Below are 72089 nucleotides of genomic sequence, written 5' to 3'. Positions count from 1 at the left end.
GAACACTTAACCAGTTTGGGAGTGACCTTTGTATGGGTTAGAGAGATACCCAATATCAGCAAAACCTTCCAAAACACATGTTGTTTTGGGATGGGGAGAATGGACGCAGGCCAGTGTTGGCGGCGTTCCTGGTGTGTGTTGGGTCCGAATCCATCATCTCTCTGTAGGGATAGAACGAGCCCATATCAATCGTACATCTCAAGTATCGAAAGATATCTTTTACACCAATCCAATGGCATCGCGTTGGCGCAGAGCTATATCTAGCTAACAAGTTCACAACATATGAGATTTCCGGTCTTGTGCATTGGGATAAGTACAATAATGCGCCTATTGTACTAAGTAAGGCACTTCTGCCTCTAGCACATCTTCGTCATCATCTTTTCGACGAAGAGGATCCTTTTCAGGATCAAGACTATGGACGATCATGGGGGTGCTTGAAAGCTTGACCTTGTCAAAATGCCTAAGCATCTATCGACACGATGCTCAAGTTCTAAACCGAGACATAATCGTGTTCTCCCAAAATCCTTCATCTCAAACTACGGATTTCAAGTGTTCAGCGGTTTTCCTTAACTCTTTAAGGGCTTCTAATGAAGATCATGTCCAACATGAACAGCGATAAAATCCGAAACTTGTTATAGAAACGCGTGGGCATATCCCTTCCCAATCAAGTAGTCACTTTAGTGAGCGTTTCAACCTCTTTGTAAACGCGCTCCATGGTCTAGAGCCACTTGACTTGGGTAAATGAAGTTCACCATGAACCTTCATGTATATTTCGTATCTAGATCCCTATAGAGATACGTAGTGACCACATTTGTAAGCTGCATGTTCAGTTATTCGGAAACTACCAAACTGGCAAGGTAGTGGAGTGCAATGACATCCATTACGAGAGAATATGTCTCATCATAGTCGATTCCAGGGCGTTTTGTGAGAAACCTTGTGCCATAAGGCTAGATTACCATCTCTTTTTCTCACTACGCTTTCTAACGAACACCCATTAGTCAACAGGTTCTATGTTAGGAGGTGTTGGCATATCTAGCTCGAAAACCTTCCTCTTCGTTAGAGAATCCATCTTAACCTGGATCGCATCTTTCCATTTTGGCCAAAAACTCTCTACGTTGGCATTCATTCATCAACGGAGCGTGGTTCGATATCATCTGACTCAACGAACTCATGCGCAACGAAATACGCAACTACATCATCAATTATGATGGAGTTTCTATCCCACGTCTCATGTACACTAGTGTAAGTTTCATAGAGCTCTATATTCTCAGGGATAGGTTCTGACATTGAGGCGTCCCCCAACGATAACCATAACCCGGAAGATACTCATGAGACGGATTTTGAGTCTTGATGATCAAAGGATTGGAATGTGCCAAAGTATCATTCGAACCCATGGGCCTCCCACGCATCCTAGCTGGGGCCATGGTCTATAACGCCAGAGTGCCACTCTCTTTGGCATTGGTGCCATGCCTACCTCCATGTAGGGTGGCGCTACGTCCTCTCGTAGGGACGTCCTTCCTTGCAGGCATGTTTGCAGCATATTTGTGTGATCTCGTCACTTTAATAGGGATCAAGATGAGACATAGTGGGGACAGACCACGACAATTCCCACGACAATTGCTGTCATTCCTGTTGAACATCCGTGTTCTTCTCTCCCCCTAACGATGGGAAGACTGTCTCATCAAAGTGACAACCCGCAAATCTAGCGGTAAGGAGATCGCCTTGCAAGGGCATTAAGTGGCGGACGATTGTTGGAGTCTCAAAGCCAACGTAGTTGCCCATTCATCTGTAAGGAGTAAGGACCCATCATAGAGCACTGTGGAGGCGCAATCGGCACATAAATGGCTCACTCAAATATGCGTAAGTACAAAATACGTGTACCCAGTCACTAGCTGTAACGCAGAGGTACATTGAGTGGCGGTGGGTCGTAGACGAATTAGCATAGCTGCATGCGATATTGCATCACCCCAAGCGGATGTAAGAAGATTGGTGCGCATTACCAATGTTCGGACGACCATCGTAGTCTTTTCCGCGAGACCAATTGGGTGTGTTCATGGGAATGTGATGTCCAACATCAAGCCCATTGCAATATCCATCGAAAGTCTTTCGATGTAAACTCTCTAACATAGTCAAATCCAATTAACTGAATAGGATGATCTGGGGAGTGAGCCCGTTGTCATATGATATGTGCTAGGAGTGTAGCGTAAGCAGCATTTATAGGTGGACAATGGCACAACACGTGACCAGCGTGTTTGCGTGTCAACCAATATCATGAAATATATAAGCGTCTGCAAGTTGGTTGAATCAATCCACAAAATCCCTACGGATTCTTTGTAAGAACAGAATGAGTAATGTCATATCCTTTGCATAGGACTGTCTCAGTCCTAATTTCCCTAAGGAACGGGCTTTATAAAACGAGCGAGGGACCTTAGAAGCAACCATTGAGTATTTTGGTTAGGCCTGGGCGTCTAAAACGCTATTTGAAGCAAGTTGGTGATTGCAGCATCACCTGGGGCGCCATCACCATGATGGACGCCATCCATGGTGTCATGGATAGGGACTGCGCCAACCCTAAGCTGGTGGTGGACGAAGGCAGTGCCCTAGGCAGCAGCGTCGGTCACACGTAGTCTAGGATTCAACTTTTGATTCATGCTTCATTTTGCTCGAGAGAAAGGATGTCCATGTGAAGTCTTTGTAGACGGATCATCATATCATGACTAGAATGATCTATCCTGTCGTGACAAAGCCAATATGTGTCTAAATCCAAGAGATCTTCTCTTATAACTTTTATTGGATTAATAGCTCGAATAGTGACATAGAGTCCACTAGAGAGACACATAAACTTCTCTAAGATGCATCTTTGTTCGCAATCATTAAAGGTATTGCAAATGAACTCATTTCCGTTCTCTACATGCGTTTTCGCATGGAATTTGTTGGCTATTCATATGGTACGATTTGCCCTAAGAGCGTAGAGAGTTTCTGTGACAACTGTAATCAAGGTGCCATTTGGCAAGTGGAACTTGGTCTATTCCATGTCCTTGAATTAATATTGATGGCCCAGCCATCATAGTCACAAAGTAATATGCTCAAAATCAAATTTGAGTCATAATGAAAAGAACTCGAAATTTTATTCATAAGCCAACAAAGTACATCATTGTCTCTTAAGCATTAGGAGAATCTAATCCAAATGCTAGCTAATGCAAAACAATGGTAGTCGTCTAACTTCTTTCGGTAATTCCAAAATAAATGTGACCAGGTGAGTAGAGAGATGTCGGTGGAGCAAGGCTCGCTTAAGTACCACTAATCTCAGAACCTTCCTAGACATCACACTTACTTTGGGTGAGCCTACTTTGAAGAAAGACTAAACCATTGGCATTTAGTACAAAGTATATGGCAATTGTCTATTACATCTCTTGGAAAAATAAAGACTTAAACAGAATTGGCGATCTATTGATCCCAGCCAGATTTATAGTCTTCAACCCTTCACTCTAGATCATTTTCTTGATTTTCTTGTTCCACATAGTGAGTTTCTCTTGCTTCACAATATGCTTTGTAGGGGGTGACAAGTTCTTCACGAGCTCTACAAATGTGTGCCCAATGCTCAGACACTCCACATCGAGAACATACATCTCTTTGCTCGAACTCCATTGATTGAGGCACTTTGAAAGCGTCATTTAGATGGCTCTTAGTGTTGGTGGCGCCACCAACATGGCCAGAGGCGTTGTCTCCCTCTCTCTTTCCACGTTTACCTCTTCAGTTCCGTGTTCGTCTATTTTGGCAGTTACCTTCCCAAGTAGAGCGATTATATGGACCAGAATGTCCAGAAGTATCCCTAAGATTAGGGTTTCGCTCTTAGCGCCCTCTCTTAGAGGTGCGACTATAATTGGATTCCGGAATATGCTCTGTTTCCACGGATCTCGAATTATAGTTCTTCACAAGGATATTGTCATGCTTTTCAGCGACATTCATAGCTCCAATGAGCTCATGAAACCTTGTGATCCGTCTTGCATTTACATCTATTCGATAGTTCTTAGCAACCATCAATGCAGAGACGGGGAATGTAGAGAGAGTCTTCTCAATCAACATTGCATCTGTGATCTCTTTTCCACAGAATTCCATTAAGGATTTAATGCGAAGTGCTTCCGAGTTATAGTCAAGAACTGACTTGAAATCACAGAAGCGGAGGCTATGCCATCTCACTTCTAGGTCAGGAAGTAAGGAGTCACAGACGTTACCAAATCTTTCTTCGAGTGAGACCCACAGCCTTCTAGGGTCTTCTTCATTCATATACTCGTACTGGAGCGAATCATCCATATGACGAGTCATTAGGATGATGGCTTTCGCCTTATTTGCCTCTAAGGCTGCTCTATTTGCTTCCAAAGCTTGAGTTTGCTCAACAGTTATCACGTCCTGGCTAGGTTCGAGAATCATATCCAAGATTCCTACAGCCTTGAGATGCTGGCAGATATCACGAACCCACCTGTGATATCCAGAGCCAGTTGTTCCCAATGGAGCAAAGTCCAATTTGTTTAGGTTACTCATCCTGAAAGAGAACAAGAAATTAGGGTTAGTTTCGGAGCGATGTAGGCTACCACGAAAACATATGAAATTTCTAAGCGTAATCACTTCCAAGAAATTAGGAATTTCTGAGCGTAGTCGCTTCTAAGAAATTTGATTCCAAGAGATATTGGATTAGATCGAAACAATGATGGAAGTGCTCGATCATAAATTCTCTACAAACTCTAAGTTTGGAGATCTCAACAAGCTCTAAGCTTGGAGTGAGCACGAACCCCCACAGTTCGGCTTAATTTGGTCTCTCCTATAATGAAGAAAGGGGGGGTAGAAGAAGAGAGGTTGCAAGTCCCCGAAAAAGAAGAGAAATTGAATTAAAAAACTCTAAAAAAACGGGAACGATTAATAAAAAATACCTCGAAATAGGGTGCCGGGAAATTTGACCTGAAAATGTCACCTGAAAATCGTTGACCGGGGGAGCTGACGTGAATCAGGCTCTGGGCTGATGTGATTTGGGCATCTGCTTCTTCCTTTTTCTTTTCTTTTTCTGCATGGGCCGCGTCCCCTTATTCTTTTTTTGTTTTTTCCTTCTTCTTCTCTGCCTTTTTTCTTCTCCTTCTTCTGCCCAGCACGTGGGCCTCTCTTTTTTTTTTTTTCCTTCTTTCTCTCTTTTTTTTTTCTGGTGGGTTCCTCCTCCTTTCTTTTTTTTTTTTTCTTCTTTTCTTCTTCTGGGCCCACCCCTCTTTTCTTCTTCTCTTCTCTTTCTTTCTTCTTTCTGGCCCCACCCCTCTTTTCTTCTTCTCTTCTCTTTCTTTTCTTCTTTCTTCTTCTGGGCCGCGGGCCTCCGTCTCTCTTAATCCCTTTTTTTTTTTTTTCTCTTGCATTTTTTTTTCTGGAGGATATGCTACCGGTCCGGTCACCTTTTGGCCGGTTTCTGGAGAGATAGTTCCGGTTCCTGGAGTCTGGGGCCAATTTGGGGATGATGACCAAGTTCTACTGAGAAGGGCGGTGTGGAAGCTTTTGAACCGGGAAGAGATATTTTTCTCTCTTTGGAGGACCGGTTTGGTACTTTTCCGGTCGGTTCTGGTGATGCCGCCGGCGGTTCTAGGCTCCTGGGATCTAGAGCTTCAAGGTAGGTGTCGATGGTTGCTAAGATTTGAAGGCTACGATTTTAGGGTTTCAGGGTTAGGGCGTCATGCTGATAACGTGTTTTAGGAAATCAGAAATTGAGAGATAATCGCTGTCTATTCTCATTGATAATAGGGGCCTCTTTATATAGAGGATTACAATGCATAGAATCTCAATCATACAAGGAAAGTAATTCTACATTGATTAGGATTATAGATCCTTCTAATTAAATCATATTACCACTAGGTCAAGTAACCTAGAGTTTGGGCTAAACACAAATTAGGTTTTCCTTGAACAGTTTCCAAATTTCAATTAGGCCTACTTTTTTTTCCCCCCATAAAGTTTTGGGATAATGACAATTTACACAATTTGAGCCTACTTCATTAAGAGTTTTATACTCCTATTTACACAATATAATCTAATCTCTATTGACAGTAGTGCCCTCATTTTAATTTATAAATTACACTCATATCTCTCTCTCATCCCTCCAATCTGCGCTTTCTCCCTCTCTCATCCTCCGATTCTGATTTGCACGGTCCTCTCTCTCTCTCTCTCTCTCTCTATCTCTGCCATGGCAGCTCCGACGGCTTATTTATCCAATTAACATTTGAACCGATCGATCGCCCTGCTAGGAATTAGAAGGCAGCCTCGATAAGGAAGAAGGCCACAGAGGTTGGCACCCAAGTCGACGAGGTCGAGACGGCCATGGAGCACCACAGGGCGAGGCGGCGGCAGAGGGTCAGATGGAGGAGATGAAGCCGTGTAGGGCGGCAGCGGAGGAGAGCGGGTTTCTGGATCGGGTCTTCTTCTTTCTCATTCACAACGCCATCGTCGTAGTTGAAGGAGAAGATCGGGTCTTCTTCTTTCTCGTTCACAACACCGTCACTGTTCTCTGACGCTATCATTCTGGCTTCTCTTCTTCTTCTTTCTTTCCTTCCTCCCCCCCCCCCTCTTTTTTTGGTAAAGTGCGTAGGAGGCCTCCAACGTCATCCATGTTGTTGCGGTGGTTTGTTTCTCCAAAAAATTAGCCAATTTCAATATGGGATGTTGCTAGTAGTGATTGTTTTGTTTATTATGATTTGGTTGGGCAATAATAAGATTATTGGGGGGCGAAAAAACGATTATTGAAAGGCAATAATAAGATTATTGGGGGGGCAAAAAAACGATTATTGGAAGGCAATAATAAGATTATTGGGGGCCAATAAAAAGATGATTGCGGGTTAATAATAAGATTATTGAGAGACAATAAAGTTGGACGCTGGATTCAGGTCACCTGTCCGATCACCAAAGTCTGGCGGCCGGTCACCGGAATCCCGCGACAGCCTACCGGAGTCCGGCAAAGTCTCTCTTTAAGTGACAAAGGAAGAAAGGGCAAAATTGTTCTAAAAATAAACAAAAAAGAACTTAATTGGGTATTAGGGGAATATATATATATATATATATAATATTGTGTAAGTGGACAATCTCTTAGAGTGTTTGGGTAAGTGGGGTTAATAAACCCCAAAATTGTGTAAATAGTCATTATCCCTAAATTTTGTCACTAAATCATGAATGAGGGTAGAGAAATTTTATTGAGGGGTTGGCATTGCTAAATTAACTTTAAAAGGAACCCAATGGAGTTGGTCTAATGAAAGCATACTAGGCTGCAAGCAGGCGGACGATGCAGGGCTTTTCCTGGTAATAGGAGGTCTCTAGTTCGAGCCCCAACTTGTGAAAAACATCCCTTGGGGAGGGGGGTGGCCATACCCAAGTTGCTCTAGGCCCTGGAGTGGTAGCTCACCTAGCCACCATTTTTTGTACCAAAAAAATAACTTTAAAAGGATGACCTACTAAAATATGAACTCAAAGATCTTCCAGTAGAAAGAAACCATGATAGTATGACTAATTCTGATGCTGGACAAGCAAACTGAAAGAATTCTTCTCAGATGTTGGAATAGACTCATTGGTTCCTCGGACATTTTTATGCATAAATGACGTGATTTGGATAGCATATTGATATGGAGTTGCCTTTTTCTATGGAGGAGGGATGTTACTGGGGAAACTGTTCATATTTTAATTGTTTTAGGGTAGTATTTTCATCTTAATTTCAAGTGAATGCAAATTTTGATGTTGAGCTGACCGCCGTGCAATATATAACTAGTAATAAAAGAATTTAAAAAAAAGATTTAAAAAAAAAAAAAAAGAAGAAAGAAAGTGGTCGAACATTAGACAGGAATTAAAAACACTTTCTTTACAAACCATGAGTTTAAATGTACTAATTCCACCAGTGCTGCTATTGTGGCCAAGACTATGGCTTGGCGTGAGGTATATCTACAGGCTACTTGTTCTTCAGCTACTACAAAATGGGCCCGGGCAAAACCTAGTAAGGTGTGGGCTACGCCGGAGGAAGGTAGCTTGAAGCTTAATGTGGACGGGGCGTTCCTGGCCTCTATTCAGTATGGTGGTACGCGAGGGGTACTTAGAAACTCTCAGGGTCAGTTCCTAGCTGGTTTTTCCTTCAGAGTGGATTTTGTCACCTACCCACTGCATGTCGAACTCCTTACATTGAAAAATGGCCTAGAATTGTTGCAAGCCATGCAGATTACTCATGCCCCCGTCGAGAGTGATTGTCTAATTGTGGTGCAGGCTATTGCTTCTATAACCCCTAACTTGTCTCCCTTAAGTGCATTAATCACAGATATTCAAGGCCTTCTAGCTGGAAGTGAGGACTTAAAGCTTCTCTATGTTCCTCGTCAAGCCAATACATTAGCACATAGGTTGGCTAACTTCAACTTTGATTCCAATGTCCATCTTGACTGGTTTGTTAATGCTCCGGAATTTACCCTTGATGCCCTAATGTATGATTTCAGTCGTATCAAGTAATAAAATTTTGTTTTTACTTCAAAAAAAATGTACTAATTCGACCATATCATGAATCTAGAAAGTAATTTGCATTGAGAATATAACAAAAAAGGTTCACTGTTGCATAAGAAAAGCCTACTCATCAACAGAAGATTGTTCATCATCACAAGACTCCTACTTTTTTTCCTTTCTTTCCTGCCATCTTGCCCATATCCACTTCAAAACCAGAAACCCTCCAAGAACGTAAACCTGAAAGTATGTGGATAAATAACTCATTAACCAAGTAATTAACACTTCAATCGGAATGACATTCAAAGGGACGCAGCCCAATTCTCTTCCCGCTCTGTCCGAAAAATTTCACAGCTCACACAAAATGTAAGAACTTAATCATCTTGCCAAAGTACCCGCACAAGAGCGAATCATTCACTCCAACAACAATAACATCAACTAAGAAAAGCAAAGGCATGCAAGTAAACTAGAAATTTCTTATCCTTGCTAAGTTGCAAAATGTCACAAAACCAAACTTTCAAATGTGTGGCACTACGTTTCCACAGCCCACTCATACCTCCTCTTTATCTACTTATTTAACAGACATCGATATAGTGAAATTTGACTTCACATGGGTGATGACAAGTATAAACTATTAAAGTCTAATTAATACGAATTGAGAAAAGAATAGTCAGAAAAATTGAAAATGAAAGAAGACGGAGGAAAAAAAAGAAAAAAGGTCCACCGGACAATTTTTTATGACATTCAAAAAAAAAAAATATATATATATATATATATATATATATGAAAGAGAATGGACGACTCTGTGACACTAGAAAAAGACAGAAATTGCATGGCATTAGAGCATCTTTAGTAGACTCTATTTTGGCTTCTTAACTATTTTAGAGAGCATGTTTAGCTTTTTATCTGTTTTAGCACCTGTACCAGACTTCTAAGTGGCTCTCCATTATAACTTTTAGTTAATTATCTCGCTCTTAAATATAAAAAACGAAATGAGGCTCTCTATAATTTAAAACATTCATTTTGAGTTATTATATGTAATTTAAAAATACATTAGACTACTTAATCTTCATTTAAAAATAAATATAAATTCACATTAGTTAAATTAGAGAGTACAGACGTATTTATAAAGTGACTAGCCAAAATGACTTTTTAGCTATTTTGGCTAAAATTTTAATTCAAAAATGGCTAGTATTGCTAAAGTTGCTCTTACATTCTAGGCTCTCATCTTAAAGAATAAAATTATGAAGGCCACATAAAAACATAGCTTGTTTATCATAATGTGTAACGGGCAACTTGATTAAGAATATATATGCGAAATGAGAAGGCTAGGGACTAAAAATAAAAATATTTTTCCTCTTTTCTAATGATTATTCACCACCCATAACATATCTGATAATGGTAAAGGTATACAATATGAAACTAAGTGAGCCAAAAGAGATGAAAGTTGTTCTAAATAATTCTCATTCTAAAAAAGGAAGAGGCAGAGGTAGTTTCAGATTACAGACCAATAGCTCTAGCCAACTTTGTTTTCAAAGTGATTACTAAAATACTTGCAGACAGGCTTGGGAAGATAGCTTCAAGAATAATCTCTCCAAATCAAAGCGGCTTTGTTAAAGGCCGAAGTATTGTTGATCCAATAATCCTCACTTCAGAGTGCATTAATCTATTGGATAGAGAAAGTCGTTGGGGTAATATAGCGATTAAATTTGATATATCCAAGGCGTTTGATACTTTGGATTGGGGATTCTTGTTAAGAGTTCTTAAAGCTTTTGGCTTCAGCTCAGTGTTTATTGACTGGATTCATGCAATACTCAAGTCTGCAAGGCTATCTGTACATGTGAACGGGCAAGCTGGCGGTTTTTTTGAATGCTCATGTGGTGGTTAGGCAGGGTGACCCTTTATCACCATTATTATTTTGCCTAGCTGAAGAAGTGCTTAGTAGGGGTTTGAGCCGTCTTGTTTCAAAGAAGAAGTTCTCTTGCATTACAGCTCCCAAAAAGTTGTCACCTCCATCTCATGTTCTATTTGCCGATGACATAATGGTCTTTATGTATAGTACATCTCGAGGTATGAAGGCTTTAATGAATTTCATGAGTGATTATGCTTGCAATTCAGGGCAGGTCGTGAATAAGCAAAAGTCCTCCATTGTTCTAGGGAAATATGCAATTCGAAGAAGAAATTTTATAAAACGTACTTTGGGCATCAGTGAAAGTTTTTTTTCCTTTCAATTACTTGGGTGTGCCAATTTTTCAAGGATGCCCAAAACCATGCTATTTTCGGGTGCTAGCGGACATGGTACATTGCAAACTTTCTTCTTGGAAAGGATTACAATTGTCTCAAGCTTCTAGACTTCAATTAATTAATTATGTTGTGCAAAGTCTTATCACTTATAGTTTTCAAGTCTATGAATGGCCTACCTCTCTGCTAAAGAAAGTTCAAGCTTGGACTAGAAATTTTTTCTGGTCTGGAGACCCCTTGAAGAGGGGTAGTCCGTTGATTGCCTACTGACATCGGAGGTGTAATACCCTGGAAATTCATTTTTAATTTATGATGATTTTCTGAAATTTATTAAGTTGATTTTTGGGATGATTTCATAGTTCGAGGGTGGAGTGAAATAATTTTCGGGCAATTAATTATTCGAAATGCATAGTTTAGGGGGGGTTGTGAAATCGACTTTTTGTACATAAGGAATTTGGGAAAACTTCCTTCACAAAAGTTGTAGAGCTCATCGATACGAGTTCGGGCATATGCAGAACGCAAGAATCGGAGTTCATATCAAGAAGTTATCGTGTTTGGAAAAGTTTCCATTTCGGGTATAAATACCTAACTATTTTTGGAAATTTTTCAAAAGTGTCAGTTTCCATTTTTGGCAGCCGGCCCTAATCTCTCACTCTCCTCTCCCCCGAAACCGAAAACAGAGCATAACTTCTATGGTCATTTTCTCACAGCTCCGGCCATCGTTTGAGGTGAAACCAAGCCTAGATAGACTCGCCTCCTTCCTGTGAGTCGACTGGTGGTCACCGTTTACCCTCTCGTGGCGGCTACGCGGCGGTGGAGCTCGAAACCGATCCGAGCCCGAAAACGAACCAGCTGCGATTTCTCCAAGCTCCGGCCACCAAAACTCGAGGTTCTTCGCTTGTTGAACTCACCTCAAATTTCTGAAAAAGCAACAAGAAGGACTGGACCTGAAGCGATCGATTTCACGTTGAACGGAGCTTCATCGGAAAACTAGAGAAATTCCGGCCAAACTGGACTGTTTTAGGTAATTTCGACCACTTCCACTCATTTTCTGACTTCGAGCTAGTTATGAAAGTTGCTCAAAATGATTAAACGAAGAGGAAAATCTCGGCCCCGACACCATATGCGGTGGTCGGCAGCGGATGTGTCCCTAACTCCGGCGACCTTTTCCGGCAACCTCCGGGGGTCCCAAGGGCAGTTTCTGCCCAATTTTATGTTCTACATGTTTATACGATCATTACGATATATAGCATGTGAATTTTGGAGATCGTATGATTAAGTTATGAATTTTTACATTTCGATCGATTTCGATCGTTCGATTTGTGATCTGTGAAGATCAAACCGTCTGATGGACTTGTAGTTTTATTATGTTGATCGTATGACTGTCCCGATGACTTTTTATGGTCACGGGCAAAGATCCGACCGTTGGATCTTCGTATAATTGTGAAATAGTGATTTGGAAGGCGATTCGTGAGAATCCGACCGTCGGATTTTCATATAAATTTGTGGAGATGTTAGTAAAGGCGATTCAGGAAGATCCGACCGTTGGATCTTCGTGATTGTTTAGGAGGATGATCCTAAGGGCGATCTGTGAGGATCCGACCGTTGGATCATCGTTTAATTTCGATCCGACCGTTAGATCATCGTTTATTTTTGTTATGAGTTGTTGGCTAAAGTCAAGTCACATTGATTAGGTGTTTGACAGTTTGATTTGGCGGATGATTTGTGATTCATATTTCGAGCTATTAAGAAGACGCAGCGGGATTAGAGGTGAGTAAATCTCACATGGTTCATTTACGAACGGAGTTTCTTTAATTACATTGAGTTGTTATGTTTGAAAAATGATTTTGAAGAAAATGATATTTAAAGTATATAAGAAAATGAATTTCTCAGTTTTTACTACGTGTGAACTATAGTTGGTATTAGTAGTCATTCCTGTGTGGGTGACTATGTATATATATATATATATATATATATATATTTACGTGGAATATATATATATATATATATATATATATATATATATATATTGGATGATATGGCATTGGGTGAAGTATTGACTTGATTGATTCATGATTTGATTTGGGAAATTATTAAGCATGTGGAATTCGATTTTGATAATGGCATGGAGATGAGAACATATTATTTGGAATTGGGTTTGATATTGTTGAGGTTGTGGGAGATGAGGAAACAATATTATGTGCTGATCTGTGTGAGTGCCTGTGTGGTGGCATATGTGATGATCTGTGTGAGTGCGTGTGTGGTGGCATGTGTGATGATCTGTGTGAGTGCCTGTGTGATGGCATGTTTGAGGATCTGTGTGATGATGTGAGTACATTGTGCGGCTTAGGGGATAACCTTGTGTTATCGTGCTCTTGGGTACATGTTACTGAGGCAAGTATTATCGTAAGGCTGAACCTCGGCCAAGGTGACACATTACGATTCAGTTAGAGCTCTAGTCTGTCTGTCGTTGTACTGCTTGGGGGATAACCTCGTGTTATCGTGCTCTTGAGTACATTGTACTGCTTGGGGGGTAACTTTATGTTATCGTACTCTTGAGTACATGTTTGTAAAAGTATGTTTCGTGTGAGTTGTTGTTTAGTTAATTTATTTCATTTTCATTTCTATTGTTTGATTTCTTTATCTATTCTCTTTATGATTTCTTTGATTTGATTTTAATGTAATCTCCTGAACTAAGTTTCTATGCAGGGATTACTATGATTTCTTTTGTTTGATTTAATGTAATCTCCTGAACTAAGTTTCTATGCAGGGATTACTATGATTTCTTTTGTTTGATTTAATGTAATGTCCTGAACTAAACTATATGCAGGGATTACTATGATTTCTTTTGTTTGATTTTAATGTGATCTCCTAAATTAAGTTTCTATGCAGGGATTACTGATTTTGTTTAATTCTTATTGTGTGTGCAATTGTGGGTTGTGATCCGTAGTGATCGTGAAATGAGTTGAGATGTCATAATTTTGGCAAACGCTTTATGTTGAAGGGAGTGAGCGTGATTTCGTGCTTGTGCCGTTGAGGCAAAGGAATGGTGATCAGATAGATTGTGGGGACGTAAAATGTTTAAAATATTGGGAGTTATTTGTATAGTTGGAGATTGTGGGAAGTGAGATAAAATGAATTGAGAGACAGAGCATGTGGGTTTTAGTTGGGTTGAAATTATTGAGCATGATAAAGATTTATTTGAACTTGATGTTTTTGTTGTGATGATTGCTTATTGATTTTGTTAGACTGAGATAGTGAAAGCATGTTTTTGTGGAATTAAATGTTAATGCTTTAATTGTCTCACTAATTGAGGAATTATAAGCATGAGTGACCTGAGTCACTTTAATTGAGTTTACTCATACGGGCTGAAAAGCTTACCGGGTTTGTTTTGTTCATTCCCGGTGCACTATTTCTATGGTGTAGGGGTTTTTGTGCAGGTTAGATTATTGATTAATCGTCGTCGAAGCTGAGGTGGACTTTCCGTCACGTGGGTGTAGAAGGGCGCTTATACTTGTAGTCTTCCGCTGTGTAGTGAGTTGGTGAGTGTGGTTACATGTTGAATTTACATTCAGTTTAATTGTTAAGCTCAGTTGTTTAGTTGCTTAGTTTAATTGAAAATTTTTCTTTGGGTGTTTTCTTGTGTTTGTTCTCGCGTTTCGGATTTGAATTTCTTTGTTCAAAATTCAGGGCGTGACAGGAGGATTGGGGTTGAAGAACTTATTTACTCTTAATAAATCTCTTCTGCTCAAACGATGTTGGGACAACGTTCAAGCCTCTTCCACATCTGCAAATTTCCTCCAAATTAGATTTTTCAACTCTTTTTTTCAAGTCAAAATGTGCTATCAGAGATCTTCAGTGTGGCTTGGTTTGAAGAAGCTTTGGAGATCTTTTTATTCTGGTGTGGAGTGGGTTGTGGGTAATGGCAAGAGTGTTCTCTTCTAGTTTGATAATTGGCTTGGCTCTCCTATTGCAGAAACCCTGAATATAAATAATGAAGTGGTGGACTTTTTTAATTAAAAGGTGAGTGATTATATTGTTGACCAAACTTGGTCTTTACCCTCTGAAATGCAAGTTTTGTTTCCAGATGTTGCTACGCAGGTTTTGCAAATTAAACCCATCTGCCAACTCTTGAAGCGAATGATACTGCTGTTTGGGCACATGCTTCTTCTGGGTTGTTAACGACCAAGGAGCCTTATTCATATCTCTCTTCTTTTCCTCCTGGTTTGGATTGGTGTAAGCTGATTTGGCACAAGGCCATTCAACAGCGCAAGAGCATAATTACATGGAAAGTGATGCATGGGAAACTCCTTTCAGATTGTGGATTGCAACGTAGAGGGTATTCCCTATGTAACTATGTTCTAGGTGTGAATTTTGTCATAATGATACAGAGACCATTGTGCACATCTTCCTCAATTGTAGATTGGTCAATGAGTTTTTGGTATGGGTTTTGCATCTGTTTCGGATCAATATTCAAGCTCCAACATCGATCAATGCATTATTATCTGTAACTTTAATTGAGAGTTTAACGCCATTAGTAAGAAAGCTATGGATATTTGCCTTCTGCAATGCAATATGGTGTTTATGGATAAAAAGAAACAAGCTAAGGTATGATGGTGGTTCTTTTCAGCTAAACATTTTCAAGCATTTCTTTCTACTTTCTCTAAAAGGGTCTGATTCCCTCTATTTCTCCTACTTCACAACCTCAGCAGGAGCGCTGCCATTTTTTAATTTACTTGGTCTTTCACCTTGGAGGTTAAAAGCTCCACGGTTTATCCAAGTTAACTGGCGTCCTCCTTCAGGGGATTGGTTAAAAGTTAATACTTATAGTTCTTTCAAGGGACCTCAAGCAGCAGGTTTTGGTGGAGTATTTAGGGATTCAGAGGGCTTGTTCAGGGGTGCTTTTGTACATAGAATTGTTGTTTCTAGTGCAATTAAGGCAGAACTTCGGCGGTTATGGAAGCTATAAGGGTGGCCTCGAAGAGGGGCTGACAGAAGCTTTGGCTAAAAACAGACTCTGTTCTAGTAGTCCACTACTTCAAGGCACCTCAGTTGGTTCCTTGGAAGTTAAGAGTGGCATGGGCTAATTGAGTGCAATGTGTGAAACTCATGCAATTTAAAGTAAGTCACATCTACAGGGAAGGAAATGCATTGGTTGACAAATTGGCTGACTTTGGAGCTACCACTATGGGTTCTATTTGGTACATTAAAGTCCCTTCTTTTGTTATAGGCCTCTATGGACGTGATTTGACATCAGGCACTAACTACCGTTTTAGGTAGTTGATTAGTTTCTTCTTTAACTATTGTAATTGTTGTTTTTAGTTGTTTTTCCTCTGTACTAGTAATTGGTACTTTTAGTTGTGCTTGTTCAGGTTGTGTTTTCTTATGGCAAGGTATTAGCTTAGCCCCCCTTGCTATGTATCTTTTCTTTATTTATTAATAAATTGGGGTAAAAAAAAAAACTTTTAAAAATTGCACATGTCCTCCCTTTAGAGTAAGATTATGAGAAATAAATAAAGTACTCTTTTTCAAGAGAAACCTAAGTCGAGAGAAAACTTTTCTTCTGACAGCCATCTCTGTGCTCGTCTGGCGACTCCTGCCGGTGGCAGGGGTTCAGCCTAGTCACCGTGTGGGAGTGCGGCCGGATGGGAATGTTTTTTGAGACTATTGCCCGGGCGGTTGCTGCTTGAATCTTTGGCAAAGGGGTTGAGGCAGCGAGATCCTGGTCAGAAGCCTCTGTTGCGCTGTGGTGGTGATGTATGGTGGCAGAGCTTGGTCGAATGCATTCTGGACTTGTCGATGGCGTGGATTTGGTCATGTACTGAATCGACCGGGATATGGGTCGGCATTGGTTGTGGCTTCTTGGTGTTTGTGACGTTGGTCATGGCGGTGAAGGTCACAGTGGCATGGTGCAAGCGACGGGGTTGTTAAAAGAAAAAAGTGAGCATGTGTACCGTAAAATGATTGGACCTAATCTATGTATCACTGTGGTTTACCACAAACTCTTTATCTACCCGTAGGTGGTAGAGGTAGTATATGTAATGGTTCTTTCTGACTTGAGTATTAATATATCAACATGATATCATTTCAAAAAAAAAAAAAAAAGAGAGAGAGAGAAATAAATAAATTGGTGAGGAATGTTGAAGGATATCGACATAATGTGTGCCTCTACAAACTAGGGTTTAGAGTTGTAATAGGAAAGTACCCTAGGTATACTAATTGTATTCCGATTCTGTTACCTTTTGTGTACTCTGTAAACTCCCTATATAAAGGGCTCCTATTATCAATAATAAACACAATTCTATTCTCCTACAACACGTTATCAGCACGAGTTCTAACCTAGAATAAAGAAAAGAAAAAAACCTAAAACTCACCACCACAAAAACCTGCTGCAGTCTTCAACTCTAGCTGCACACCGCAGCCTCCTGCCGTGCCTGCCCTGCAGCCTTGCGCACCAGCCCACCAGCCTACCTCCTCGCTGCAACCCTGCCCAACTCGCAAGACCGCAGCCTGCCCCCCCAGCTCGCCCCTGCAGTCTGCCCCCGCAGCCTGCCACCGCAGCTCCCGCACACAGTTAGCCTACGCTAGCGCTTGTCCTACCCAACCCGCGCACAAGCACTCAAACCAGCGTGCAGCACGCCGACCTGCGCCTTGCAGATCCTAGCAGTCCGACCTGCAGCCCGTGCTAGCCTCCTGGGCAGCAGCTCCCCGTAGCAGCAACGTCCTCACAGCAGCCTCGCCTCCCTGCGCCCGATCTGCCTACCCCAGCCAGCCTCCGCGCCTTGCAGCACAGCCGGTGCTGCCCACACGCCCTCAAGCAAGAACCAGAAAACAAGAAGAAAAGAAGAACACGCGAAGGAAAGGAAGAAAAGAAAGAAAAGAAGAAAAGAAAAAAAAAGGGGCAGGCCTGGGCCCAAAAAAATAAAAAGGGAAAGGGGCAGCTGGCTTGGGCCCGGAAAGAAAGAAAAAAAAAAGGGTAAAAGAAAAATGAAGAAAAAAAAGGGGAAGGGAGAAGGGCAGCCCATCAACTGCCAATTTCCGACCAGATTTCGGCAATCCAAATTTAGCTACACGTCTGCATCAACACGCGCGTGTATAAAGAATCGTGAAGTAAACCTTCAAATTGCCAAGTAAGTTTTTACGATTAAAGTTCCTGCATTTTTTGTCTTTTAAATTCCATTATTTGCTGCAGGTTTTGAAAAATACGAACATAGGTTCGATTAATTGATAAGCGGAATTGTGGGGATTCACGCTAAACGAACTAAGAGCGTTCGTAATCAATGAACTAAGAGTGTTCATAATAAACGAACTAAGAGCGTTCGTAATCAATGAACTAAGAGTGTTCATAATATTCGGACTAAGAGCGTCCGTAAGCATCAAACTATGACCATATTAAAACATCAATGTTTCGGTCGAAATCTAAATATTCTTGGAAATCGGTTTCTTAGTACATTAAGGCTCAGAAACCTTATATTAGTTGTCGTGGAAGTTTTTACTCCGAAACTAATTTGTTCTCCTTCATCTTTGAATGTCGAATGCAAACATGCAAAAACCCGACTTCACTAAACCGGATTCAAATGACATTTGTTATCACCGATGGATAAATAACGTCAAGAATCACCTCACTACTAATGAGATTCTGTGGAGTAGAGCTCACAGACTATGAATTAATTGAGAAATCCTCTCAACCTTCCCCGTCTCAGCACTAGGCTTGTGTGCAATGCTAGATGGATTACGAGGTTTCATCAACTTATGTCATTTACTGAGTAAGTTGACAACATACTTGTGAAAAACCATAATTCAAAAGCCCGTTGGAACTAAGAGCGTTCACGAGGCGAATTATAATAGCGCACCGAAAGAAGGGCGCAAGGAGCGGAACCCTAAAAGTTAGAGGATAACAAAATGGACTTGTGGGTCCATACAAACCGCCCTACAAAGGAAGGAAAACCTCGAGGTACATAGACACGTGGCAACATTGGCCAACATGGGATCTATGGAGGATGTCCAAATGCACAAGGTGCATCTCAATTAATGAGTGAGGTAATGCTATAGATGTGGATCTTCAGAGCATTGGTTTAAGCACTAAAATGCGAGTGACAAAACAAAAGCTGCATAATACAAGGTGTATAAAAGATATGAGAAAGCATGAGGCTCATCTCGCAGCCGAAGGAGATGATGGAGATGACAATGATGTCAATCTCATCATTACGGACTTCAAATCTGGCGAGGAAAACAACAATGTTGATGCCGCAGATTTTGATTAAATAGTCTTTCATTTTTCCAAGAATTATGTAATGGCAATTGTGCCTTAATGAATAAATGACATTTGGTTTGAACTCTTTCTCACTAGAATATGATGTCTAGGAAAGTAATTGAGATTAGTGGTACTTGAGAGAGCCTCGCTCCACCGACATCTCTCTCTACTTCCCTGGTCATATTTGATTGGAATTACCAAAAGGATTGAGTGACTACAATTTGTCTACATTTCATTTTATTTGGATTAGATTTGATCAAGAAACTTTGATGCAATCATTGGCTATTAATAAAGTGTCTATTCTTTAATATCTTGGACATACCTTAATTCGAACTTTATTATATAAGAGCCAATGATTTTCATGTGGAAACACATTACAAGAATGGACAGAGTTCATTTGCATCACCTCTAATGACTACGAACATAAACGAGTATTAGAGAAACTTATGTGTCGCTCTAGTGGGTTGTATGTAACCACTATTTGAGTTATTGAATCCAACTATGTCATGAGAGACGACTTATGGGATTTTGACACATATAGGCTTTGACATGATGATCTGTGTATTAAAGACTTTACACGGACATCCATTTTCAGAACGAAGAAAAGTAAGAACCAAGAATTGGTTCGAGGAGCTGCACATGAGCCTCATGGCGCCATGATTGTGCAAAGACCTGCCATACATGACCGACGCCGCCTACCCCCTACGGCAAATACATGGCATTGACGCCATAAACTCCTCTCTCTACTTCTCAAGTCTATTATGACATTATGGCTTAACCAAAAGCTTCATTGGTTGATTATAAAGCCCATGTTTCGTTCTGTAAAGCCTATTATTTAGGATTGAGACCATCCTATGCAAAGGAGATTGAGGAAATAATTCCATTCTCACAAAGAATCTAAGGGAATTTTATGGATTTGATCAACCAACTTGCGGACCATATAGATGTTTTATGGTGTTGGTTGATACGCAAACATGCTGGTCACGTGTTATGCCATTATCCACTCGTAATGCTGCTTATACTACACTCCTAGCACATAACATATGGCTACGGGCTCACTACCCAGATCATCCCATTCAGTCAATTTGACTTGATAATGCTAGAGAGTTTACATCGACAGTTTTCGATGACTATTGCATATCATTGGGTATTGATATCAAGTATATATTCCCATGTACACACCCAATTGGTCTCGTGAAAAAGCCACCATTGAACGACTACAATGGTAGCCCGGACATTGGTAATGCGCACCAATATTTCCGCTTGGGTTATGCAATATCGCATGCAGCTATGCTAATTCGTCTACGACTCATAGCAGCCACTCAACTTTTATTTGCGTTACAGCTAGTGACTGGGTTTGAGTTTAATATCTCGTATTTATGCATATTTGAGTGTGCGGTTCATGTGCCAATTGCATCGCTACAGAGCATCAACATGAGTCATTGCAACGAATGCATATATATATTTGGACATGAGTCTCCAACTATAAGTTTGCTATGTAGAACCCTTGACAGGCGATCTCTATTTCGTTGGATTTGCGAATTGTCACTTTGATGAGACAGTCTTCCCGTCGTTAGGGGGAGATTAGAACGTCAATGTTTAACAGAAACGACAGGAATTGTAGTGGTCTGTCCCCACTATGTCTCATATTGATCCCCTAAAAGTGACGAGATCACATATACCTGCTGCAAACATGCCTGCAAGGATTGATGTCCCCACAAGAGGACATGGTGCCACCCAGAGAAGATGGGTACTGCACCACTACCAGGGATGGTAGTATGGTGACGCCACAAAGGTGGCATAATGGCGTCATAGGCCATGGGTTCCGCTAGAGAGAGTAGGAGACCCATAGGTTCGATGGATTCTCGCCCTAAGAAGAGAGCGAGTTTGGCACAACTTGATCCATTGATCATTGATACTCATAATCCGTCTCATGAGAATATTTTGGATTGTGGTTATGTCTAAGAGACATCGTTGGGGGACGCCTCAATGTTAGAACCAATTCCTGAAAATATAGAGATCTCTACGAAGTACACTAGTGTACATGAGGACATGGAATTATTGAGACCAATGACATCGAACCTTACTCCGTTGAAGAATGCCAACGTAGAGAAAATTGGCCTAAATGGAAAGATGCGATCCAGGTTGAATTGGATTCACTAACGAAGAGGAATGATTTAGGGCCTGAGATGCCAACACCTCCTAACATAAAACCTATTGACATTAATAGGTCTTCGTTAGATAGCGTGATGAGAAAAAGAGATGGTAATCTCGCCTTATGGCGCAAGGTTTCTCACAACGCCCTGGAATCGACTACGAGAAGCCATATTATCTCGTAATGGATGTCATTGCACTCCACTACCTTGTCAGTTTGGTAGTTTCTAAATAACTGAACATGCAGCTTACGAATGTGGTCACTACGTATCTCTATGGGGATCTAGATAAGGAATATAATGAAAGTTCTTGTGGACTTTATTTACCCAAGTCAAGTGGCTCTAGACCACGGAGCGTATTTGCAACGAGGTTGAAATACTCACTAAAATGACTACTTGATTGGGAAGGGATATGATGAAATATGCCCACGCTTTTCCATGACAAGTTCCGGATTTTCAATTGTCGCGGTTTATAATTGGAACCCTTGAGAGTTAAGGGAAAACGATGAACACCTGAAATCCGAGTTTAAGAGGAAGGACCTTGGGAGAACACGGTTTTGTCTAGATTCAGAACTTGTATACCGTGTCAATAGACATTTTTGATAAAGTCAAAGATGCACCATGGTCGTCCGTAGTCTTGGCCCTAAAAGGGATCCGTTTCTTCCCAGGGATGATGACGAAGACGTGTTAATAACAGAAGTGCTTACTTATGTACAATAGGCGCATTATTGTACTTAGCACAATACAAGACCGGACACCTCAATTATTATGAACTTGTTGGCTAGATATAGCCCCGCGCCAACGCAACACCATTAGATTGGTATAAAGACAATCTTTCGATATTTGAGAGGTACGATTGATATGGGCTTATTCTATCCCTACAGAGAAAAGAGATGACGGAAGTGTGGGATCGGACCCCACAAGGCAAAATGCCACCTTCCGTGCTCCTCCTCCCCTCCATCGAAATGACAACAAGCATTTCTAAATATTGAAATGAACCAAATCCGATCAGAGGATAATGTAGCGGACTTATTTACTAAGTCGTTACCAAAATCCACCTTCGAGAAACATGTGAAGAGCATCGGATTGAGAAAGTTATCCGAACTCCCATGATTGTAGCAATCAGGGGGAGATATTGACATCAGGGGGAGGCATGATGTCTACATGTTCGATCTCGAAGAGTGAAGGATGTGTTGTGCTCTTTTGTCCTTCGACCAGGGTTATTTTTGTCCCACAGGGTTTTTGTTACCTGGCAAGGTTTTTAACGAGGCAACAATTAAAGCGTCATCACCAAGTTTGAGCGGCACAAGGGGGAGTGTTGAAGGATATCGACATAATGTGTGCCTCTACAAACTAGGGTTTAGAGTTGTAATAGGAAAGTACCCTAGGTATACTAATTGTATTCCGATTCTGTTATCTTTTGTGTACTCTGTAAACTCCCTATATAAAGGGCTCCTATTATCAATAATAAACACAATTCTATTCTCCTACAACAAGGAAAAGAAAAAATAATACGTAAAACTACAACTAATTCTAGTTAAAGAATCTATTCACTTCTTTCTTCTCTCTTTTTTTCTTCTCCATCTTTAATTTATAATGAAATAAAACATAACTGAAACGCAATTACAAATTAAAGATTCCAGTCTCAACCTTTAAAGCCAACCAACCAACCATGACTTGTGAATTATTTATTTAATTTTATTTTTATTTTGAGAAAAAGATAGATACTTCATTCAATCAACCAGAAAGCATACACTCGGGGGACATAAGCCAATACCCCAAGAAACTGCGGCTACAGATACCATCTGGCCAATGGGCCCAAACTCTAACCGCAAAACACTCATTTCCAAGGCTACATATCCCGAAAGCCCTAGTAATACCCAGTAGTCAATAGCAAAGAAGACGTTGTCCTCTTCAACACCGCGTCCAAAAAGTACCAGACCACGTGTAAAGGATCGCTCGTCGGCAAATTGACAACAAAAATAAGCTTGAATGGAACCAAATCGTCCTCAGGAAAGACACCATATCAATGGCACAACTACGAATCCCAAACAACCAAACCCTCACTGAATTGAGGAGGGACTTATTAGACCTAACCAAAACCCAAACTAAAACCTAATAAAGAAACGTAAAAGACTGCTACAAACTATTTTCATATCCGTCATAGTCGACTCTGGCTTTCCAGGCAACGCCACAAAATGTCCGAACCTTGCAAGGTTGATTCTGGTGGCCACCTCTGCCGAAATCCTTCCCCAAAAGCAGGCCAAACCTCGCAGCTCCATCATTATCGTTCCAGCCCACCACCACACTCCGGACAAGGAACCCAGATTGACTACGTTGTCCTCCGCCAACATTGAGCCCCTTGGCACTTGCAACAAAGCCCCGATTAACCATCACAACCATCTGAGAGAGAGGAAAAGCGTTCCACAGCAGCCTCAGAATCCGACAACCACCTGTTGCAAACCAATCACCAACCCGTCAAGCGCCACCGAGGCTGGAAGCCACCATCAGTGAGAGGGCGCTGCCGGACAGGCCACACCGCTACTTTTGTTTTTCTCAAACCCTAACCATGACTTGTGATTACATTCATTAATGTGCTGAAAAAATCAGACGGAAAGGTGTTCCAACACAAATCATTTAAGGTCCTGGAACCACATCTCAACTAATAATGTATATTAGGCAGAATATTGTACCATAACTCCAACATTGATTAAATGACCCCCTTCTATTGGCCATTCCACACATTCTGTACTCTGCCCAAGTAGTTCTGGTCTCGTGAAGTAATTCATCACATCCTTCATGTAGCCATGCAACCTTAAATATGAATGAACATTTCCACTACCCGTCCTAATGAATCAGACCAAGACATTCAATTGCAACCATAGCGCTAAAAAGCCTAAAATAGTTACCATTTTGCACGACTGTGACATGAAAAATCGTCCAAAAATCTAGACTATTCTTTTTGAATCTTTTGGAGCTTATCAGCACCTTTTAAGGGACAATGGCTTTCAAATCCTTGTGATAGTAAACTTCCTCCAACTTTTCAAAAAAAAAAAAAAAAAAAACTTCCTCAGGACTTGATCACAATATTTATAGCCATATTCCTTCCTAGTCTTTCAAACTCAACAGATATCACTCCTAACTTGTGCAATTTCTTTATCTCATAATGATTCACTATGGACTATCTTAAAGACGCAGATGACATCCATATAAACATGCTAACTAAGATATGCTAAATTCATGACACTAAAGTTTCAAAGTCATTATATCCTTGCTTCAAACATTACATCAGTGTTTATTAATGTCATTTATCATCTGATAGCTAATTAATTAACTGCTTACAGGGCTTTGCATGAGAAAGAGGAGAAAGGTGACCAGCGCATTTCACGGGCAAAGTTCTTCGTAATTGCTCTTGTTTGCAGTTTTACATGGTATGCTTTCCCAGGGTATCTCTTCACCACCCTCACAAGCATATCAAGGGTTTGTCGGATTGAAATGTAAGGCATATATGAATGCCCTGACAAAAGTATGTTCTATGTCTGAAAAAGTAAAAAGTTGTTGACTTGTCTTTTCCCTCTGTTTACAGATTTACCGCCGATAATGATGCCTGGAGAGAGTTGGCAAAAATCTATGTCTCGTTGCAAATGTATGTCTCTATAGACTTGAGGAAGTTTAGTGGCTTCAATTGTCTATGCTTTGTTCTGAATTGATAAATGAGTCTCTATAAACAAAGTACAGGCAAGCTGTGTTCTGCTATGAGGAGCTGATATTGGTACAACCTACCACTTGGCATATGCTGATGTATGTTGCTTTTCCCCCCTTTTCTGGTCAAGAATTATAGTTCCTTTGTGACAGTTTGTATATAGACACCCAGTAACCGAATTGCAATCAATGCCCTTGATTTTGCCCTACTATTAACTGTTTGAATTGCCATGCTGTGAAATATTCATCGGTTGAAGACTTAAGTAGTGTAGTGCATATCCAAAATGACCATGATTGCATTGCCTAACGTACTAAATGCCTGGTGTAAATAAGATGAATCAAATCTCGGATGTTTTTCCTTCTGTACTTAACAGATTCTTTACACTCGGTGGATTAGAAAACATACAGACAACAAAGAAATACTACGCATCTGTTATAGACTTGACTGGGGGCAAGAATATCAGAGCACTTTTGGTATAAACTTGGTGAGTTCTTTCTCTCCCCTCTTGAGGTGCATTAGTTCAGAAATGCTCATCTATATTGGATTGCTTAATAGTGTAGATCATTGGTGATCCTGCTTGTACTGAAACCCATCTCTAGTTATATTTCTCCTTTTTCTCTTGAAAATGTTTATTCTTCCGATTCTAGATTATCAGACATGGGCTACTGAATTGTTTTGAATCCCTCTTTTCTTTGTCTTGTGACAAACTAGAATGACTGAAAGAAAGTTTTAACTCCTGCATGCATTGTATTTCTGCCATTGCACAGCTTGCGATAGGAAGAAACAAGGAGACCTCGGAGCAATGTTGTAGTTAGGTAACTTCAAATATGTTTAGGGTTTGGGGGGGGGGGGGGGGGGGGGGGTTTAATTGATTGATGTAATGAGTTCTACTAATACGTTTCCAATTGTTACTTTGTACATGAGATTAATTATAATGAGGGTAATATGAGTAGACATTTGAGCAAAAAGATATATATATATATATATATATATATTTTAACAGACCTCATTTACAGTGCTCAGTGTGTGCCTTAATTAGGACTTTAGTCACTCTTTTACGGCGCACATGGTGTACGCCTTTAATAGGAGGTATTTTACGGTGTGCAATGTGGGCCGTAACTGACTTAAATGACAATCGTGGAACCACTTTTATGGCGTGTTAATTGTTCCTTTATGACTCATTTTTGCACGTCGTAAAAGACTACATGTCTTTTATGGCGCAAACTTTTACAGCCTATTTTTGTGCGCCATAAAAGCCTATTGGGCTGTAAAAGACCAATTTTGGTGTAGTGATATGACCATCGTGTACTCTTTTTGCCCTTTGTCTAATATTATTTTATCCCACCAGGTTTTGTTACTTAGTAGGGAAAAACTCACAAACGGTACCTGAACTATAGGCCACTAATAACTTTCGTACCTAAACTTCAAAAACTATCATTTTGGTACTTGGATTTTTCACCCCGACCCAAGATTCATACCTGGCATCCACTTTGCCTTTAACGGTGTTAACTTTGTAAGGGTAAATCTGTCTTTTCACTTGCAGGAAGAGAGAAAAAAATTAAAAATTTAAAAAAAAATATATATATATATATATATATATGAACAGTGCCCATGGTGAGAGAGATGAACAGTGAAATGACATATTTACCCTTGTAAATTTAACACCGTTAACGGCAAAGTGGATCCCAGGTATGAATCTTGGGTCGGAGTGAAAAGTCCAGGTACCAAAATGATAGTTTTTGAAGTTGAGGTACGAAAATTATTAATGGCCATAGTTTGGGTACTGTTTGTATTTTTTTCCCTATTTAGTAAGGCTTTACCTTTTGTATACATGATGTAATCGTATAAGGGAATAGTGTATCTATTAAGTATTTACCTTTTGTATACATAATATAATCCTATATAAACCTCATGGTGAGATAAATAGAAACACACAATTCCTCTGCCTCCAAACGCGTTTCTTACTCTTATATATTTCACAACATCAATAAAATAATTAGTAAATAGTTAATAGTGGATTCTTATATTTATCAATCATGTTTTAATTTATCGCCAAAAAAAAAAAGTCATGTTTTAATTTTAACTAGTAAATAGTTAATAATCTCGATCCTTTCAAGTATGATAGCAAGTAGTTCCGCTATCGATTATAGTTTTAAGGCTCTTCAATTCAGGTCTTCACAACAATTGTCTATGCTAAACTCTTAAATCTAAACATTTGACCCCGTTGATGCAATTCGATCTAGCTATGCCAATTGGTCGGCCTTATCTGTTGAATGAAAGATCCCAAAGCTTTTCACATTATTAGAATCAGAAGAAAGTACTCATGTATAGTAACCTACTTTACATGTAATTAATTACATTTGGAGTGAGAGAACTAATGATCTAACACAAGGATGAGGAGATCAGCATCACTAGCTGTCACTTGACATAGCGTGGGAAATGCAATATTGCAACTCTAATAAAACATAATTGTCACATTGAATTCAATAAGCCTACATATCAGTCTTATATCATCGATCACAAGGGCAGCAGGTACTTATCTTGTCACAGCCATTGTGTTTTCCTGCCCTTGTTTTGGATATCAAACCCCAAAATGTATTCTTCCGTTTTAAAAATCTTTCTATCTTGCATGTCATGAATGATCAGCATCCTATTTTGAATAAATTATTCGTCAGATGTGTATATTATTTGTGTATGATTGACTAATATGCATAAAATGTGATTTAATTATTTCTTTTTGTAACTGCACTTTCTGATTACAATTGGACACAGTCGATTTAACTTGTAGAGCTTTGTTGATCAATTCTCTCTCTCTCTCTCTCTCTCTCTCTCTCTCTCTATATATATATATATATTTTTTTTTTTATAAGGTATAGAATTTATGCGGCTGCCCTGAGAATTAGTTATAATTCAGACACTAGTTTCTTGTTGCTGAATGCTGACAATCTGTGCTTTAATAACGAGATTTATACAAACGGTTGAGATATCGTTATTAATGGTGGTAGGTCAAGTGTCCTTAAGATTAGTTGGGACACCTTGCAACTATGAACGATCAATATCGTTATTAATGGTGATAAGTGTCCTTGATACTAGTTGGGACGCTTTGCAGTTGAATAAATGTTAATAATTTTATGGAACCCACCGCCACGATTGGACAATCCAATGACAAATTTTCAGTCATCCAATCAGTCGACTCGGTGGAGTCCACCAATTGGTCGAGCAGCCGCTGCATTCATCATTGCCCTTAATTATCACACTATTAGCTGGTGCAATCGCTCCTAAATCTAAACATTTGACGCTCTCCAAGTAATTCAAACCATTTTTTTTATAATTTTTGTATTATAAAAAACAAAAGTTAAAATTTTTATCTCTTTTTCTTTTTTAATTTTAACAAATTTTATATTTTACAGTAATCTCTAAAATCTCCATAATCCTTTTTAAAATTTTAGAGATTGCTGCAAATTTAGGAAATTTGATTTTATCTTTCCTCACTATCTCTAAAATAGAGATAGTTACAGAAAATATGTTAAAGCAAAAGAGACTCATTTTTTTTTAATATAGAGTAAAATTAAAATATAGAAAAACGGTTAGAAAAGCTAAACATTATACAATCAGTATAACAGCTTCTAGATACACTGGTAACTAGTCCCACTCTTGAATCCAGGACTCTGAGGCTTTAATAATGCTGCGTTTAGGTGAGGTTTAAAGAAGATACCAAACTAAGCCATAGTCTACTGCACGGGGTTAGGTGAGGTTTAAAGAAGATAGTCTACAACATAATGCAGTGTTGCACGTTGAGTCATTGACATCGATATTATTTGCCAAATTTACAAAAAAATTATAGAAGGACATAGACATGAATCACATGATCGTCCATATGCCATCTAATTGACATACTCTATCCCCTACAAATACAAGAGCTTGGATGGTAGCACACATAATCACTAACAACAATCCTTCCAAGTAGCAAAAAAAAAAAAAAAAAAACACAGAAGAAATTGTTCATGGGCAGCATAGCCACAAGATGGAGGCAACTGAGCGGCGAGAAGGATTGGGAGGGTCTATTGTACCCTCTGGACATTGATCTCCGCCGCTACATAATCCACTATGGTGAAAGGGCCGGAGCTAGTAGAGACGCTGTCATTGCTGAGCCAAAATCAAAGAACTTTGGACAACCCAGATATGCAAAGCGACATTTATTCTCTAAGGTGGGTTTGGAGATCGGGAATCCATACAAATATGTGGTGAGAAAGTATTTATATGCAGCCCCAAAACTACCGTCGTCCCCGGGAATGTCTTGTTTGTTGGGTTACGTTGCGGTGACAACAGATGAAGGAAGCAAAGTGTTGGGGAGGAGGGACGTTCTCATTTCGTTTAGAGGAGCAGTGCTGGGACATGAGAAGCTTGGTCATCCTACAGTGCACCTTCCTTGGCATACTTATTACACTAATGTTGACCTTCAATCCCCACACAACAAAACTAGCTGCAGAGATCAGGTATATGTACTAGTACTTGTTTCGTTACCATTTGATTTCGATGATTAATTGCATGGATGATCCTTATCGAGGAAGATCAATTAAGGAATAAATGGTTTTTATCATTGAATTACATTGAATGTAGTAATCAAAAATGGAGTACGCATTTTGTCACTTCGACTCTAGAACTCGTATGTTTACCTTCAATATGTGGTCTGAGTTGTCTAAGTTTTAGGTCTCTTTTAAGAGTCATCTCTGAAATTATAAAAATTGGAAATTGATTTCCTGTGAATCTTTATGAGAACACTACAGGAAAAATGACCACTTCAAAATGAAAATTAATTATTCATTTTGTTTCATTTGCAGGCTCAAGCTGCAGTAAGAGAACTATTGGGTCAATACAAGGACGAGGAAATCAGCGTTACTGCCACTGGCCATAGCATGGGTGCTGCATTCGCAGCTCAAACTGCAATAGACCTCGTTCACAATGGATTCAATATCATAAAACCTACAGGAATACCAGTGAAAGCGTGTCTTGTCACAGCCATCCTGTTTGCCTGCCCCCCTCGCCGCATTTTGGGATCCCAAAATGTAATTTCAGGAGGTCTAGAAGATCTTCACATCTTGCGTGTCCAAAACAAATATGATAACCATAATGAGCACCATGATGTTGGTATAGAGTTCAAAATCGACACTTTGAAATCACCCTACTTGAAGAATGCACTACAAAACGTGCACGACTTGCAGAATTACTTGCATGGAGTTGCAGGAAATCAAGGGGAAAGTGGTTTTAAGCTCGATGTTAATCGTGATCTCGCGCTAGTAAACAAATATGTGGATGGTCTCAAGGATGAATATAATGTAGTTGCGAAGTGGTGGACAGAGAAGAACAAGTCTATGGTCCAAATGGATGATGGCTCTTGGGTGTTGATAGATCATGAGAATGATGGTGATGAAGGAAACAAATTAAGCTTACAAAGCCGAATTTAAGAAGCCAAAAACATATATCTTCTTCTTTGGTAATTAGCGAAAAATTCTCTTTATATCCATGCAGTCTAATGACCGACCTAAATAGCATTACTACATTTGAACTAGCTAGTTATTAAGAAGCTTATTGCATGCTTCGAATAAGGTTGTGTTTTGATTGATTCGCTCTTGGTTCCTAATAGTATGATCACAGTTCTATTAGCTAGCGTCTGCTCAAGTATTTCATTGAAGTTTCCTGTTAAGTTCATCAATTTATAACTCGCTGCGCTACGTTCAAATTGTTGAGAGTAATCCTAACTAAGGAATTGATCGAGAGGCTAGGCTTGTGATAAGATTTATATGTAAGATATTGTGGCTAATTTGCCACTAATTATAGGTCCGTAATTCTAAATCCTAAACTTCTTATAGGTCACCATGCCCCTTTTGGGTCCGCACACAGCAAAACCTTCCCTAAACGAGTGTCTGCAGCATTCCAACAAATATATATATATATATATATATATATTTTTTTTTTTTTTTGGGGTAAGTAAACGAGTATATTAAGCCAAAGAGGGGAGGGCAAAGCCCAGTACAACCAATTAAAGTCAGAGGCAGAAAACTTACAAAACAAAGGGAAACAAGCCAACCAAAAAGAAAGCAAATCAAATCAAAAAAGGAAGCAAAGCAAGGACTAAAGCTAAGTAGTAGCTAAGTTTCACTTTTCAGCAATGGTTCTATTAGTACTTGTGGACTTAAACTTGATGGAAATGAGTCTGCATCTAATCGTGGTGATAATATGCTTGAAAACCACAGAGGGAATACATCTTTCACTCCTAAAGATGCGATTATTTTTCTCTTTCTAGATGAAGTAAACAGAAACCGAAAGGCCAAGCTTCTTGATGGTAGAAGATAGATTCCAACAAATATTAGGGACACTTTGACTATCACCATTAATAACGATATTGGTAGAGCACGCCACAGGCTTCTTCTATCAGTAACGTGAATGTAAATCGATGAAAACTAAATCGTTAGTTTGTACAAGTCTTATTATTAAAGTACAAGCTGTCGGCAACAAGAAACTACTTCCAGGATTAGGGGTCGTCAACTGGCCGAGCCGGGCCGGGCAGGGCAGGACCAGGCTTTATTAAAAATCAAAGGATCCAAGCCCGTCCATATAAAGCGGGCATTGCGGGCTTTATTTATAAATAAATATTTAAAGACACAAGTTTTTTTTTTTTAATCAAGCTTTAGAAATTCAATGGATAATGATCAAATACAACCAAAGATAATAGATTTATATAACTATATTGTACCCAAAAAAATCTATATTTATATATAGATACTAATTTATTGATAAATAAATTTTTAAAGACACTAATTTTTTATAAACCTATATTTATATATCATACACTCCAAAGATCAACCCCTATCAATTTAAAGAAAATGGAAAAACCAACCGTTGGATGAGTTTCTTACAATAAATTATATGTGTGGTAAAAAATTTAGCCAATTTCACCATATTTTCGAATCCGATCGGATTGGTCAACCGTAGTCACTTGTATGTTTTATTGGTTGACCGATGGCGTGGCAACCGCGAAACGTGCTTATTTTTTCACATCACGTTTGTATATATTCCATAGATGGATGTGCGTGGACATAAGATAAAAAAAAAATTAATTAATTACAAACACATTGGACTATACCAATTTTATTCCTAAAGTTATATGACTTATACAGTGCATTTAAATTGTTTAGGTTCATTCTAAAGCAACCATGAAGTGGAAAATGAATTCGGAGAAACCAACCGCTTGATGGAGAGATTGTAATGTTTTATGGTGGTTGTAGAAAATCCAGCCAATTTGGTTCTCGTTTCGAATTCGATCAACTAGGTCAAACGTAGTTACTCTTATAAACCTATATTTATATATCATACACTCCAAAGAGCAACTCCTATCAATTCAAAGAAAATGGAAAAACCGACCGTTGGATGAGTTTATTACAATAAATTATGAGTGTTGCAAAGAATTTAGCCAATTTCACCATATTTTCAAATCCGATCGGATTGGTCAACCGTAGTCACTTATATGTTTTATTGGTTGACTCATGCCGTGACAATCGTGAAACGTGCTTATTTTTTCACAACACGTTTGTATATATTCCATCAATGGATGTGCGTGGACATAAGATAAAAAAAATTAATTTTAATTACAAACATTGGTCTATACCAATTTTATTTCTATAGCTGTATGACTTATACATTGCATTTAAATTGTTAAAGTTCATTCTAAAGCAACTATGAAGTAGAAAATGAATTCAGAGAAACCAACCGCTCGATGGAGAGATTGTAATGTTTTATGGTGGTTGTAGAAAATCCAGCCAATTTGGTTCTCGTTTAGAATTCGATCAACTAGATCAAACGTAGTTACTCTTATAAACCTATATTTATACATCATACACTCCAAAGAGCAACCTCTATCAATTCAAAGAAAATGGAAAAATCGACCGTTAGATGAGTTTATTACAATAAATTATGAGTGTGGTAAAAAATTTAGCCAATTTCACCATATTTTCGAATCCGATCGGATTGGTCAACTGTAGTCACTTATATGTTTTATTGGTTGACCGATGCCGTGACAACCGCGAAACGTGCTTATTTTTTCACATCACGTTTGTATATATTCCATCAATTGATGTGCGTGGACATAAGATAAAAAAAAAATTAATTTTAATTACAAACACATTGGTCTATGCCAATTTTATTCTTATATTTGTATGACTTATATATTGCATTTAAATTGTTTAGGTTCATTCTAAAGCAACCATGAAGTAGAAAATGAATTCGGAGAAACCAACCGCTCGATGGAGAGATTGTAATGTTTTATGGTGGTTGTAGAAAATCCAGCCAATCTGGTTCTCGTTTCGAATTCTATCAACTAGGTCAAACGTAGTTACTCTTATAAACCTATATTTATATATCATACACTGCAAAGAGCAACCACTATCAATTCAAATAAAATGGAAAAACCAACCGTTGGATGAGTTTATTACAATAAATTATGAGTGTGGTAAAAAATTTAGCCAATTTCACCATATTTTCGAATCCGATCGAATTGGTCAATCGATATGTAGAATATATATATATGCACATTAGCACATATTTTATATAGAAGTATAAGAACTTCCACACACACACACACACATATTGATATATATATATATATATATATATATATATAAACACACACACACACACATATATCTATATATATATATATATTTATTATGCGGTAATGCATATATATCTTTTCTATATATATACATTTGGAAGCTTCACATATTGCAAAAAAGAATAGCAAGCTCAAGGAGAAGAAGATAGTAACAGAAGGCCCAACTAGTCATTTTTTCTCACTGATTCTACAACCTTCCATATATATGTTTATAAACACACACCGACACACACACACACACACACACACACACACACATATATATATATAAACACACACACAAATATATATCTATATGTGTGTGTATATATATATTTATAAACACACACACACACACACACACACACATATATATATATATATCTATATACATATATATATACATATATATATATAACACATATATATAAACACACACACAAATATATATCTATATGTGTCTATATATATATATATATATATATATATATATATAAACACACACACACACACATCTACATATATATATATAAACACACACACACACAATATATATATATATATATATATATATATATAATATTTTACGGGCTTTTACGGGCCGTGTCTAGCCGGCTTTTAGGGGTCGGGCCTACGGGCCGGGCCGGGTTTTTGCGGGTCGGCCCACTAACCACCGAGGCGGGCTTTTTAACTGGCCGGGCCGGGCTTTTAGCCCTTAGGGCCGGCGGGCCTCCATTGGCCCACTTGATCCGCGGGCTTTTTGATGAGGCCTATCCAGGATTATCAAAAACTATGAATTAGTACGTAACGCTGATATAACTAATTTTGACGGCGGCCGCTTTAAACCTATATCTTATAAAATAAAAATAAAAAACAGAGAGAGAGACTATACAATACAAATTTGCTATCATTCCCTCCTAAAAGGTACACCCGAGATTATAACTGTGGTATTCTATAGTTTTAAAAAATTAATATCTGTCACCAAGTTTCAAAACACGTGAAATATATATATATATATATATATATATATATATATATGTCACTATCCCCCATGCCAGTATAACTTTTGTATGAGAGACTCATGAAGACATGAAGGCACATGGATCAACAGCTTCAAGCTCACCGTCATATTTTTCTGACATTGGAATTCAGGAGCATGCATGCATTCCAAAAGTAACGCGCATAACCACTAAGGTAGGATTATTAATTTGGTCGTTTATGCCAGACATTACATCTATGCAATAATCGTCAAAATTATGTCCATTATAATTCATTATGACATTTAAGGGCATGTAATCTAGGGCTGAATTATGTCATTATAATTTATTATGCTAGAAGCATTAAAGGCTGAATTATTACGCAAATTATGATAGAAGCATTATGGGCTTAATTTTCGGTTACATAAATTTGAATTATGCCATTATAATTCATTATGCTAGAAGTATTATAAGCTTTTAGTACGCGATTATTACATAAACGTTATGCCAGAAGCATTTACTTAATTTATTACCTATACATAATGCCTGAAGCATTAATGGGATTTGAAACTATTTCCTTAGGTTCATAACCGCTGCATTAATTTATTGACGTTATGATTTAATAACATATATTGAATTTGGTTATGCTATAATTGTGAATATTAAATGAGGCTGAGTCAGAAGTTCAAATCAAGCCCAAAGTCACAACAACAAACTCCAACAAGGAGCCCAGGCCTAAACTACAGGGCCAGAACAGAAACTCACCACGTGTTGCCATGACAAAGGTTATGAATCTTCTCAAATTAGGCTCATCCAGTTGGATGCGATGTCTAGGTAAGGTACATATGAGGTTGTGTAATTTAGTGAGCCTTGCTCCACCTAAACCTCATCCTTCCTTACCTGGTCGCATTCACTTGGAGTTACCGAAAGGGTTGAGTAATAACTTTTCATTACTTGGTAGACCAGCCTGAGCCCAGCAGGTCCACTATCACGCCCTGATTTTTTAAACACAAATAAAAATCGATGTATAATCCTATAATTATACATGTGTGATGGTTCAGCCATCAACACAAAATACCTGGAAACTTTTTCCTTTTAAACAAAGTACATACTGATGCCCTGAACCCAATATATCAATACAGGCTCGCTCCGCAGAGTCAAATATTACACAAGCATACGAATTAAATTGCCACAACAAAATAATAAGTAAATGCTAGCTTCTAAGAGTTTACTACAAGCGGAAGTCTTAATAACGGAAAAGTCACAAAATTGGCTTCCTGCAGTATAGCTGTAAGCACGCGATCTCTACTTCAGCCACGATTATCCTGACCTTTAGGATTAACCTCTACACCATTGAATAATGCACCGAGTTGCCACACAACAAACCCGGTAAGCTTATGAAAGCTCGTATGAGTAACTCAAAACACACACGCACAACTCGTCCAACGAGGAAAACCCATCAACTCGTGAAAAAGGAACACACACCCTGTTTTCCAAAAACAACACATTCTTCTCCCAAAAGAAAACAACAAAAATCACCCGGTGATAAAAACCATATTAATTGAAACTCTGACAATTTAAATATGATACACAAGTCCATCCCGGACGTTTAAGAGAAAGAATCTCCGAAACTCCCTTTTAAAACACGTTCTCAAATCAACAAAAGTCATCCTGTGACAAAATCATATTAATTGAAACTCTTACAATTTAAATATGATACACAAGTCCTCCCCGGACATTTAAAAGAAAGAATCGAACTCCCTTTAAAACATGTTCTCAAATCAACAAAAGTCACCCCATGACAAAATCATATAAATTGAAACTCTAACAATTAAATATGATACACAAGTCCTCCTTGGACATTTAAAAGAAAGAATCCCCGACACTCCATTTTAAAACATGTACTCATGAGCATCAAATAGCTCCCCGCTACCCCCCATGATGTACAATGGCAACAGACTAGAGCTCTAACTGATCGTATCCACTCACCCGGCCAAAGGCGTGAAGTCCTGATATATATGTCTGAGGTCACTCCTAGCAACCCAGAATCCTCAGACCTCCCCGGTCGTCAGATCAAAACATTTCAAAGTATCACTTAGAACCAAAAGTTACTCGACTCTCAAAATGAGAAGTCACCCCGTGACCTCCGATCATCAGACCTCCTTGGTCGTCAGATCAAAACATTAAGCAAGTCGCTCTGGACCCAAAATGTTAAATCAAATCAAAAGGAGAAATCACCACTTGTGACTCTCAGATCTTCCGACCCCCGATCGTTAGATTAAAACGTTCAAATCACATTAAAGCAACTCACACCAAATCTTGACACTTTTCAAACAATAGAAATTCCCAATTCCTAAAACAATGTTTCCTGAAAAGTCAAGCCTCAAAACAATAGAATGAAACCCATTCATTCCTATTGCTTAAATCACCCATCAACCCATAAGAATATACATATTTCAAGTAAATATATATATATATATATATATACGTGGTCATTCACTCAGGAATGCCACTAATACCAACTATAGTTTGCAGTTAACTAAATAACTCTCAAAACAATAAAGGTAATTTCGTTCGTAATGAACATTGTGAGAATACTCACCTTAAAATTTTCACTGTTCTTCACATCAATAGATTACTTATAGACCGCACTCTGTCAAGCACCTAAGGAAAGTACATCCTTGATTCAGTCAACGAAACAAAAATTATTAAAGTTCGAATCCCCAAATCGAACTACAACCATAAAGTAACGCAAATCGAGGCGAAATCTCATCTAAAACCACCCAAAGTCTCTGAAATGCTTCTACGATTGATGTGACAAAACCACAAGTCTATCGGATAGTCGGAACCTCACGGATCGATAACTGAAACTATCGAAATCACAAAAACCCTAACATGCTCATACGATCTCCAAAAATTACGTATTGTATATAGAAATGCTCGTACCGACGAGTAGATCAAAATCAGGAACAGAAGCTATCCCTGAGGTGGCCAGAAATAGCCGGAAAACACCACCATAGTGGCGGTGCCGCCGCCAGCCCAAAGTTGAAATTGACAAAACTTCCAACGCCAAAGTTCTTCATCTCAACTCCAATTACAACTTTCATAACTACATAAAAGTCCAATTATAAACCAATCAATCGAATTTTACCTTAGAATAAATCAGGCCGATTGAAACCCTTTCAAAATTCAATCTCCACGCTTTGTATCAATGCAAGCCACCTTGGGGAGAAGTATCTACGTCCTCTGGGCTCCAAAAACCCTCAAGAATCCCTGGCAAAGGTGGCCAGAATCGCCGACTCCGATCAAGGCGATTTCAGCTCCGCCGCGGCTTCTTCTCTTCGATGATTCTCCTTCCACAGCTCGAATTGTGAAGAACCACTTCCACAGACTTGTAGAGGAGGTTGAGGCGAAGAAAGCCCACTTTGAACCGCGTCTTATGGTGGCTGGAGAAGGGAGAACGACGCCGGCTAAGTAGAGAGCTGCGTGTGGGCTCGGGAGAGAGAAGAGAGGAGAGAGAAAATTTTTCGAAAAAGGAAAGTTGAAATTTATGAAATAATTTCCGGAAAAAATCCATATATACCAAAATGGAAATCTTTTCCGACCACCATAACTTCTTCATATGAACTCCGATTTCTGCGTTCCGCATGTCCACAAACTCGTATCGACTCGCTCTATGACTTTCGTGAAGGAAGTTTTCAGAGAAACCCAACGAATAAAATGTCAACCTTTGCATCCCCCCCTAAAACCATATTCTTCGAATAAAAATTTGTCCGAAACACTCCCGCTCCGTCCATGAGCCACGAAACGTCCAATAAACACTAATTAGATTCTGAAAAATCCTCGAAAAATAAATATGAATTTCCTGGGCATCACACCCATTCTCCCTACGTAGGACCTAGCAGCCCAGCAAGCCTCACATACTCTTGTACTAGTGCATGAAAGCCTAGGTCACGAGCTCGCAGACTAAGCCCCGTAGGCTTCACTACCAAGCCCACTTCTTCTTTGGTCCAGCAGAATCAAATAAAAGGAAAAATGATTTAATTACACTAGGGTTTGAACTAGGGGTGGGTTCGGTTCGGTACCGGAGCTGCAAGCCTAAAATCACCTACCGTACCAGACAAGTTTGGTACACGAAATCTCCTCCCATTACCGGCCACAGAAGTCAGTATACTAACATCACGATATACCGAGAGACTCGGTTGGTTGGGCCTCCAACCGAGTTTATAAACAAGTGAACAAATCAATCACCTTACAAACACAAACTATGAACATAAAGATAAAAGAAAACACCTTTCTGCACTCACCTTACGAACACACCACAAATTCTTGATGCAAACAATGTTCCCCATCACAAAAATCTTGAATTAATGAACACCCAAATCACGAGCAAAACACACCCATAAACTAAAACTAACGCAAGAACATACCTATACAAATTACAAACCAAATTCCACAAACTAGGTTCCAAAGCTCTATTCTTGAGCCCACTTTGGATCTAAAAATGAGTTCTTTGGCAAACCGCCTACACAAAAACAGGAATCATATAAAGAAAAAGTAAAGATTACCCATAAATGAAGACGCGTGAGGGAAAGAAGGAACTGTGCACTGAGGAATTGAGGGAGTGCCGAACTGAGGGAAGAGGAAGAAGATGAAGAAGAAAGAGAAAAAAAAAGAAGAAAAAAAGAGAGAGAGCAAAGATGACGATGGAGAGAAGGTCGATCTTTAGTTTTTGGAGGAGGAGCAAAGGTGGGGTTGACTGGTTGAGGAAGAAGAAGAAGAAGAAGAAGAAGAAGATAGAAGGAGAGGAATCTGGAATCGTGTGAGGTAGAGGAAATTTTATATTGCTAGTAGTGGAGTACCCACAGTCCCACTCCCACACTATTAATAAAAACTAAAATAAATAATATTTATAAATTATATAGTACGGTACAGTATACCGTAAATGTATGAAATTACATACCATTACCGTACCGTCTTCATGTAGTCGGTTCGGTAGAACCGTACCGATTTTTCGGTTACCTAGTTTTCGGCTACCAATTCAGTTGGCTCGGCTCGGATGCGGTTGGTACGGTTTTATTCGGGAGAATTTGCCAGCCCTAGTTTGAACCCAGTCAATAAGGCACTCTAAGTACTTTGTCATTATGGCTATTGTAAATAGATTCACCATATTTAATATGTTCAATTAATTGCTAGAAGCATTTATTCACATAATTGTGTGATAGTTAATGTGTAGCATGAAATTAATATCAACAATTGATTCATGATTCGGATTTATGCAATTTTTGAGATATTATTTGCTTAATTCAATATTATTTTGTTACTTGTCAAAATTTTCGCAAAAGAATATATGTGTAGAAAATGCAAGTACCTGATGAACCAGCAGTTCATAAATGAATCAGTAGTTCATACATAAATCGAACTTGTAGTTTTAATAATGTCATTTAAGAAACTTGAAGTTTCCTTCATAAATTCACCACACATGATAAAACTAGTAGATTTTACATGTTTAATCTGGTTTTTCATACCATGTTATCGAACTAAAAGTTCTTATTAGTTGCTTATGGACTATTACCAAAAGCACTAAGATTATTTGTTCAGGCCATATAAAATAATCGCAACAAGAATCAAATGATCAGAACACAAGTGTACAAAACTCTCAGATCCGTATAATCACAACCTAAAATCAATCCAAATAAGAAACGCAAAAAGAATGATTAATCGGAGAAGAGAGAGAGTCGAGAATGGTTACCTTGCTTGTGGCTGGCGCCTTTGTCGACGGTGTGGCACTGAGCGCACTTGGTCTTGAAGATCTTCTCTCCAGCCTTGGCACCTCCCAGTGGAGCTTCAGCGAACGATGCCATTGATTAGCGTTTGTTAGAGAGAAAAAGAAAGCAAGTGATTGCAAACGCGATTGAGTTGGATTTACCGGAGGGTTTGGGAGGAGCAGAATTGAGGTCTTGGAGGAGGCGATAGTGACTGTCGTTGAGGCTTTTGGGTATTAGATATTGGATCAGTGGTAATACCCGTAAATTGTGATGAAATTCAAGTATTTTGGTCATTTTTCATTAAAATTGGTAGTCATGCTTGCATCATTTGACTTTTGGGCCTGGGCTAATGTCCTTATTTGTATAAATATTTTTGAAAGTGAGTTTTCTGTGTTTACATCTTTAGTCATGTGCTACTATGTAATTTTCTAAACTTGAAGGAATTAGCTTCTTCTCCGGGAAAAGACGTTTGTGAAGAAGCTAATTCCTTAGTAGGCCTGGGATCAGGTTGGTTCTAGTTAAAAAATTGTGGAACTGAAACAAGAAGTTAACTCTTATAATTGGTTCAGTTATGATGTCACAATTTTTAGAATTGAACCGACTCTCATTCGTTCGGTTCCTGCCTTTTTTCAGTTCCTTAAGAACTTGTTCTGAATGTGCCTCGAACCGTTTCATAGTAACACATATTACACATCCTTGCTGTATTCCATTTCAAAGTTCAAAGACAGAAAATCAAACATATAAATTTGTTCACTGTGAAGTTAAGTTACTGCCATTTCATACATCAAAGTTCTCATAAAAAGTTAAGTTACAATTTACAAAGAGATCCAAACTTCCACAGTAGTGAAAATACATAAGCAAATGAAGCAGTAAGAATGAAAAAAAATCTTTAACAAATAGCACATAACAAAGACATTAAGTTCAATTCATGATTTGAATTTTGAGTTAGGAATGCAGCAAGGCAGCAAGCAGATGTCCAACTTCAATATTTCCATAGGCTTGAAATCAAGACATCGATCAATCAATCAGAGCCGGCCCTGGGCATAGGCCCAACAGGCACAGGCCTAGGGCCCCCAGTTTCAAGGGCCCCAAAAAAATATAACTTCTATTAATATATATATATATATATATATATATATATATATAAATCTGAAATGTATTTTATTGTTTCATCTTTGCACGCCTATAGCTCTGTACGTGACTTTTGTTCTTCTCTACTACTGAATCTCTCTCGTTTTCACTTCTCAAACGAAACTTGTCCAGATAATTAAGTCTATCTTGCTCCAATACCATGCCTCTTCGGCTCTTTCTCCTATTAAGGAGGTAGAAGGATATGAGTTCTTCTTCAGTTGGGTAGAAACGGAAGCCTGTTGTGAGTTCTTGATACATTATTGAAGTCTTGTTTTATCTGATTATCAGTAGTTCTTGATACATTATTGAAGTCTTGTTTTATCTGATTATCAGTAGTTCTTGATACATTATTGAAGTCTTGTTTTATCTGATTATCAGTAGCAGGAGACGAGTTCTTTTTCAATTGGGTAGAAGGGGACGAGTTCTTCAATTTTGTATTTGGGTGATGATAATTTTATGTTAAGTTTGTGTTTGGGTGGGAGAGGTAATTAAGTCTCTCGTTCTCCTTTTAATCTCGAGTTATTTGTTTGTGCTAGTCTTAGTAGTCTGAGACTGCAAAACAATGAATTAAGCAAACAACCAACTGGACTAGTTGACTGACTCCAATTTTACAGTTGAGATAAAAGAAAATTGTTTTGATTTGCTGACTGTCAATTGAAATTGAGTTTAATATTATGATAATGGTATTGTATCATTTGTATGGCGATATTTCAATTGAAAATGGGTTTATATTAGTAGGGAGCCCCAATTTTTTTTTTTGCCTAGAGCCCCGGAAATCTCAGGGCCGGCTCTGCAATCAATATCACTATATTGTCAATAGGAAATTATATCATTAGCATAATCTAAAGGTCATTCGGACAATACAAAAAATCTTTCTAGTCTTTCTAATTTGCAAGTCCCTAACACAACTACATTTTATAAACTTAACAAACTTCATTTCATAACGACACCACTTAACATGCTGCATTTCACAACGACACCACATCCTGCATTCTCTTAAGCATTCAATATTCATCTCACAAAATTGAAGCTTGCAGATCTGCATTCATACACACACATTTCAATTCTTTCACAACACTCTAACAACTGAAATCTGCATTCATAGTTTCATACACATTCATAACACTGGAATCTGAAATCTGCATTTCATTCACAAAACTGGAATTGGCATTCATAAAACTGAATATCTGTCAGTTCAACCAAAACAGAACATCAACCGAGCAAACTGAAAATCTAACACACAGTAAAAAAACTCAAACCAGACACACATTTTATACTTACAGTCGATTCATTTTTTGGCTGCTTTTCCTGCATCAGACATCTTGTGCAATTTTGAGGCCTTCGCTGCATTTTCTGCATCACACTTCTCTCTTCTTTCTTTTTCTTCAACATCTTGTTCTGCATCAGCAAAAGTAGAAAGAAAAAAGAGGCAGAAAGCACAATGGTTGTAAAAAAATGAACACAGAACATTTTAAACATCAAGTAAAACATTTATGCATATATTTACCCTTCTCAACAGCTTTGAGCTACAACATTTCCTCAGGTGTAGAAGTGTATTCCAGGCGTTAGCTAACAGACCTTAGCTAATTTTGGAGGCAAATTAATGCTTCCATAGATCTAGGAGTTAATGAACTTCGATGTCAATTAATCACTCTCTTGCCAATGTTGAAGCATGATTCGGAGGCCACTGGAGACTTGAATTGCTAAAACATCCTTAGCAACACATAGCAGATTGGGATACGTGCTTCCATTAAACTTCCACCAAGTCAATATCTCGAAATCAGTCCCTTTAAGAGGCTTTTCAAAGGGATCAAGTAGATATCTATCTACTTCATGGGTTACAATAACTGCATCAGCATCTTCTAACTCCCTATCCCAATCCTCAAGAAGTTTAGCCATTTTCCCACTCACATTTTTCGAATGATAGTTGCTGATGCTGCTACCAGCAGCTATTTCTAAAGCTTTGTTGCCTTTTTGGCTGCTTTGAGTACCAATTGCAGAAACATATAGATATGTTAGACTACTTAACAACTCCTTCACTTCTCCCAATTTTTTCTTCACCATTTCATCATCGAAATTCAACATTTTTTTGCATACTCTTTTGAAGTTTAACAGCTTATACTTTGGATCCAAGACTAGAGCAACCAGCAGTAGCTGGTTGCAGTCATCTAAAGATCCAAAGTACTTCTTGTACTTCTCAATTTTACAGCCATGTTAAACAACAATTTTTTTTTTTTTTTTTCAGTCTTACTTCCATCTGATGTATAGTGCTGCATAAACAACTCCTCAATTTTTGTGCTGATGGCCACCATGTCAGGGAAGGCTTTGGTTGTAGTAGTGGTTTACTCACCCTCACTGTTAGATCGAAGAAAACCTTCAAAAACTTCACAAAAACACCGACATTGTCCCAATCTGCTTCATTAGGTGACCCTATCCTTTTTGTTGGCATTCTATGCTTAGCTTCAACAAAATTCTCCTCCTCTTCCTCATTCTCATCTAATTAACTCAAATACTTCATATCCTCCTCCTCAACCATCCTATGAAAGCTCTGTTTAAGCTCCAATGCAGTATCCAACATGATGTAGCTAGGTGGAATTCCACCTTGTTGGAACATCTAAAACACAAACTTTCTTGCTGTCCAAATTTTCCTTCTCGACACAAATATTCCTTCTCAACACAAACAGCTAAAAGCATCAAGCCTAGCTGATGAGCTTCTAACATACCTAACTGTGTTTCTAATGCTAGCAATAGACTTGTCCAAAATATGCAAACAGACAACTCAGATGTTACTGATATTAGTGAAGACTTTGTTTCTGGCTACAAAGGGGTGACATTGAATGAGTTTATTTGTTGTTTACAGGCTATGAGTTTGTTACCTTCTCTTCGAGTATATACTTGATTAGCATGGATTGGATAATCCACATAATAGGTAGTTGCTCCATATGGGAGCTGTGCCATTGGTATCTCTAGCTACTCCTTCAATCAGAGAAGAAAAGTTGAACAAAAAATAAAACCAGAAAAGAACTCGATATATGTAAATGTAATTGTACCTTCGCAATGCCTTCAAGCACTTCAACCCTCACAAAATGCAATTAAATATTTGTTGAAGACAACAAGCTCTATAGCAGCTTCCTTCTTGTATAGGTCTTAGATTGATCAAATAAGTCAGACCTGGATTCAACTCCAACGTACTCATTTTTGTTTCAAGCATAACTTTCCTTCTTCGCATATATTCAAATACCACTAACACGAATCTGATTAATTTCTGGGGTCTTTGAAAACACTACCCATGCTTCCTTCCAAGGAGCCTTCACTTGATCAGCTTTACTCATAGATTGTAACTGGATTTGGAAGGTGCTTAGTTTTAATTTGGTGACTTCTTCTAGTTCATACAATTCTCTGTTCTATCTTTTTGTAGGCATTAACATTTACAAAACTCGTCAGTGTTCCCTGGACAGCACTGCTTTCAGTTTTCTGCAACTGTGTAACATGTATAAAAAGCACAACAATGGGCATAACCAATATTATTGAGAACCAAATTTCTCATATATAACTTGCAGTCACTTTATATTGGTTGGAAATTAATATTGAGTAAGCTTCAATGTACATACACACATAATATAGACTATACAGTAAAAATAGAACTATATCCCCCTCCTGATAGATATGCCTGAGAATAGAATTTGGGTTACAATAAGTTTTCACCAACATATATTGGTTGAGTATATATAGACCATTCAATAGAACTAGGCACTATCCCCCCTCCTAAAATATACACCTGAGATTATTTTTACTCCTGAACAATGGTCTGTGAGCACAAACCATTATAGCCCAAGTCTGAGAACTCATGAAGCATCACCAGAAGCTGAAGCTTCTAGACTTGGGTAGTTGATCACAGTTTCGAGGAGTCCATCCAATCATCTGTTTTTCATTGTCATAAATGACCATCTTATCTTGCATTGAAATGTCTGACATGGGAATATAAACAAAATTATCAGTACCATGTGTTTAGGTAGTGGTCATGCTCATGACATATAGATGGAAACTCTTACCTCCAATGATGTTTGAATTTTGTAAGCCAACTTCAGTACCATTCAGAATTCCCAAGCAAACATTTCCCTTGGACTGGCATATCGATATATTATTAGGTTTTTAACATACTAATTCTACTTGTAACTGAAAACTAAAGGAAGATAAATAGGGAGAAAATGGAGGGGAAACTCACCGATATTATTAGATAAGCTTCAGGGGACAATTCAAACTGTGCTGCATCCTTTCTTCCAATGGCAAATCTCAGTGCTAAGGGCTTGAAGTATTTCTTGGCATCACGTATGTTCTTAAATGGCTTTCGACCTTTCCAACAGAGTGGGAGAGTCCTGTCATCTGGAGCTTCTTTCAGAGGCTTTCCATTTAGTTCCCTCTTCAACTACAACATGATATGAATAAGATGAACTGGTTAAGCATGGTCTTAATGCAGGAAAGTATCTATATTTTACAATCTTCAAAATTGAAGGACATAAGCATATATTAAGAAAACTTTCCGGAGTTAAAGCACATAAAGATTTAAAAAAAAAATTTAATGGAAAAGGATAAGTACACACTGATGCCATAATACAGGAAAAGAATATTGAAATTTAAGTTCATGCTATATGTATGGATTCAGTAAATGAATGAAGGAGGAAAAGCAATTGAAGTACATTCAACAAAGCCTTGCTGGTGTAGTTTAATGTGAATGTAAGCTGCATTGTTGCTTTTAACTCACCCATGAAGTTAAAAAATGATAAGCCTGAGAATTGAGGTAAGTGTAAGAACTCCCACTGTCAAAAACCATGAATAGGTTTCTAAATCCAGTAGACTTCCCATCAAATATAAGTTCCGCAAATCCAGGTGAGTAATGTTTGCTGAGATAAAACAGAAGGAGAATAATTGAGACTGGAGAGAAAGATTATGAACTATCAAGTATATAGTTAACCAGATCGAAAACCTGTGGGAGATAAAGAACAGGTTTTAAGAAATGTTCATTACGAGTAATCAGGTGACATTGGTGTCCAAACTGCTCGTGAATAATCATAGAGGTCATCCCCAAAGATGAAATACCCTCCACCTCGAGAACTCAAACAATGACCAACGACATTTCGCACGAGACCCTGACTAGCAAGTTGTGAGACGATGCTGGATTTTCCCTTGCCAAGGCCGAGAACTCCATCTATGGGATGATAAGATGATCCAGGAAGTTGATCATATCCACACCTGTGATAAGAGAATATAAAACAATTAAATGACCAAGATCATATATAGAAGCAACTTCACTAATCATTGGTTTCAGTTTACTCAAATGTGGTATATATAGTGCAGGTATAACCTAAGGCTTGGTTTCCACTTTCTAGCATATTCTTACACTTTTTTTTTTTTTTTGAAAAGAGCATTTATTCTTACACTCAGCTTATGCTCTAATCAAGTATCAAATGCGGAATTCTGCAGAAATTTCATTTATATCTGATCGCAAATGATCATAACTGGCATCACCTAACTGCTTATTCTTCTCAAACAAATTAATCAAACCTCTCATCTCACGAAATGACTTCAAAAGAAACCAACAACTCTTTCACCATGAGCTTAATAGTAATCAATACAAGAATATCATCTGTTAAGGGACCTGGATTCCCTCCTATGCTTTTTCTATCATACATATGTCCAAGTTAGACCTTATCTTTTTCAAACTCAATTTTTGTTTGCTGATGTCAAACACCCCATACAACAAAGATATATGTACTGTGTGTCTTACTAATTAGCCACCAGCCTTTACTACTTTCTTGCTCATTTGCCATAGTTTTCTTTACTCTGCAATCGGAGAAGTTCTCCTTTGAGAGATAAAAGTGCCAACATATTAGTTAATGACTCTCTCATCTACGCAAACTTATACTTTGATTAAATGTTGCAGTTTTCTGTAATGTCTGGCCTTTGGCGTGTGTTACTATTGACAAAAGGAAAACTGAAGACCTCCACAAATATTGCCCAAAAGTGAAGCCTTCAAATTGTCAGTAGTCCAGTAGTCAATTTTTGGATTTCGTTATCGAATCTCTTCTTCAACCCCTGATTCTTATCAAAATACTCTTCTGGATCCATGATGCATGCTAATCTTTTTGTGTTACATCTATTTCTTTATCTATCCCAACCCTCTCACGCATCAGACCTTCCAAAATTTCTCCTTTGCTTCCACCACTAATGCGTTGAATTTAGGCTAATCTAGGGACTGGCGTTGACAGAAAGACTGATGGCAGGGTTACAACAGATAGAGAAATAGTATTGGTTATAGCATCTTCAACTTAACCCATTTCTAAGGCAGAAAGAAATGTTAGAAGAAGTAGACCAAATCAAATTACCTAATAACTATTTTCCTAAGGATTTAAAGCTAAAGAATGCTATGACAGTTTCTTCCATAGGTACTATAAGTTGAAATGATTGCTTATGAAGCCACTGGCGTTTCAACAGAATGAATAGTTTAGCATGGTTATATATAATATCTGCTGAACAAAAAAGCAGGTAAAAGTTGCATACCCAAGGGCCATATGAGGTATTTGCTGGATTCCATTTGTAAAGTTGAGGTGAAAGGCATCCCTTACAAGTACACCAAGAGATGAGCCGCCGTCTGCATAGTCAACTTCATAGTCGCATTGCTCTGGATTATCACATTTGTGAGCACCAGGTGCGTGCAAGGATACACAGAGAGGGTCATTACAGAGCACCAGGTCATTGTTGGGCCGGTAGTATGGATGAGGCGCCTGCAGAGAGTAGATTAAATAGTATTAGGACCCTGATTGCATATCATTTAAGGTAAGATGGATTCCACAATAAACAGGATTACGTAGAGACTAATTAGCCAAAGCCAAGATATCATCAAGAAATTGCAAAATGAGCTAAAGAAACAGTACAGATCACATTGCCCAATTGCAGGACAAAAATCATTCAGGGAGCAATGGATGTCACACCCCAAGTACATCCCATCATGTAGGAATTTGAGCAGAAGAAACGTTGGCTTCTTCAGCAAACAATTTGCAAAATGGGGTATTACATTTTCGCTATAATACACAAAACTCATTACTGGTTTCGATTTTATAAGAAAGTAAGCATTAGTGCAGAGCTAGATACCCTCAAGACTGACAACTGAAGCAAGACTAGAACAGCTTTGTTAGAGTTGTAATCATTAGCTTTAAGCCTTTATCAATCCATTGCACTTGAGTTACCTCAGTACATCTCACACAAGGAGCATCACACTGGAGCCATGTAAGATCACTACCGGTGTCGGGGTCGAGAAAGTAGGGCTTTGGAGGCTGACCAATGTTTAAGGTAACATTATATGACCTGCAAAAACAAACCCATGACTTCAAAACACACTTTAATCAAGAGTGCAAGGCATATATATATAGTTTCACATATATACCACACTTACCCAATTGGGTACACGTTTCCATGAACAGGTAACACAATGGACGATGGTGCACGGCTGAACGCCAAAGACGACGTCGCTTCCGTCGGTAGAAAAGATTTCCTTCCCCGATACCGATCACCAAAAGAAGCTGATGTCAGAGTTACAGACCAACCCATCACCAACACCAACATTATCAGCAACCACTTCCCCTCCATTTCTCACTCACTCTTTCCGGGTATGAAACTACAATGATTGAATCAATGCGCCCAAAATGTCTGAATGAATGAGATTTTGAGTTGTTCATATGGGTTTGGTACTTTGGTTGCACCAAGAGTGTTGTTGGGGGTTTAAACGGTTGAATTGGAATCGATTCGATAATGAGAGAGTTGGGTGGTCATTTACTTGGGCATTAAGGATTCATGGAATTGCTTGGCTTGTTTGGGTTGATTCCCTCTGCTAATTGCTCTTTTCTGGGGCTCTCTCCCATTTATGGTACAATCATTCCAATTCCAGGTTCTTTATTCGTTTCCTCATTGAGATTTGGAGGATTGCTAATGCTTGGATGAGTTTCAAACAAAAGATACCAATCTCTAATAAATGGTTCTTTGCGAGTCAAACAAACGATTTTGCACGCCAATGATTGTTCAGATATTAAAAAGACAGCGACCGGTAATTTCCAGGAGCCTTCCTTAACAAGTACCTTCCTTAACAAGTACATTCAACTGTAGTAGAATTAGTGATGGAAGAGTTTCGAGTACACTAGTTTTATGCAGAGATAAAGCAACTTCGCATGGAAGTATTGAACCTAGTTAATTACATTGCATAAAACTTGTAAAAGAAGGTTATTATCATTGCATGGAGTCAATCTACTGGGCCTTAAACCATAGGACAAAATCACAAATTTTTTTTTTCGATTAATTTTTTTTTAATTTTTAAATTTCATCTCCAGTTGGTCTATTTTTCTCTCATAAATTTATTCATCTTTAGTAAAACACTTTACTGACCCTCGTTATACTTTAATAAACACTTGTTGACGTCACTGGCAGACCTTGTCGGGGGCAAGTGAAGACTCATGTGCCCATTGAGTTTTTGTCTGTAGTGGAGTTAATTGATGATCAACTAGCTAGTGTTGTAGGAGAATAGAATTGTGTTTATTATTGATAATAGGAGCCCTTTATATAGGGAGTTTACAGAGTACACAAAAGGTAACAGAATCGGAATACAATTAGTATACCTAGGGTACTTTCCTATTACAACTCTAAACCCTAGTTTGTAGAGGCACACATTATGTCGATATCCTTCAACACTCCCCCTTGTGCCGCTCAAACTTGGTGATGACGCTTTAATTGTTGCCTCGTTAAAAACCTTGCCAGGTAACAAAAACCATGTAGGACAAAAATAACCCTGGTCGAAGGACAAAAAGAGCACAACACGTCCTTCACTCTTCGAGATCGAACATGTAGACATCATGCCTCCCCCTGATGTCAATATCTCCCCCTGATTGCTACAATCATGGGAGTTCGGATAACTTTCTCAATCCGATGCTCTTCACATGTTTCTCGAAGGTGGATTTTGGTAACGGCTTAGTAAATAAGTCCGCTACATTATCCTCTGATCGGATTTGATTCACTTCAGTATTAGAAGTGCATGTTGTCATTTTGATAGAGGAGGAGGAGCACGGAAGGTGGCATTTTGCCTTGTGGAGTCCGATCCCACACTTCCGTCGTCTCTTTTCTCTGTAGGGATAGAACAAGCCCATATCAATCGTACCTCTCAAAATATCGAAAGATTGTCTTTATACCAATCTAATGGCATTGCGTTGGCGCGGGGCTATGTCTAGCCAACAAGTTCATAATAATTGAGGTGTCCAGTCTTGTATTTTGCTAAGTACAATAATGCGCCTATTGTACATAAGTAAGCACTTTCGCTAGTAACACGTCTTCGTCATCATCCCTGGGACGAAACGGATCCCTTTTAGGGCTAAGACTACGGACGACCATGGTGCATCTTTGACTTTATCAAAAATGTCTATTGACACGGTATACAAGTTCTGAATCTAGACAAAACCGTGTTCTCCCAAGGTCCTTCCTCTCAAACTCAGATTTCAGGTGTTCAGCAGTTTCCCTTAACTCTCAAGGGTTCCAATTATGTTTATCAACATAAACCGCGACAATTGCAAATCCGGAACTTGTCATGGAAACGCGTGGGCATAGTTAATCATATCTCTTCCCAATCAAGTAGTCATTTTAGTGAGCATTTCAACCTCGTTGCAAATGCGCTCCGTGGTCTAGAGCCACTTGACTTGGGTAAATGAAGTCCATAAGAACCTTCATTATATTCTGTATCTAGATCCCCATAGAGATACGTAGTGACCACATTCGTAAGCTGCATGTTCAGTTATTTGGAAGCTACCAAACTGACAAGGTAGTGGAGTGCAATGACATCCATTACGAGAGAATATGTCTTCTCATAGTCGATTCCAGGGCGTTGTGAGAAACCTTGCGCCATAAGGTGAGATTGCCATCTCTTTTTCTCATCACGCTATCTAACGAAGACCTGTTAATGTCAATAGGTTTTATGTTAGGAGGTGTTGGCATCTCAGGCCTGAAATCCTTCCTCTTCGTTAGTGAATCCAATTCAACCTGGATCGCATCTTTCCATTTAGCCCAATTTTCTCTACGTTGGCATTCTTCAACGGAGTAAGGTTCGATGTCATTGGTCTCAATAATTCCACGTTCTCATGTACACTAGTGTAGTTCGTAGAGATCTCTATATTTTCAGGAATTGGTTCTAACATTGAGGCGTCCCCCAACGATGTCTCTTGGAATAACCATAATCCAAAATATTCTCATGAGACGGATTTTGAGTATCAATGATCAATGGATCAAGTTGTGCCAAACTCGCTCTCTTCTTAAGGCGAGAATCCATCGAACCTATGGGTCTCCTACTCTCTCTAGCGGAACCCATAGCCTATGACGCCATTATGCCACCTTTGTGGCGTCACCATACTACCATCCATGGTAGTGGTGCAGTACCCATCTTCTCTGGGTGGCACCATGTCCTCTTGTGGGGACATCAATCCTTGCAGGCATGTTTGCAGCAGGTATATGTGATCTCGTCACTTTTAGGGGATCAAGATGAGACATAGTGGGGACAGACCACGACAATTCCTGTCGTTCCTGTTGAATATTGACGTTCTAATCTCCCCCTAACGACGGGAAGACTGTCTCATCAAAGTGACAATTCCCAAATCCAGCGAAATAGAGATCGCCTGTCAAGGGTTCTACATAGCGGACTTATAGTTGGAGACTCATGTCCAACAAATATATATATATGCATTCGTTGTAAGGACTCATGTTGATGCGCTGTGGCGACGCAATTGGCACATGAACCGCACACTCAAATATGCATAAATACGAGATATTAAACTCGAACCCAGTCACTAGCTGTAACGCAAATAAAAGTTGAGTGGCGGCTATGAGTCGTAGACGAATTAGCATAGCTGCATGCGTTATTGCATAACCCAAGCGGAAATATTGGTGCGCATTACCAATGTCTGGGCTACCATTGTAGTCGTTTAATGGTGGCTTTTCCGCGAGACCAATTGGGAGTGTACATGGGAATATGATACTTGATATCAATACCCAATGATATGCAATAGTCATCGAAAACTGTCGATGTAAACTCTCTAGCATTATCAAGTCAAATTGACTGAATGGGATGATCTAAGTAGTGAGCCCGTAGCCATATGTTATGTGCTAGGAGTGTAGTATAAGCAGCATTACGAGTGGATAATGGCACAACACGTGACCATCGTGTTTGCGTATCAACCAACACCATAAAACATCTATATGGTCCGCAAGTTGGTTGATCAAATCCATAGAATTCCCTTAGATTCTTTGTGAGATTGGAATTATTTCCTCAATCTCCTTTGCATAGGATGGTCTCAATCCTAAATAATAGGCTTTACAGAACGAAACATGGGCTTTATAATCAACCAATAAAGGTTTTGGTGAAGCCATAGTGTCACAATAGACTTGAGAAGTAGAGAGAGGAGTTTATGGCGTCAATGCCATGTATTTGCCGCAGGGGGTAGGCGGCACTGGCCATGTATGGCCTGTCTTTGCACAATCATGGCGCCATGAGGCGCATGTACAGCTCCTCGAACCAATTCTTGGTTCTTACTTTTTTTCGTTCTGAAAATGGATGTCCGTGTAAAGTCTTTAATACATGCATCATCATGTCAAAGCCTATATGTGTCAAAATCCCATAAGTCGTCTCTCATGACATAGTTGGATTCAATAACTCAAATAGTGGTTGCATACAACCCACTAGAGCGACACATAAGTTTCTCTAATACTCGTTCACGTCCGTAGTCATTAGAGGTGATGCAAAAGAACTCTGTCCATTCTCATAATGTGTTTCCACATGAAAACCATTGGCTCTATAAAGTTCAAATTAAGGTATGTCCAAGACATTAAGTAAAAGAATTGACACTTTATTAATAGCCAATGATTACATCAAAGTTTCCAAAGTCTAATCCAAAATAAAATCAAAGTAAGACACATTGTAGTCACTCTATCCATTTGGAACTCCAATCAAATATGACCAGGAAAGTAGAGAGAGATGTTGGTGGAGCAAGACTCTCTTAAGTACCAATAATCTCAATGACTTTCCTAGACATCACATTTTATTGGATCCGCCACATAAGAAAGAGTTAATACAATTGTCATTTATTGACTAAGGCAAATTGCCATTACAAAAGTTCTTGGAAAAATAAAAAGGACTAATCTAATCAAAGTCTGTTGCATCCATGTGCACTTCATCTTCAGCTTTGAAGTCCTCTATGGTGAGATTGACATCTCCACCATCTTCTTCTTCTTCTGCAAGGTACACTTCTTGCTCTCTCAGGTCCCTATATGCCCTGTAGCTTGCAGCTAGTTCCTCACTTGCCTTGCATTGCTTGAACCAATGCTCAATTGATCCACATCGATGACACTCATCATTGCGGTTGCCTCCCTTTAATTGAGGTGCGCGTTGTGCACGTTGCGGGCGTTCCCTAGGAGGGTTGGTGCCACCACCACGACCCTCTCTCCCACGTGTGGCATTACCACCACGTGTATCCACACCAAACTTGCTGTTTCCTTCCTGGTTAGGGCGGTTATATGGGCCCATACGTCCCTCTTGTCCCCCATTCTTAGGGTACCGCTCCTTGCGCCCTCCTTTGGGTGCATTATAATTCGCCTCATGAACGCTCTTAGTTCCAATGGGCCTTGAATTATAATTCCTCACGAGTATGTTATCATGTTTCTTAGCTACAGATATAATATTAATAAGCTGATGGAACCTCGTGATCCGTCCAGCATTGACTTCAGTACGGTATTGCTTTGATACCACAATGGCTGAAACAGGGAAGGTGGAGAGAGTTTTCTCAATTAGCTCTTGCTCTGTGACAGGTTGTCCACAAAACCTCAACATGGACTGTATGCGAAGAGCTTCTGAATTATATTCAGCAACAGACTTGAAGTCAGCAAAGCGCAGATTATTCCATTGAACCTTCAAGTCAGGGAGGAGGGAATCTTGGACATTGCCAAAGCGCTCTTCTAGCGCTACCCATAGCTCTCTTGCATCCTTGATCGACATATACTCCAATCTGAGTGCATTGTCCATATGGCGTCGCATCAAGATAACTGCTTGAGCATGCTTTGTAGATGTTCGGTTGAACTCAATATCCGGGTTAGGTGCCTGGATTATGGGTAATATTCCCTTAGAAGTGAGATGATTCTCAACATCGGTTACCCAACTGTGGTAATCCGAGCTTGTTGAGTCAAGCATGGGAAAGTCGAGTCTAGGTTCATTCGACATCCTGAAAATAAGAAGAGAAGATATATTAGTTTCGGAGCTAAACTTCCACGAAAACTAAAATAATAAGATTTCCGAGCTATGCTACCAGGAAATCAATTTCCAAGAATCTCTTTTGGATTAGACCAACAATCATGTTTTAATATGGTCACAATTTGATGCTTATGGACGCTCTTAGTCCAAGCATTGTGAACGCTCTTAGTTCACACGAACACTCTTAGTTCGTTAAGCGTGAATCCCCACAATTCCGCTTTGTTAAATACTCAAAATCATTTGGCAACATATATTCTAATATTCTGCAAAAAATAAAAGAATTTAAAATACATGAAAGCAGCAACCTTAATAAAAACTTACGTGATTGTTCTTGGGTTGAAGACACGCGCGTGTTGATGCAGGCGTGTAGCTAAATTAGGATTGCTGGAATCTGGTCAGAAATTGGCAGTTGGTGGGCTGCCCTTCTCTTTTTTTTTCCTTCTTGCCCCTTTTTTTTTTCTCGCAGCCCAGGCCTGCTTCCCCTTCTTTTTTTTCTTTTTTTTCTTTTTCTCTCTCTCGGCCCAGGCCTGCCTTCCCTTTTTTTTCTTTCTTTTTTTTTTTTTTTTCTCTTCTTCTTTTCTTCCTTCTGGTTTTTGACTTTGCGTCCACCTTCTTCCACCCTTTTCTTTTCTTCTCTTCTGGGCCCCCTTTCTTTTTCTTTCTTTCTTTTGCTGGCACGTGGGTGGGAGATTCTTCTCCCCTTTTTTCTTTTCCTTTTCTTCTGGTCTTCTCCTTCTTTCTTTCTTCTGGTTCTTCTCTTTTTTTTTTTTTCTTTCTTTCTTCTGGTCTCCGATCTGCAGCAGAGGTGAAGAGGTGCGGTGGCTGGAGTGGTGCGGCTGGACAGCCGTGGCTGCGTGCGGACTGGGCTGCTGCTGCTTACGGAGGCGGTGTGGATGGAGGCTGCGGCGAGGTGGGCTGTGGCTAGGCTGCTGGGGTGAGGCTGGTGGTGCGCGGAGCTATAGGGCTGGTGGTGGCAGTCTGCTGGGCGCGGGGGCGCTGGAGGAGAGGCCGGACGGGCTTGGCTGCTGGAGGCTGAGGCTGGGCTGGTGGTGGACGGCTATGGAGTTTTTTTTTTTTTTTTTTTTTTTTTTGGGTTGGCGGCAGAGAAGAAAAAGGATTTTTCTTCTAGGGTTTTTTTTCTAAAGCTAGGGTTAGAACTCGTGCTGATAACGTGTTGTAGGAGAATAGAATTGTGTTTATTATTGATAATAGGAGCCCTTTATATAGGGAATTTACAGAGTACACAAAAGGTAACAGAATCGGAATACAATTAGTATACCTAGGGTACTTTCCTATTACAACTCTAAACCCTAGTTTGTAGAGGCATACATTATGTTGATATCCTTCAACAGCTAGCATATAAAATTTTAGCCTAAATATTAACATATATGCCCCAAGAACAGCTTAAAATAAACAGAATGTGACAATATGCCCCGTATAAATAAAATTCTGGATCCACCACTAGTTGACACCTAATAAACAATTTACTGACATCTAGTTAAACGGAAAGTCCATGTTCTTTGTACCGGAGAACCCAATTTTTCTTTGGACAGGTAGGTAGACACATCACACATGTGAGGATGGGAAATAGATAATCTCAAGTTTCCAAATTGGTTATTCTTAGAGCAAGTTCAGGGGTATCCATTTGCCCGGGCAAAAGCTGGGAATGATGATGTGTTGACCAGCCATTGTCAAAAACACTCCTCCACCGGTTGGGTTTTGACCAGCCATAGTTTGTCTTTTGATGACCCAGGCCAAGAAAAAAGCCAACAGACAGACTAATTTCTTGACCCAGCATGCCCGGCTGCCAGCATGCGTGTGAGCTGACGTCAGCGACCGAAAGCAAAGAGAGACATAGAGCATAAGACGTGTGGAGGCAACGAACCAATAAGAGCAGAAGACGCGCCACAATTGCTGACCGCTGCTGGAATTCGATGAACAGTGAAATTGCACAGAAAAACCATTACTGAATAGTGAAAAAAATGAACAGTGTTGACCAGGCAAGAAAAAAAACAGGTGGAAACCCATGTCCAGTGGCAGCAAACAGTAACTTGACTAGTCGAATTCTTGACTTTTCGACATTGACATTTCTTGACTACGGGTGAACTTGCTCTTAGGGCCGGCTGTTTTTGCCGAACTAACCGAAACCAGTTGAAAACCGGCTAACTGAACTGGTTCAAGCCGAAACCAACGCTAGACCAAACTTTCGGCTCTGCACAACCAAACCGAACGAGACAAAGAGATTTAATACAAAATTGAATTAAACCTCCCCATCTGCAAGAGTCAAACCCTCGACCTCTCGGTTGAGGTACAATTGTTAAGCCCTTATCCATTGGACTACAATGTCGCTTGTTGAATTCTCTACGGACCTGGACCTTTATCTTTATATGTTAACTGAACTGAAAACAATAAAAAACAAAAAAGACTCTAGAAGTCTCCTCAACCTCGAGAACCACGAGTCCACAATTCCTTTTCTTTTTTTTCTATGTTCGACTATTCTTCTTCTTCGATTGCTCTTCTGCTTCTTCTTCATCTTTTTTTCTTTTTTCTTCCTCCCTATTTCTTCACTTGTCTTACAGACATGACCTCTGAGCATTTATAAACCTCCAGATCTATATAGAGCCTCATTAACCTTTAGATGAAAAAGCCTGCATATATCTGTCATCATATTTTTGCTGGATTATCACCAAAAATTTTCTCGCAGTCATTCATAGCCTCCAAATTTCGACGATCAGAATTCCAAGATACGAACCTAAACCAACCGTAGAAGTCGGTAAACCAAACTTTCGGTAAACAAAGATTCTGGCACGGTACCTTTTACAATTCTGGAAAAATCAAACTTTTTCTGTTCGGTAGCAGCTGACGCCAAAAAAATCGGCAATCGTGCCAAAGCCAGTGCTAGTCCCAACTTAGCAGCACACAACCATTTGCTAAGATGGCACTCCAATATGATGTATCTTCAAAATGGAATGGTCATGTTCCCTTAGTGCTTAACGGCTTCATTAATTGCTATTATTTGTACAAATTGATATCATATGTTAAGTCAAATAGCCACCCTCAAGTATAAGGGGTACAAGTAATAGTATAGGGATTTAAGAAAGGTTATCGAACCCTCGAGGATTTGATTCATTTCTCTAGTTAGGGTGTGAACCTAAGGAGAGCTAGAATATTTACTTAATGCATATACTCTCGCAAGCGTACGAATCGTTGTCAAGTAAGGGAAGTATTAAAACCTTGATTATCGTACCTCAGAGATTAGGTGTTGGACCTAACCGAGGTAATTGGCGCTAGAATAACTTAAAAGCATACAATGAAAAATAAAAATAAAATAAAGTAAAATAATATTCACAAGGCACCAAGCCTCGGCAATGCTCGGCTTAGCTCACACTAAGTCTAATCAAAGCCACTAACTTGTAGGCCAAATGAGTTATGCACAATGGAAGGTAGAATTTTGTTCGGGAGTTTTGAATTGGGAATCAATTAAATTAAATACAAACTAAAATAAAGGCAAACAACTAATTATCAAGCAAGAAATTAAATTTGGATTTTCAAATTAATGGAAACATGGGAGTGTCGGGTAATTCACACTAACTATCTTGCAAATATATATAGAAGACGATTGCAAAAAAAAAAAAAAACCCTAGAGAGTGAGCGCCGTGCGAGAGTGAGTTCTACGTGGGTTTCCTTCCCCATCTGACGGCACGTACTTGAGATGTCGTTGTCTGACGGGTCTGTCAGACTGTGGGGCTTGGTAAGACCTCTAGGCTTGGACGGAGACGTGGTTGAAATGGTATGTGGCTGGCATGTTGTAATCCATATCCTAATTGATCTGGTTACTAGGAGGTTCCGGTGGTTGGCTGGGTTGCCAGGCGGTGCAGGTGCTTACGAGGAGTGTGATCCTGGATTCGGAGAAAGGGCGGCATGGGCATCGGATGGGGATGAGGCGGGTTGTCCAATTGGACTTCCCGATTATCTTCTGGGTCCGATTGGGTGGTCAGATGTGAAGAAGGAGGCGTTTCATGGTTGCTCCGGTAATGGGTTTACGGTTTGGTCATCGGAAAGCTGCTTTCATGGTGCGCAGGGGGAGCTGTGGGCGGCTGGGGCTGGAAGGAATTCCAGATCCGATCTGGATCGGGTCTGCCTTCTGGGAGGCTTACCTGTGTCCGCTGGGGTGATTGATCGGTAGTGGCAACAAGGGGCGAAGGCGACGGCGGTGCTGCTGCGAGATTGGTGGTGCGTGTCTGCTATTGTTCTGCGTCACCTGGAGGATGGGCTTAGGGTTTTTGGGCTACTGTTGTTTGTACCATTTTCTTGGGCTAGGGCTATGGGTCTCTCATACTTGGGATAGATGTGGGGTTTGGGCTCAATTTTGGGCCCTGCCCTGGTTATCTTTTTATTTAATGCGGTTTTTTAAGTTGTTTTGTTGGTTTTAAGATCGGGTTTGCCATGGTGGCGGGGTTGGATGTTACCAATGTTTTAGGGTTTGGTTTTATTTATTGTTGGTAATAAGACACTACTAAAGGTGTGGAAGAGACAATCTTCTCTTTAGCAGCCTTGAGGTTCGTTCCTGTTCTGGAGTTGGGTCAGCAGCGGTGGCGAAAAACTCTAGCATAGACAATCAACCTTGGCCTTCTAGTAGGTCCTTCCTGTCTGGGATTGGGTCGGAGGCGATGGCGTTTTGGAGCAGTGGTGGATGGATGGTGTTAACAATAGAAGGTGATGGTGTTGGTTTTTTAGTCCCAGGTCTGAGTGTCTGGTAATCCACTTGGTTGAGTTTAGGTCACAACGAGTGTTGGCTTGGTCAATCAAATGCTAGTCAGGAGGACTCTGGTTTGTGAGTTTGGTGTCGACACAAGTGAGTTGTGTAGTCTTAGAGTTATTACTGGCTGGACGAGAGGTGAGATGTTAAGGATTCACTGCTCCTGCGCTTTTGTCTTTGTCATATAGTTGTAGTGCAAGTTTAGAGTCAGTCATTATAGAGTTCCAGTGTGAAGTCTAGAGGCCATTTATGGGTTAGAGATGTCGCCTAAAACTCGTTGTAAGCAGTTCATTATTAATGAAGTTCTTATTTGATCAAAAAAAAAAAAAAACTATCTTGCAAATATCGATACCAATTTCACAAATGCATACATTTCCTATTTGTGTTAAGTTCCGTATCTAGTACCGGTCAATGCTACTAAACTAATTATCCTTTCGGTGTATTGATTATGCTGGTTAGGGCCATGATAGAAGCATTTTAATGTGGTATTTTAATAGTTAATTCCTCACATTTTGCTTAGTTAATTCCTTAACGAATCGATTTTTAACTCAATTTCTATTTTTTTAGGTACATTGGAGTAGATGATGATGAAATGAGCTGTTTGGCCCCAAAATGAGCATTTTGGCCTGACAAAGCATGTCTTGGAGAAATTGAGCCAATGAGAAAGCGAGCTAGACAAGAAATGAGGAGTGGCAGACTAACCATCCGAACTCCAAATGAGTTGAAACTTTCCAGATTCATTCTAGAAAGCCCAAGGATCATTTCTTATGAAGAGTGCCAGAGCAAACTATGAGTGGAAGGCCTTCAAACAATCAATCCAATTTTCTACATAAGCAAAACTGGAAAACTGGACCTGTAAGAGGTCCAGCAGTATTTTCGGCCCAACCGCATGGAATAAAAATCTGAAAATTTGTCAGGATGATCTACACTCATAGTGGAACATTTCATATGAAGAAGTCGAAGGCATATAATGAAGTCTTGTTGGAGAAATAATTGAAGGAATAAAGGGGCAGAAACTGACCTAAAAACAGCTCAATATTCACATGTTCATGTTTCCTATCCACATGAAGAAAGCTAGATGCTTTTCTCTTTTTCCTTGGATATATTTTTCTTCTACAATCTCTTTAATAGATCATCATCACTTCCATGTTGCTGCACCTTCATGCTTTGCTTTCATTTCATTATTTCTCTATCTTTTCCATATTTTACAAGTGAACTTAGATCCACTTTCATTATTTTTCTTCCACTCATCATTTCACTCTTCTTTTTCTTCCTTATATAAACACCTTCTCCTCTCATTCTAAGACACACATTCCTTCATCCATTCCATCTTCTTTGTCTCTCCATTTCCTTTCCATTTTCCTACACACATTCCTTCATCCATTCCATCTTCTTTGTCTCTCCATTTCCTTTCCATTTTCCTAACACATTCCTTCATCCATTCCATCTTCTTTGTCTCTCCACTTCCTTTCCATTTTCCTTTCCATCCTCTAGTTTCAAGTTTCTGCATTTCCAAGCAAAGAGAAGAAGAGAAGAACAAGCCATGAAGCCTCCTAGCCGTCATCATCCACCTTGTGCCGTGATAGTGAAGTCTTGCTTTCAAGATTCAAGATCAACGTCTCAAGCTTTTCATCATCCACTCCCTTCATGGTGTAATTCTATCTTTTTCTTTGTAATTTCTTTTGGTTTTATTTTTTTTGGATTTCCAAACTATGAGTGAGTAATTTTCTTGTTGAGAACTAGTATGAAATCCTAGTTATGTGATGGATATTTAGCTTTTGAATCTCTTTTTCGATTACAAGGTTTTGTGAATGCTTTGTTTGGTTTTGTTTTATAAAATCTTTTATATGTTTATGTCTTAGATTGATCACCAAAAATATGAGCATGTAATTGGAGCTAGTTTTCAGGTGCAGTGCGTTCACGGTCTTAAAACACTCAAGTAGTAAAGCCTACATGTTAGGTGAAATCAAACAAATAGAATGCATGCTAGGATGGCGTTCCTCACTAGTTTTGTACTCTAAAATCAATCTTTCCAAAGAGCTTAATGTGTTTATGTGTGCTTAATGAGTTAATTTGATAGGGTAGCGTTCTACACCTTGATTGCATATAAGCAAGCTTAGGATGCAGTGCGTTCACGGTTCTAAGTAATTTTGGGAAAAATAAGGCTTTAGCGGCGATCCTAAAGTTCTTGCTTGGTCAACGTCCATACATCTGATTTGGAATCCCTAAAAATCGAAACATTTTCTTTCTTTTATTATTGTTTGTGTTTTGAAAACTCCAATCCCCCCTTTTTACATTAACTTGTATATATTTCTATTCTTTGTTTTATTTTTGTACATAATACTTTTTACTTTATTATTTTAATTCTTTATTTGTTATTTTTGTACATAAAACTTTTTACTTTTATTAATTTATTTTTGCAATTACAGGTGTACCCTCAATCCCCGGACTGAACGATCCCTGCTTATCCTATACTAACAATTGTCTTTTGCAGGGTAATTTTGTGCGCTTAATTCAGGCGTACCAGGCCACAATCAACTCTCTAATTTAGGTATTACGCCGGTCAAGGCCGCAATATCTAAAATTAGAGGCCTAGAGAGCAAGATAATAGGGACCCAAGCAAGCTTAGCTACAATTAAGCTAGCTAATAGTCATCACACTTAAATCCTAGATGCCACAAAACTAATAAGTTGTCAATTTATCAATATATTCATCACAATTGCCCACAACATAATTTCAAATGGTGACAAAGCCTAGAAACATGCTTCTAAGGACCAATAAATTCATAATTAAAGCATACACAAGGGAAATTGCATTTATTTCATTTAAAGCATCAAATTTATACAAGATGAGTTAGGGCTTCACAACCCTAACTCTCAAATTGAACTACTCACAACCCATTATCAAACACATCACCAAAAGCATAGAAAAAATTATGAAAGAGATAATAAGGAAGAGAGAGGAGAGTTAGTTTGGTCACTTCTAGCTATGGGCTAGTATGAACCAAGTAATTTCTTCACTCAACTACCCAAAAATGGATGTGTGCTCTTGATGATGATTCCCTTAAAGCCTTGAGTGTCCAATGCCAAAAAATGAAATTAAAAATGAAGATGGGAAGATAAGAGAGTGTGAGGTGATAGGTGAGAGAAATGGGAAATTGGGAATGAATGATAAAATGGAGTGGTGTGCGGTTGTAGGATGATGTGAGAAGAATAGGGTGAATAGATATATACTAGAAATGATACCCATGCATTGCTTCGGGATTTGTTGTTGTTAACAATTTTGTACGTAAGACTTGTTGATGAGTTCATTCATCCAGTTGAAGTATGGCAATAAATTGAATGCATTCATTTGTCAAGATCAAGAGACTCGTAATAATGATAACAAATGGCACTCCATTGTACTATTTTACATAAGCATCATACAGATGTGAGAGTTTGGATGTATATGTACATGTGACACTATGCTTCAATATTACAGACCAGATCCAACGATATCATAATAGAAGCTTAAGAACACTACTAAACAATAATGGTATCCCACTAATACAAAAAATCTTGGATCTCAATCATCTACATATTCCTTATTTGGTTAAACATTATTGACTAATTTGCAACAAAAAGGCAATTGATCAAGGGAGCTCAAGAAATGAGACATGAGAAATGGAGGCGTGAAGCTGAAATGAAATGGCATTTCCATCAAGCTTAACTTACATAAGAGAACTTTTATTTAATTACAGTTCATACAAAAATGGTACATGAAGCAATGAAACACTATAGAACCGCAATTCCTTGATAAGATTACAAATGGGGCAAGCACGACCATTTTTCTCTTTCAACTGAAACCTAAACCCACCACCACATCTGGATCGGGGTGCCATTGATTCTTCTTGGATTCATTACTTATTCTCACTTATATGACATACTATCAAATAAGAACACTATAACGCAGGAATTGTATATTCCAAAGAAATCTTAGTCGGACCAGGACCAAAAGGCACGATCTTCCACTGGGTACCCAAAATTATATGAATTTGCAGGAGGGTCTGTATAAACGACATCTTCAAGCTTTGGAAAGATGTATGGTGGCAATAGGGTTTTGCTTAAGTTGTCTTCCTCATCTTGGGAAAGATCAGACTGATCAGGTTCAAAAATATATGAAGAATCACCACGCTTTAAGAGATGAGTGAACCCCATCAGTGTAATGTGGGCTTTCCTTCATCATTTCCTTTTTCAAAACGCATAATATTCTAATGCAGAGTCAATAATCTTATGGGTTGGAGAAAATACAGTAGTATCTTGCTTATTTGTCTTTAATGCATAACTTTGAATTGGCAGAAGCATTTCCATGCTTAAAACCAAAACAGATCGAGTTCCACTTCTTGGCAACTCTTACCTTCTAAGTAACATAGTCCAATGTCCATATTCACAACATATTTACCATCAGTAGCCTCATCAAAGTATCTTGCTTATTTGTCTTTAATACATAACTTTGAATTGGCAGAAGCATTTCCATGCTTAAAACCAAAACAGAGTTCCACTTCTTGGCAACACTTACCTTCTAAGTAACATAGTCCAATGTCCATATTCACAACATATTTACCATCAGTAGCCTCATCAAAGTAACAATCTTTAAAAATGATTTTCAAAAGAATGGACTAATTTAGATAAACAAAACATGTGTGTTAAGGAAAAGGACTTTTCACTTTAAGTCCTCAGTTACAGTCACTTTAAGTGGAAATCACAATGTTCAAGATTCAAAGGAATAAATTATTTTGCATGATATAAGACCACCACACCTAGATAACAACTGAGGTCGTAGTGTTTGGATTGAGAGTCAGTATACAGATGCTTTGCAAGGTCCTTTTCAATATCATCTCATATTCCCTTTACGTTTTTCCTATATCATGTACAAAAAATCTAGCAAAACTTTGATAGCAATAACAGAACTCACCAAAATTAGTTAGCATACTTAGCTACTGTTTGTAAATTACCACAAAGCACAAATATAGTTGCAGAAACTCACCACTCTGGCATGTTTGAGGCTTCCAAATAACCTCAATGCAAGCCTTTTTAGGATTTTCATTCTTCTTTGTCCCTGCTTTGGGTCCATAAACCAAGAACTTTGGCATCCCCTATAAAAATCAAAGAACCAATTAGAAAACAAACTCAAATTCAGAGCACAAAGCCCAAAAAGAGAGAAAGAAAGAAAATGTTGAACAGAGCGAGAGAAAGAGAGAGGGACAATTTCTGGCGTAAATATGCAATATTATCAAAGTATAATAATAGAGACCAATAGCTGTAGTGATTAATCATTTTATCAATCAAGGAGAAAAACCTCACATAAATTTCATTGATCTCATATCTGGTGCCAAATTGTAACAGAACATATATCCGGAATATTAACTTTCATAACTGTATATCCTGATCTTCTGCTTGCTTTTCATCACCTTTGGTGACCTGCTGAAGGGATTTAGATAGGGTTTAGGTGTGCACGTAATTTTTCTTTTCTTAATACACACACTAAATAAATGAAGAATTATGAATCAATATAAAGAATTACCTGTTGAAGCCCTTCATTGTTCAAAATAAATTATGATCATAGCCAATCACTATGACATGCAATTGCTTTGCTTTCCGTACTGGTCGTACAGTAAGATATCCGACTTTAAGATATGGTAGAGGAAGCTGTAGAAAAGGTAACAAAATAAAAACAGTTGAGAAATAAACATATACTAATACCAAAAAATATCGAAATCAGCTAACAAAAAATCAAAATTCGAAAGGAATTAGGGGGAAGAAAAAAAGGAAAAAGGATGAAAATGGAGAAATTGGAGAAATTAGTATGTCATACTTAGTAGTATCTTCACTAAAAATCGGAACTTAAAACCTGCATATACTGCAGAAAACCCCAAAAGCATTCAAAGTCGTAGTCCTCAGTTTATAGTCTGATGAAGAACCTATTATAAAGAGAAAGACAAAGAAAAGTTCAACTGAAAAATGAATTAAAGTAATAACAACACCTCAGAGCAGGAACAAATGTTTGTCTAGTGATGAAATCAGATATTGAAGATGAACCAACCTTTGTGCTCTATCAATTGCTTGATCAGTGTCATCCAACATTTGGTGTCCATGATCAATAAGTTGCTGATTTGTCATACCTGCAAAATTTGAAGATAGTATTTAGTTCCAAATAATAAATGAACCTGAAATACCCATAAATTCAGTTAACCCCAAATGAATTTTGAGGAGGCTAACCTGAGAGGAAGTTCCAATAACATGCATGAGAGCCATTGGATTGATCAATATCTTGACGGCTTTATCTTGAACCAACTCATCGAACAAAACGATTCAAAGGCTCTGTTCTCAGACCCCACAATAGAAAGACATCGTCAATGAGCTAGCTAGGTTCCTTTGTGGCTTTGTTTATGCCATTTATGCTATTATTCAATTCCAATTACAGATCTAATAATTTTTTTTTTTTTGAGGTAGGGCCAAAACGGCTGGCCTTAAGCCATAACCATTAATGAAATCATAGAATACAAGGGGGGGGGGGGGGGGACATAAAACCTAAACCCCAAATTATAAGAAGCCTTAAGAGAACATTCAGAAATAATATCAGAAGTCCCTACTAATATTGTTGGACATAAATAATATAAGATTCTTAAAAGCAAACAAATAATTCTGTCAAGTAATAAAGAAATTGAACTTTGTGAGATCCCCCAACCTTACCCATTTTATTATTAAACACCAAGAATGTAGATAATTTCTTTCTTATATCTAAGGGCTAGTTTGGGATTGCTGTGACTTCAAAAAAAAAACCACTGCTGCTATGTTGTGAGAATAATCAACTGTGAATTAAAACAGTTTCGTGTTTGGTAAATAATATTTTTAAAAGTGCTGTCAGTACATAAAACAACTGCAGAGTATGTTTTGATCTACAGCAGCTTCTAAAAGCAACCTCCGAGCTGCTTCTAAAATCTGCTGTCAGTGACCTATAACTTCCAATTAAAGTTGTTTTTTATTTATTTACCAAACACAATAAAATCTAAAATGTTGAACAAAAGCTGATTTTTTTAAAAGCGAAGCAATTCCAAACGGGACCTAAATCTTGGTATAATTTGTTGTTGTTGAAGGAATAATTTGAAATCAATTCTCATTAAAAGTAAACAACTTTGGTCCAAAATCATAACATTATGCTGTTCTTGTTTCCTATGATCACAATTTACATTAATTACTAACCAACTGTATGTCCAATTATCACTAAACACTATGAATATACTCATTCATTCCGGTTCTAGCTAGAGGCAAGGAAGTTGAAACCTTTAATCAAAAACCAAACTTTGATGAATTTAGAAAATTACATAGTAGCACATGACCAAAGATGTAAATACAGAAAACCCACTTTCAAAAAAATTTATATAAATAAGGACATGAGCCCAGGCCCAAAAGCTAAATAATGCATGCCTTACTCCCTTACTCCCAATTTTAATGTGAAATGACCAAAATGCTCAAGTTTTATCACAATTTACAAACGCTGCCACTGTCCCAATATCCAAAACCTAGAGCTCAAATGCTACCCAAAACCTCGGAGGCTTAGCTGCCACGGCCAAATCTCCAATTATTCCAGAAAGCCTGAAAAGAAAGTACACCACGATGGCAATGACAAGGCTCAGGTAGCAACACCGCCGTGGCACCTAAAACGCATCTTTTTATCACTAAGCAAGCGCCCAGACCTCATCAAAGAAAACGGCCTTGAATGATTTCCACTGTAACCATCCTTCCACCTTCTCACTTTCACTCTTCTTTGTTCTGCTTATTTCCGAAGCAGAAGCTTTGATCTTGGCTTTTTCACACAGCGATGTAGGTTACGAAGAGAAGTGTGAGTCGCTGGTACGGAGAATCGACAAGAAGAAGAAGAGAGAGCTGGGCGGTGCAACGGGAGTTACAGAGCATGGTGGAGAATCTACACTTTGTTCATCAAGAGAGCACAAAAACTATCCTATTCTATTTTCCGATCACCAATCCCATTGTGATTCCAATCCCTTCTTCAATTAATCCATTACAATCATTCATTTCAAAACCGCGCCTTGCTTATCCTTGCCGCACAATCACATTGCCGACCTTGGTTTTGAATTGGGTAAGCTTCATCTTCTTCTTTAATTCGAAATCGCCTCTGAATTTCAACCATGTCTTAGTCAATTTGGGCGTGCTTTTCTGTAAAGAAAACTTGGGCTCGATAGTTAAGTCGGTCTTGAACTCGGTGGATAAAGGTTTACTGGTAGCTTTTTCTCTACCCAACAAGAATGTTAAAGAAAGATTTCATTTTTCATGCTTTTTTGGTATGAACATTTTCTCTCTTTCTTTTTTTATTATTTTTTATTATTTTTTATGGAGAAAGATGATGATTGTGTAGGTTAATATGTATGTTTTTGTGTTTGTGTGTGTGTATATATATATTAAAATTAAAAAAAACTATATGCATATGCGGCTGTCATGTGGCCATGTCCACTAAAGTTTCTATTTTAGTTTTATTTGGTCCTTTCATTGCAGAAAATGGAAAAGGATAATGATTTTATCCACTAGTTTTATTTGGTAAATATACTGCATTTTTGCTTCGGAACGTGAGTTATTGAATCAGGTTTGAGTTCAGTAATATAGTGTACTCAGACTAGCTTTAGCCATGGAAGATAGGTTTGGAGCTTAGAAGAAGATAAGGATACGTTTGGTTAAGCAGAATTTTGTTTAGGAATAGAAGTTAAGGATTGCTTTGCATGATTTGGATGTTACAAATACGGAATTACATTGGTGAGAGAATGTAACACAAGCAGAGAATACAAGGGTTGCTTGATTTTCTATTGTAGAATATAGTGGAGATATTTTATAAACAAAAGATTAGAATGGCGTGGCGCAAGGATGAGGCTCATAAACTGAGAAATGTTTCAAATTTTTTGTCCAAATAGGGTTTTCACTGTTTGGATGTAGAAACTATTACTTGATCATCCTGCTTATAACCCGATATTCAACTGGAGACTTCAATTTCATTCATGGATTGACAGATCTAACTGCTCCTGCTCTTGCTACTGGATGAGTGCAGTAGCAGGTCGGATTGGATGAGTACAGTAGCAGGATTAGGCAATGATGAGTGCAGTAGCAGAACACGAGTACGAAGGCAGTAGCAGAACTGGATGAGTATGAATGCAGCGAGTGCAGTAGCAGGATTGGACCAGTGCAATAGTAGGATTAGGCGATGACGAGTGCAGTAGCAGAACTAGACGAATATGAGTTCAGCGAGTGCAGTAGTAGCGGCAGGATTGGATGAGTGCAGTAGTAGCGGCAGGATTGGATGAGTGCAGTAGCAGGATTAGGCGATGACTAGTGCAGTAGCAGAACTTGACGAATATGAGTTCAGCTAGTGCAGTAGTTGGATTGGATGAGTGTAATAGCAAAACTGGACGAGTATGAGTTCAGCGAGTGCAGTAGCAGAATTGGACGAGCATGAGTACAGCGAATGCAGTAGTAGGATTAGGCGATGACGAGTGCAATAGCAGAACACGAGTACAAGTGCAGTAGCAGAACTAGACGAGTATGAGTTCAGCGAGTGCAGTAGAAGAATTGGACGAGCATGAGTGCAGCGAATGCAGTAGTAGGATTAGGCGATGACGAGTGCAATAGCAGAACACGAGTACAAGTGCAGTAGCAGAACTGGACGAGTATGAGTGCAGTAGCAGGATTAGACGAGTACAAAAAAAAAAAGTAACATAAATGGATTATTCTCAAAGAAAAAAAAAATAACATAAACGGATTATTCTCAACAAAAAAAAAAGTAACATAAATGGATTAGAAGTCAAAATAAGTAATTACGGAGAAAAAAGTAAATTAACTCCTGACATGTGGCAAATAGAGAGCAAATTGTCCTTATTTGTAAGATTTAATCTTTTTAAAGGGATTAGAAGTCAAAAGAAGTAATTAAGGGTAAAAAAGTAAATTAACTCATGACACGTGGCAAGTGGAGAGCATATTGTCTTTATTTGTAAGATTTAATCCTTATATGTTTAATTCAATCTTTAAAGAATGTATTTGTTAAGTCATATTTTGTTAATAACTTATATGTAATTTGTTATAAAAGTAAATGAGTCGTGCCTTTTCAAAAAGAGAAAGGCATTAACTAAAAACGTGGTCGTTTTGAAGCTAGGGAGAATGAGAGTCGATCAAAGATGGGTGGCTGGCGTCTTCCTCAGAGAGAGGATGACATAATGGAATCAAAATGGGACGTGTCGTTCACTGGGAGTAGAGGAAGACTAAATGATGGTGCGGCTGGGTAACTTAATTAAGCCAAAAAGAAAAGATGGTGCGGCTGGGTAACTTAATTAAGCCAAAAAGAAAAAAGTGCGCAGCTCCCTTGTCATTGGTTTAATTAATAATTAAGCTATCACCATTCTCCAATTTGAACCCATGAGTAATGTCCGCCTTTTTCATTTGCATCGACTCGTCATTATGTCGAAAGTCTGTTTTGCTCCAATTTCGGGTCATTTCATGATTTTCATCTTGATTTCTGCAACTCCTCTTATTTCCTACACAATAGATAAAAATAGATTAATTAATTACATATTAATTGACTCAAGTATTAGCTTAATTCTAATATTTTAAATATAATTACACATATAAAAATGCCTGTAATCAAATATGCAAATGTTCAATCATGAACCTAGAATCACAAGGAACTCTAGGCTCATGGTGCGTATAATCGTATATGCAAGATGGAGTAGTGATTTGATTTTGTTTTTTTTAATATAATTTTAAATTGAAAACAACTAGAGGCTCAAATGTAAACTAAATTACTCTAAACTAAAGTAGTGATCAAATTGATGAAAGTTAGGGTTTAGATTGTCTACCACTAACCTCCCTTACAAGTATTGATGCATTTCAATATGAATGATGCTAAATTAATTAACCAATCTCTCTCCTTGCATCTCTCTCGGGTATAACAAGGGTCATGCTCTTTTTGTGATATCAAGAAACCTCTCTCGGTTGTAGTACTTAACTGCATTTGAATCCGGTTAAGCCTAAGTGCATAAAGTTTGAATATGAAGAAATCATGCAAACCAACCAAGCTAAGCCCCTATATGCACACCTAGTGTGCTTTCACGTTTTAGCATTCAAAGGTTACCAAGCTCTAAACATTATACCATGACATGACAAATACACATACTCAAAGTGGTAAAGTTTAAGCATATGCATTCAACTCTTCAACTAACATGTAGGCATATTAAAGAAAATTGCATCATATCATATTATAGCATCAATCCAAACAAGATTGCCTAGGGCTTTCAACGCTAACCCCAACAAAGTAACTACTCACTCATGACCGTACAAATTAGCATTAAATCTATAATAGACATCAAGGTAAATTAAAGAGTTAAAGTAAAGAATGAACTAGTTGAAGCTTGAAAAATTGATGGTGTAACGTCTCAAACCTAAATTTACCCGTTTACTAGTCATTTGGATAGTAAACGACAATTACTTTCACTTTTTACTCTGTTTTGATACTTTTAGTGGCCCTAAAAGTTGACTTTTTGTTTGGATTAGTTTTTGAGAAAATTTCCCTCATGAAAGTCGTAGAGGATATTAAACCGAGTTTATACATATGTGATACGCAAAAAATCAAAGTTCATATGCAAAAGTTATAAGCGGAAAACAGAAGTTACTGTTCATGATAATTTAGTATATATTTGAAAATTTACTGTGGTAGGTCAGAACCTACCCATTCGGTAACTCTCTCTCTCTCCTTTCCCGCGTCAGTCTCTTTCCTTCTTCCCTTTGATTTGTCGCTGTCTGGCCACCAACCGGAGCTCCATGGGCCATTTTGGAACCACCTTTTCCTCCTTGACACACCAGTAGTTGTGGGTCATGGCAATTTGGCTGGAGAAGGGAGATCGAAGCCAAAAACCCCCACTGTAGCAATTCGGCATTTTCCAGCAATTTCTTCTGATTCCGGTAGTCTCCGTCGACGATACTTGGTCCAATCGAAGCGCCTAGAGCCATAGATCTTTTTCTCCAAGTCCCTCGTTTCAATTTGCACAATGGAGGGAGAATCGAAGGAAACCAGATTCTAGGGTTTGAAGAAATTTTGGGTTTTCTTTTCCTGCCTAATTCTGGCGATTCAAGGTATATCTAGGCTTAGGTGCAATTGAGAAAGTTGTTTGTTTTGTTGTTGTGAAGATGTTGCTGAATTTTGGTGACCAGAGGTGAAGTTGGCCAGTGGTGAGTGGAGCCCACGCGCTGCCACTACGGGTGACGCGTGGAGGCATGTAGGGCAGAATTTTGGCTTTTGTTTTTAGCTAGATAAATTACTTGTGAGTTGTTAAATCTGAAAACGTGATTTTGGTGGAAATTGGAGAAGTTTGTTACTGATTGTGAATTTTTGAAGTTTGGAGTTTCGAATGTCGATTTATGGGAATCCAACCTTCGGATTTCCCTTGTTCCCATTATGGAATACTCTAATCGACGGATTGATATTAGTAGCGAAGTTTGGGTTGAATCTGAGGGGAAATGGAGATGTTGGGTTACGAGGAGATTTTGGGTTTCGTTTTAGATTCGTCTTTAATTGTCGGATTTTCGTTTACAGAATATAATTTTGTAC

General features: G+C 38.7%; 2 protein-coding genes across 2 annotated transcripts; one reads left to right on the top strand and one right to left on the bottom strand.

Annotated features, from left to right (window-relative positions):
- Window positions 1-28719: 28719 nt before the first annotated feature.
- Window positions 28720-30504, top strand: LOC112190444 (phospholipase A1-IIgamma). Its single transcript, XM_024329872.2, has 2 exons — window positions 28720-29337; window positions 29683-30504. Exons 1-2 carry the CDS (start codon window positions 28846-28848, stop codon window positions 30304-30306), a joined length of 1116 nt encoding a protein of 371 aa, XP_024185640.1. The 5' UTR covers window positions 28720-28845; the 3' UTR covers window positions 30307-30504.
- Window positions 30505-44914: 14410 nt separating this feature from the next.
- Window positions 44915-49416, bottom strand: LOC112190217 (aspartic proteinase Asp1). The gene is made up of 8 exons (XM_024329636.2): window positions 48815-49416; window positions 48609-48726; window positions 47923-48146; window positions 46390-46614; window positions 46127-46265; window positions 45590-45790; window positions 45417-45489; window positions 44915-45332 (listed from the first exon to the last, which is right to left on the bottom strand). The coding sequence occupies exons 1-8, from the start codon at window positions 49006-49008 to the stop codon at window positions 45220-45222; spliced, it is 1287 nt and encodes a 428-aa protein (XP_024185404.1). The 5' UTR covers window positions 49009-49416; the 3' UTR covers window positions 44915-45219.
- Window positions 49417-72089: the final 22673 nt, after the last annotated feature.

Source organism: Rosa chinensis, chromosome 2, assembly GCF_002994745.2.
Source record: "Rosa chinensis cultivar Old Blush chromosome 2, RchiOBHm-V2, whole genome shotgun sequence".
Taxonomy (NCBI): domain Eukaryota; kingdom Viridiplantae; phylum Streptophyta; class Magnoliopsida; order Rosales; family Rosaceae; genus Rosa; species Rosa chinensis.
The sequence above is the reverse complement of the archived record's forward strand: the minus strand, read 5'-3'. Positions and strand labels throughout refer to the sequence as shown.

What these genes read in the sequence shown, in the direction of transcription:
- LOC112190444 (XM_024329872.2), top strand. Translation starts at nt 28,846, where the DNA reads ATGGGCAGCATAGCCACAAGATGGAGGCAACTGAGCGGCGAGAAGGAT. An exon ending in AAACTAGCTGCAGAGATCAG is followed by an intron (nt 29,338 to 29,682) that starts GTATATGTACTA and finishes TTTCATTTGCAG; the next exon opens with GCTCAAGCTGCAGTAAGAGA.
- LOC112190217 (XM_024329636.2), bottom strand. Translation starts at nt 49,008, where the DNA reads ATGGAGGGGAAGTGGTTGCTGATAATGTTGGTGTTGGTGATGGGTTGG. An exon ending in GGAAACGTGTACCCAATTGG is followed by an intron (nt 48,727 to 48,814) that starts GTAAGTGTGGTA and finishes TTGTTTTTGCAG; the next exon opens with GTCATATAATGTTACCTTAA. An exon ending in AAATTCAAACATCATTGGAG is followed by an intron (nt 45,333 to 45,416) that starts GTAAGAGTTTCC and finishes TTCCCATGTCAG; the next exon opens with ACATTTCAATGCAAGATAAG.